This window comes from Balearica regulorum, chromosome 2 (assembly GCF_011004875.1).
Source record: "Balearica regulorum gibbericeps isolate bBalReg1 chromosome 2, bBalReg1.pri, whole genome shotgun sequence".
Lineage (NCBI taxonomy): Eukaryota > Metazoa > Chordata > Aves > Gruiformes > Gruidae > Balearica > Balearica regulorum.
Window position 1 is genome coordinate 163,761,360 of NC_046185.1, and position 72,089 is coordinate 163,833,448.

Genomic DNA, 72,089 nt, shown 5'->3' on the forward strand with positions numbered 1-72,089 from the left:
CCAGAGAAGTAATTTCACCAGTTGCTTGTTCTGCAAGTCTGATTCGTAACTATGGCTTTTGGCACAAAGATTCATAAAGAAAATTTTGGAAACATCTGTGTGAGTCAAAGTGTTTCTCTTTATGTTGATAATCCTGAAGGAACCAAAGAGTCCAGGTATTGATGAACTGCCTTGCAAAGAGTATGAAGGGTTGATGTGGAGGGTGGTTTTTTTTTTTATTTTGCCAATATTGCTGCAAGTTGCACATCAGTGCAAAAAAGTCAAGAGATAAGGGAAGACTATGGAACAAACAAACATGAGGAACTTGAGAGCTGGGGGAAAAAAAAGTCTATCTTCAAAACCCATAGCAATAAATAAAACATTTGAAGAGAACAGTCTGCAAGAACCTTCCACAGGAAAAGTTACAGACATGGATACAAAGGAGAGAATTGACAAATTGTTTAGCTTAAACTCAGTAGACATCAGACTGAACTAAAAAGGCCTCCAGAACAGGGTAGGAAAGACAGATTATCCCTGTACTAAAATAATAAAGTTTATGTATTAAAAAATGGAAAGATTAGACAGAATGTTATTCGATGAGCCAACAGGAGTACAGTTATCTGTTCCCCTGATAAGAAAATGAAGGACCTTGCATCAAGAACAAACAAGATCATGTGGTCAGCAGAAGAGACCCTTTTGGAAGTGATTTATCATGTCAACCAATGACTTTACATAATCTAACTTTCCAGAGATCTTTCAAGTTCTCAGGGCTTCAGGAAAGCACCTAAGAGAGAAAAAGCTAACGATAATCTTGTTCGAAAGCTACCTAATGCTTAGGAACCACCCCATGATAATATATTATCTTTGTGAGTTCAGTTTTCTGGTATCACAACAAAGGTAGATTAATAAATAATCAATAAGACAGGAATGACTAAATATTCACAGTCCAATCAAATTTGGTTTAATAAAGTCAAACTGAAGGTAAAATATCTGGGATGCAAGACTGCAGGTTCTATGTGTAGGAGTGGAATAATTTATCTGGCAACTGGCAAATGAATAACAGCATCGACAACTGTCTCAGCATGAACTTTTACAAAAAAAAGGCCAATGCAACTTTTGGAGGTACATGGAGAACATTCACTAGAAGACAGGAAGCGACCTTGCCTCTATAAACTAAACCATTTAAAACATTTGTGAAATGATGTATCCAGCTCTGGAGTACACATTTCAGAAAAGAAATCTGAACAATGGAGAGAGTTCAAAGGAGAACTGCAAATACAATCCAGGGCCAGAAAACAAATCTTTCACTATCAAGCCTAAAAAGCTTAATTTTTTCAGCTTGTTGCAAGGAAGGCTAAGGCACAGTGCCATCTGATGAAAACAACTTCTGGTTCACAACCTTAAGCTGTCCCAGTAGCTCTACTTGGAACTATCATCCCCATTTCTTTGAGAAGACTGGAGAAATCTTGTAGCAGGCTTCGTATGTGGCTTTCTGGCAAATGAAAACAGAAAATTAAAATAAATACTAGCATGCTAACACCTTGAAGTATTTGAGCTCAACTATGTTTTGGGATACAATGAGGCACCAGAAATTTCTATCCAAATCTTACATCTGATTGGATATTCAAGCTGTCCAGATGGCAGGAGATATTCTAGAGGTAACCATCTACTTTACTTCTCTCTGTCCACAATAGATGCCTAACATCCCTTGCTTTTTAGGAGTAGAAGACATCAAATATAAACAAAATGATGCAAACTGCCAATCCTTTGGAAAACTTAGCATCTGAAATATTATTGAAGAACATGCATTTAATTGGTGTGGAATTGTTCGATCTGCATACTTACTGCTCATCTCAGTCCCATTTCAGCCTCCTCACATTGCACAGAGAAAGAGGAAGAAAGAGTGAGTGCTACATTTGATATAACTATCATTTTAAATAACTTGAATCACAGTCTGTGTCAGTCCCAGTTCCTGTCATGGTGTGTCAGCTGGGCAAGGGGGTGCTGCTCTTTTCAGCCATTGAAATTACTTGTCAAAAAAAGCCGAAATGATTATAACCATCTGATGACCTCTACCTGATTACAGAATGATGGAGACCCAAGCCATGGTTGGTCTTATATCTGTATGGCACCAAAAGGACTGTAGTCTGTAAGATGTACTTGGTATTCCCAGAGGGCCAGTGTGCTCTTGATTTTGGGAGCAGCTATTTAGCAAGACCTGCTGAGCTTCAGCTAATGTTTGCATCTCAGACAATTTTTGCAACAACACTACCAGCCAAAACTGCCTGCATATGCAATCAACAAAGTCCAGCTGCTCCTTTTTATTTCATTTAAGGTTCCTTCTCTCAGATAAACTGACATTTTTCCTTCCACCATATTAAATCCTGGCATAATTCTAGTATGAAACATACACAGTTGAGCCAAACTTTGCAATGATAATTTTCTTGATTATTAGCTTTCCTTTCCTAGCTCTTCACTTGTCTGGATCTAGGGTGGTGGATAACCAAAGAAAACAGAATCACACCCTAATCCAGATCTGCGGCTGCTTTACTAATAGAAAGGCCACTGCTTTGTGGCTGTGGCAACTGTCTCTGACTTTTAAGGAGTCCAGCTGTGCCTTAAGAAGCTTGGGAGGCTTCGAATTCCAGAACTGCTGGTATAAGAAGCCCTTGTAGTGACTATTTACATTCATGTTCTTGACCCACTAGTCCAAGCTACGTACTTACTCAAACCTGCCAAATTCTATTATTTGTGTCATCTTTCAGAACACAGAAAATCATTCAGTCTCACTCTTCTCTTCCTCCAACCATTGATTCAGTCATTAGGAAAAAGTGAATTAATTACGGGGTCAGACTTAATTTATGGAACATTGTTTATCCTGTGTTGCTCGTCTGTGTTGCAATCGACCAGCTGAGCAAAGACACTTCCTTCCAGGAAACACATCTTTCTCAGTGCAATTTCTGAAATTCGTTACACATATTTCCATCCCAGATAGCTCATTCTTCCACAGTTTGGAGAAAGTTAGGGGTCAGGGGGTTAAATATTTGCCTCAGAAATCCCTTGGAAGCTGAGAGTCAAACCCTGTGTAGTTCTGCTGGATGCCACCAGACTAGGACATTTCTTCCCTTTCTTTCTGGCCAACTGAAGGGACTTGGTAGGAGATTCCCATCTCCCCTCCTGCCTAGAAAAGGCAAAAAGGAGATGCAGAGCCACTACATGTGAAGAAAGTCAGCCTCCATCCATTTCCATGATGGTCTGATCCAACTCTCATGCAAGTCAACTGTTCGTCTCTTACATCAATGGGACATGAATGTTGACAGCCTTCTCCCTTTTCTCCTTGTCCTGGGGCCACTATCCCACATTACGGCAGAAATCCTGTAGTAGTGAGACTTGTGTGAGGGAAAGAACTGCTATTTGAAATGAACCAGACAACTGTCTAATTTTTCCTATTTCTTCCTTGTTCAGAAAGTCTTAGCCATTGAGTGTCATCCTTCCTCCCATTCTTCCCCTCTCCCTGAAGACACATAAGTCTTCCTGCCATGTAATCCATGTGACAAAGTGGGAATGTGGAGCAGGGATGACTCTAAAGCCTACAAACTTCTGCAATTCACTCAAAAGTAGCTCATTTAAGCCACATATTAACAGGTATTCAAATTTTAAATTTATGTACCTACTACTGACTTGATTTTACTTAGGCTTTGCCTTACAAGACTTGTTTCTCAGAATCTCTTATTTCCTTTAAAGCAATCTTGTGGCATATGGCAATGTTTTAGTTTGGGGTTTTTTGTTGTTGGCTTTTTTTTTTTTTTTAATTCACTTTCTGGGAATTTAACAGATCATTGCAATACTTATGTGGCTATATGCTGTAATTGGCTAAACAGTAATGAGCACATACAAAGATAGCATTTGAACCACTCACAGGTATTCTGATAGTCCCACTGGAAGAGAAAGCTTGGAAAACTGTGATATAAAAACACACACGCACTTTCACAGCAGAATATAAATATTTAGTCTGGAATTACTGAGAGCTCTGCAAACCCTGGTGGGGGGTATAATTATCGCAGACTTCATTGAATGAAGGGAATGAATGCACAAACTAAGGGTGTGGCCCAGCTGTCTTTATGCCCATTAGCCGTAGTGGGTTCCTCTCCGGCTGTCTTTTACTACCGTTAAAGGAAAGTTTCTACTCTGCTAGCTGAGGCACACCACCACATGATGTGCACATTCGTAATCTATTTCTGTCCAAGCCAAAGGGTTTATTTTAGGTTACTGCTTTGTGACCACGTTTGAGTTTCCTCTGAACACAGACCTTGACCCCAATTTGCCTGAGGACTGCCCAGTGCAGGGATGGCACTAGATACAGGCATGTCTTAAACCACTACAGCAAGCTCTAGAAAAGCTCACTCTATGTAAGTATCACTGGTTTATGTGTCCTGATGCAGCATCAATGAATTAGCATGAATGCATTCAGTGTCAAACAGTGAGGTGCTAACATGCCCTTACTGAGTACAAACCTGCATGCACGTAATGCCTGAGTCTTATACCATCAGGAAGAGATGGAAAAATAGGAGTGAATATGATAGGGAACATTTGTTATTGGTGAGATGAGAATGGAATCACACAACCACAAAATTGAGAGATGACTTTGGGAAAGACCAAAACTTTTAATGGTTCCTAGATCATAGAATCACAGAATGGTTTGGGTTGGAAGGGAACTCAAAGCCCATCTATATCCAACCCCCTGCCATGGGTAGGTACACCCAAAGCCCCATCCAACCTGGCCTTCGACACTTCCAGAGATGACGCAACTTCTCAGGGCAACCTGTTCCAGTGCCTCACCACCCTCATAGTAAAGAATTTTTTTCCTAATATCTAATCTAAATCTACCCTTCTTCAGTTTAAACCCATTCCCCCTTGTCCTGTCACTCCACACCCTTGTAAACGGTCCCTCTCCAGCTTTCCTGTAACTCCTTTAGGTACCGGAAGGTGCTATAAGGTCTCCCTGGAGCCTTCTCTTCTCCAGGCTGAACAACCCCAACTCTCTCAGCGTGTCTTCATAGGAGAGATGCTCCAGCCTCCAGAACTCAGCTTTTCTTCTCTGAAGGAAAGCTAGACCTAATATAATTTATAGACTTATTTTTTCTTCTCCCCCCCCCCCAGTTATGCATCTCTAACTACTTCTGCAGCAACTTAGCTCATCTGGTTTTTGGCAAACTTTCTAGAAGGACTCCATGGTTTGCACATTGTTGTGCTTCTGCAAGGAAGGAAAATGGTGGTCCCTATAAACATTCATATCATGAGTGTGAACTTAGAATTACTATTGTAAGGAATATCTAATCTCTCCCAAACTGTTTTTATTTAATTTTATTTTTTTACATTCAGATGGGATCCCAAGTTGCAATAATGACAAGATGTTTGCAATGATTATTATCATGTAGGGAGACAGTTGAAGGTTATTCACAATATTAATTTAATTTTTAAATAATTGGCTCCAACGCTGATGTCTTCACTGGTGTCCTCATGTTCTTGTTTAGAGATAACACAAGCCACAGTGAAGGGTAACTCTCGCCTGTGATGCTGGCTTTGAATTAACAGGGATTTCAAACCTGGAAAGAAAGAGATGCTCTGTTTGATAAAAAAGAGGAAGAAAGAAGAAAAGGACAAAGGGTGAAGGAGAAAGGGAGCTGTGCTCAACCAGTGAAATGGCCACAGATGGACTCACATTGCAAGATGTTGGTGATGCCAAGGAAGACAAAGTAAAATGCTCAGAAAAAGGCTGAACTATGTTTACCACAAGTTACGGTACCCACAGAAGCACAAGGACGACACTGTGCCTTCAAAAGTACACAAATGCCCATGGCTATTGTTCCTGAGTATTCAGAAATGGGAAGATAGATGGGACCTTCTATAAAAAAGAGACACAAGACAATTGATAGGAGACCTTTATTGCCAAAGATGCTTTAGGAGACCGTGTCAGTGAACACAGAGAAGGAGTAGTGTGTGCAGAGCTGTGTTTTGGCTGTGCTAGAGACAACTCCTTCTCCATTCACTTGAGTATAAAGAATTACTTGAGCTTAAGAATGTGGACAACTAGAGACTTGGATGAAGTTTCTCTGTCTGAGATATTCAGTGAGAATGAAACTAATTTCACCTAGCTTAAGCCATCTAGAAGTTAAGCTCTGAGTTTAGCTGATCATCTGAGGTCCCTCTATAGCTATTGGAGGAAGATAGACACTTTCTGAAAGTGATTCATGTCATCTTGATGTATGGCAGAGGAAAGGTAGATCTTCTTCAGGGTGGAGATCATTGCATTTCCTTTAAATCCACCCTCCTGATGAAAAGTAGCATTTAGAGTCTTCAGTCCTTTCATACATACGCAGATCACAAGGGGATTCACAGGGTGCCAGATATGTGACAAATGGTTGTGCTGTCTTCTGCCATGGCTGCGTAAGCCCAAATGCTACTGAATGTGATCAGTATGAGACACAGTGTGAACAAGGACAGATCTTAGCTCAAGGACTTGCATTTATTTTGCCTACATGTGTCTGTATACCTGGGCGATATAGGTCTTCAGTAGCTGCAGATTGAGGTTCTTTTGAGGTTCAGTAGATTTGCTGGTGTGTGCGCTGGCTAATCATGTGGCTAAATATAGTGTTTCCTGTTAAAATACAACCACCAGGAAACTGATTCAGTCTGTGATAGTTCGTGTCCACAAGACTATAAAGCATTCCCAGTTGTAACTTATGTTTTTGTTACACCCAGAGTAGACAATGTTGACAGATCTTCTTACTGCTTCCCCAGTGCCAACCTGCTTTACGCTTGTTCCTGGAGAAATATGGTGGGTCTTGCTATTAATTTGTGTCACAAACAAGCATAGTAGTTTTACGTATCAAAGTTTATTTTGAAGTAAAGATCTGGTAAACATGGTCAGTGGTGTCTCTGGTGTCACGCATCCAAAGCGGATGCATAGACAGATTCAATGAGTCAAGCGCCAAAAGTGACTGTTTCTTTCCACTGACCGTAAGGGAAACAAGTACAACTAACATAATGGTATCTCTTTGAAGTCAGATGAGATGAGTGCCACTACTGCTAAGGATTTTCTTTTGTTTTAAGAGTTACACGTAGGTGAGTTGCAATAGATATGTTATCCCTTGACCTTAGTCAAACTTGGAGCTTTCTGTTCCTGTAAGCAAGGGAGGACAATACCAGCCAGGATTCTGAAACTACAGGAAGTGCATGGCTGTTGGAAAACTACACCTGAGACACAGCTCATTGTCAAAATTGAGGATTGTTATTGAGATAGTGGCTCTCCTAGAATCTTGTTCTGGTATGTTATTTTCAATTGGTTTATGTCATTGAGTGATGGAGTAGTGAACAGATGTTAAAGTCACAAACATTATTGAGTTTTATTTTCATATCAGCTCAACATCCAATGCCCTATAACACTTGGCAGTTAAAAGGTATTCACTATTATAAAGATGTCTCTGATGTTGAATCAGCACCTCGGACTGTGCCAAAGACAAGCTGTGAGCCTGAGCTCGAGCCATGGTGAAGGAGAGCACAGAGCATGTGGCAATGATGAAATCTGGGTAACAAAACTCATGAAAATTACATAAAAAAGCCTTCCTCAAAACAATCGAATAATGAGAATTACTCCAGTGGAGCTTTGCAGCTTAACATAGTAGAAGATTGGACCTGATTTCTTGTGCACGTTAAAAAAACCAAGAGAATTGTGATCCATACTGAAAACTTTCCTATAGCAATAACAATGGTTTATTCACTTCCTGTGTTTGTAATGAACCACCAAGGCTTTCATTAGCACAGTCACTGATGTGTCATGCCCAGTATTCCTGGCAGACTTGTTATCTTATGTAACACAATGTGCAGGGCAAAAAAAAAAAAAAAAAAAAAAAAAAGGGGAGAAAAAAATTGGTCAACCTCCCAGTGATGCACTGGGCACAGGAAACTCAAATGTACAATTGTTGCTAAATATATTCACTCTAAAAAAACAAAAAACAAAACCCCAACAAAAATTGGTATTTAACCCTCAGTGTGGTGGCATTTTCTAGGATTGCCAGAGAAACCAACCATTTCACAAGATAACTGTGTTTCAATGACACATATATGGGAAGTTTTATTTGGAGAAAGATGTAAGATTTTTTTCTCAATTTATGGTAAGGGATTCATTCCCCCTTTCTCACAAAAATGGCTCGTTCCTAAAGCGTGTTTTCATTTGTTTGGTTAACATCCACTTCTGCTCTGAGAGGGACAGTGGCTGGTATATTAATGCTGCTACAAATTGCCTGCTGCTAAGCAGCAGAACACGTGGCTTCTATGTCCAGCATAAGCTTGGGGAGAAGAATTGGCTATTTTAGAAGATGCCTTCAAACAAAAGATGATCTTGATGAAAACCAAACTTTTTGTACCCTTTCTCTAGCACTACGTGCTGTGTGTCAGGAGAGCAGGGAGTGGTAAAGACTTCATGGTCCATAATGCCACCTCCTTTGGAGAGACGCTGCTGTCAACTGGGTGATACAAGAGAATCAGGGTGAAACAAAAATCTGGCTTCTGGTGCAGGCTGATTTAGCAGTTTACTGGGAAATTTCCTTTTGTGTCCTAGTTGGAAGATAGTAATTTTTATTATTTCATGTCCCAGAAGTGTCAAAAAAAGGGTAATAATGGTCCTTTCATTGACATGGTTGGCAGCTGAACAGCTCCCACGGCAATAGAATTGGGATTTCCAGAGAAAGGTAAGTGCTGACTCTGGAGCTAGGCAGCCTCACCAGCCTAAATAGTGGTGTAAATGGAGCCAACAGAGTGTGGATGTCTAAAATTGAGATTTGTGATCACACCCTGAAAATGCACACACGATGCCTTCACTGAGAGGCAGACAAAGGACACCAGCTCAGTTGGAGCCATTTTCATGGTAGATACCTACAATTAGGGGAGACAAATGCCATCCGCATGGCTTTGCTGTACTTGTGATGAAAAATCGTGCTGTACTAATACATTTACCAATGCATTATATATATTTTCAGGAAGTGCAGTCGGTTCTTTTACTCTCAGAGGAGAGAATAACTTGAAATGAAATTTGAAGCAAACTCTCCGAAGACATTCGTGAATGATTTTCTGTTCAGATGCCTTTGATATCTCCTTCAAAAGAAAACAACTTTTTAATCAGCGTCTCTATCTATCTGGGCTAAATTGGTCATTGCTGTAAATAGATTTGCCTCTGCTGATATTGAATTTTATTCATTTATTTGTACAGTCACAGATTTTGTCATCATATTTTCACTGATAAACTCTTCTCTTCTATTGTCTGGTTATGGCCAGGAGGGAAAGAATAAAAGAAAAAGGAAAATGTAGAGCAGAAACAGGAAAGTGCTGTAGTAAGGAGGCTCACATATCCATAAGTAACGAAAATTTAAAAAAACAAAACAAAACAAAAACAAAAAAACAAAACCAAAAAGAAAATCCATCAAAAGAGAATTATGATAACTAGATGAACATGGAGGAATGTACAGATCTTTTTTTTTCCCTAAAAACAGAAAAAAAAAAAGATAAATTTTGGAACCTGCTTTGATTTCACTGAATCATGAAATACCCAAATGAAAATTAATCATGTGAACTTTATGCCTTTGAATCTTGCAGGGTGACACACCATCTTGACTCCCAGCACAGCAGGTGATTCATGTGGTTGATAAATAACTGCTGATCCTCCCAGATGAGTTCCTGAGAATTCAAGTCCAACCTCACAAAAGGATTTAAGTGCCCAGCTCTGTAAGAGGGTATTACAGGCTCTGAGTTTACCGTACAGGGAACAAAGTCAGCTGAATAACTATGGTGTGATGTGATTTTTCAGCGGTTGGCATATGGAGCAAGTGGGTGCTTAGACCAGCTGATAGCAAATGCTAAAGAGGGGGATGTGTCTGAAATCTTCCATCTTTCCTGGATTTAGGAGTGCTAAGTCAAGGATTCAGTCTAAACTCCCTCCCAGTTCTTGGACACCTTACTCATGATGTCAGGTGTCAGTTGTGCTCAGGCACCACTCTTGCAGAGAAATTCCCAACTGTCTTTCCATTAACTCTACTGCAACCTTGTACTTTTCATGTTAGCAAATGAAACAGGTTCTCCTTCTAGCCAGAAAGTGAACCGAGCCCAGGAAGCGGCTCCTGAATATTGGTGTAAATCTGTTTAAGTCAGTGAGATTGTTCTTTTAGGAAACTCCACCTCTGAACTCCAACAGCACTGAACAGAATACATATATACAGTACAGTTTTCCTAGCAATCGCCACTTGCCTGCTAAAAGACTTGGATAGCAGGGTCACAGGATAACCAGTTCTTCTCCAGAGAAGAGTAACTGAAATTTGCTGAAGTTCCCCTGGTTCCTCCAATCATTTGTCTGCTGGATCAATGTACATCCCTCTGCCCTTCGACTTTGACTGTTCCTTCACCTAAGTGAAAAATTGCCAGAGAAGTCGTGTTAGCCAAGACCAAATCTGCAGTTGCTGACATTTGTTTCTTGTTCAAATAGTAGAGAGATCCAGAGCAATTTGACATGTGGGAGCACAGAACAAACCCTACCACTTAACCAACAAGTACATTTGTTTTCTGACTGAAATGCTAAGTGCTACAGCCCTTCAAAACCTAATTTGTTTCAGACAAAAAAGAGTTGGCCCTGGGATCTTGGCAATTAAATATCCAGTATTGTGAGCTTGATTTTTCACTCAACTGTCTCTAGTGTAACTAAATTGGAGAGTTGTTGAGAGTACACTGATTTAAATCATCTGTGAAGAACCACCCCTCAGTTCAAAAGCTACTTTTTCCCTCTTGTTCCCATCAGATATGATCTTCATTGCCTGTCCTAAACACTTACATAAGGTTGGCAGTCATGTCTCTCTGTTTCTAGATACACAATTCCAGAAAAAAAACAAACCCCACTTTCCAGTGTGATTTAGCACGTACATAAGCTAAAACCATGCCTACAAAAGCTATCTGCACAAAACCCAGCACATCTGATATGCACGACACTGAATTTTGCCCTTTTGTGGTTCACGGTGGTTCATGGGGACTGGGTATAGAGGACTCCGAGCACTTGGCCAAGTGCCGGGGTGTTTGCCACCAGCCTGAGTAAGGTGTGATGGAGCTCATTGTGTGGAGAAGTGACATAATGACCTGGACACCAATTAGATCTGCATTGTGGAGGACATTTCTGAAGAGGTCCAACTGATGTATTGCTTCTTTACTTGCACCTCTCTCACGTCTTTCATAATTATGCTTATACTGTTGATTTAATTTGTCCACTCTGCCAATTCTTTCTACTTCTCGTGCACAATATTTGTTCTTTTGTTGCCATCTCCTTATGTTTCCCTACTTGGTGGTTTTTCTAAACACGGGACAAGGCTGTCTCTGCTGTCTCTCTCTGAGCAGCACTGAAGGCGTGGGGGCCCTGGGTATCATCACCATGCAAGCAATTAATAACAACACAGCAGGGTTGATCATGATTTTGTTCCCATCAGACTGTAGGTGGGTAAGATTGACTAATACCTCCACAGATTTCTTTTAGATGTGTGTTTTCCCTCTTTATATGCAACAGGTTTAGTCTTTAGTTTATTTCAGCTGATTTTTAAATATTTTTCCTGTCTGCATGATAATTTTATTGATTTATTCTGTTCTGGTGGCATCTATTTCCAAAATGTAAAATGAGAGTTGACTAGTAGTTATGAAGAGACAAATGGAGAGTCTCAGGATGAAGATATAAGTGTATTAACTAACCCTCAAGGAGGGTGACCAATCTGCTGCTCTCCAGGCACATGTAATTTGTGTGGTGTTCACGTATGCCAAGGTAATTCCACTGGTCAGACTAAAGGTCTTGCTTGCCTGGTACCCTGTCTCTGACACCAGCCAGTCAGAGGTACCTAGGGGAGACTATAGGAATCAAGAGGAGGGCCACGAATATGACCCAAGGGCTGGAGCACCTCTCCTATGAGGACAGGCTGAGAGAGTTGGGGTTGTTCAGCCTGGAGAAGAGAAGGCTCCAGGGAAACCTTATAGCACCTTCCAGTACGTAAAGGGGCTACAGGAAAGCTGGAGAGGGACTGTGACTAGGGCATGGAGTGACAGGACAAGGGGGAATTGCTTTAAACTGAAAGAGGGTCGATTTCGATATTACATATTAGGAGGAAATTCTTTACTATGAGAGTGGTGAAACACTGGAACAGGTTGCCCAGAGAAGCTGTGGCTGCCCCATCCCTGGCAGTGTTCAAGGCCAGGTTGGATGGGGCTTTGGGCAACGTGGTCTAGTGGAGGGTGTCCCTGCCCATGGCAGGGGGTTGGAACTAGATGGTCTTTAAGGTCTATGAAACCAGGGAAGCATTTTGCAATACTTCCCCAGCCTATTTTCCTGGCTTCTAAAAATTTTCCTTTGAGGTATTCCTTCTCACCTTATCAGTACCGGTACAGAGGTTGTTTGGTCATCCAGATCCAAATTGTAGGAAGAAGTGAGTAAAGAGGGAATTTCCTGTGGACGCAGCTGAACATCTAGGCAGCCCCATCCCACTGGTGCCAATTTGGGACACATGGAAACTCTTGTAAACTATTCATAGAGCTCTGCTTTCCCTAGTTCCCTGAGGAGTGTGATGTATGCCCTGTGTCTTGGGCATCTGCTTGGTAGCACCAGAGAAGCTGGTCACCTATGGTCTTCAAGTCTCAGAGACTGCTTGCAGTAAATAAAAAGTTTCACTGAACACAATACAACTAGCACCAACTGTATCCACCACACACTGTGTTTGGCTAAATGTGATTTTTTTATTTGCCTATCATGTGGTTCTTCATGGAAGTCCCAATGCAATTAGAAGGGTAAAACCAGTAAGTAGTTTGTTCCCATTTTTTGCTCTTTCCTTTTTTCATTGGTACAGTTCTGTTGTGTAAGTGTATTATAAAACAGAAGGAAATAAAATTGGTTATATGGAAAATCAAGAACATCTGATGTCTAGAAAGAATAAGAACTTGGGGATGACAGGCTGCAGACATCTGGATTTTTATTTAAACAGTCTTCAGGTTTGTATCTGAATCCTCTTTTGAAAACCTAATATATTTTAAAAATCCTTATTGACTGTCTAATACTATGCGGGTGTGTATTTGATTTTATCTTCATACTGACATATTGTCCAAGTGAAAAAGCCTTGAATTAATTCAAGTACAATTTAGAAGTTGGCACCAGTGCATTAAAGTAAGAAGATAGATAGAAAAAAAGAGGAGGCAGAGAAGTAGGCTGAAGTTTAAATATCCATCTTTCAAGGCTTGTGCCTGGGGAGTTAGTTTCTGAGTCTGGATCAGACTTTGCAAAGTGTGAAGTGAGAGCAACCCCCCTGATTTACAGATGAAGGTACCCCCAGCTGTTAAAGCAGGCGGAGATCTGACAGCACAGGGGTTAATGTGAGGCATGTGCACAAGTCCTGCTGTGATAAAACCAGAGGCGGTTAGACCTTTTGCTCCAAAAGACACTCCGGCACTGCCAGGAGATTCATTTTGTCTGCAAAATCAGGCATGTAATTTCCCCTCTCCCTCGCTCTCCCCTTCTGTCTCCGTCTTGGCCAGTCCTGTGGCTCAGCGCGGCAGCGGCCAGTCTCCCTGGTGACAACCGGCACGGCTGACCTTCAGCGGAGCCGTGCGAGATGCGCTTTCACTGCAGGACGTGGGCTAGGAAGTCACTAAACTGGCTTTTTTCCTGCCGGCTAGGAGAGCACGAGAGCAAGCCTGGGGAAACCCTGAAACATCTCTGTGCTTGAAAGAAAAGAAGTGAAGAAATGAAGTAAATAAAAAACCCAAAACCAAAACCAATCAAAAAAAACCCCAACCCCCAAACAAACACAAACAACTCCAAACCATTTGCCCCTCAGGATCCAAATTGCATCTGTGTAAAGCTCCCAGCTTACTTGCAGTTACGTTAGATTTACACGGTGGTCACAGAGGATAAAACTGATCCCCACCATGCATCAGTTAACACCAGCTTGTGTGAGCCTGTGTAAATACCCGTGTTTGTCCGTACAGCCGTTAAGCTTGGCATCAGAAACAAGTCCAAGACTCCACAGAGCCAGCAGAAGAGATATTTCTACCTGTTTTCAGATGAAACAGAGGTACTTAAGTCTCTAGAGTGTGAATTTAGTTGCCAGTTTTATTTAGTACTTTCAGATGTCATCTGCCGCCGGTGAAGCTGAGTGTGAATAACTTACCAGCCTGCACAGATAACTTTGCTTTTTGTTTCAGTCCAGCTCGAGACAGAAATCCCAGAAAAGCTTTCACTCTAATCCGTGTGCTGAATGATGATACAGGAGTTAAAGAAGTGAGGGTAGCATTCCTGAGGCACTCGTAAAGACTTTTCCAAGGATTTTAAAAAGCCTCTTAAAAACGGCAGCAGAGATCGAACGCTGTTAAGGGAGGGGAAAAAAAAAAAAAAAAAGGAAGAAAAAACTTTGGCAGGCATACAGTGTCTTACATCAATCTAGCAGTCAGCATCTATGTAGATATTCTTTCCTCCTTTTGTGCAACACCCCTTCCCTCCTACAGACCACCCAAAGCCCTATAAATAATCCAAGGACTGTATTTTTTCTCCAGATTTCTCTTCAGACCTCAAAAGGAAAAATATCAGGCAAAGGAAGGGAGAGAGGGAGAAAGGAAAGTGAGGAGGGGAGAGAAAGAGAGAGGAAAGATGGCTAGTGAATTCAAAAAGAAGATCTTCTGGAGGGCAGTGGTGGCTGAGTTCCTTGCCATGAGCCTTTTTATTTTTATCAGCATTGGCTCGGCTCTGGGTTTTAGCTTCCCAGTGGTGGGCAACAAAACGTCAACAAGGTCTCAGGACAACGTGAAGGTTTCATTGGCTTTTGGGTTATCCATTGCTACCATGGCACAAAGCGTGGGCCACATCAGCGGTGCACACCTGAACCCAGCTGTGACCCTGGGCCTCCTGCTGAGCTGCCAGATCAGCATCCTCAAGGCGCTCATGTACATCATTGCCCAGTGCCTGGGGGCAGTGGTGGCCACAGCTATTCTGTCGGGAGTCACCTCCTCTCTCCCAAACAACCTCCTGGGGCTCAACTCGGTAAGTAGAAACTTTTAATTCCTCCAATTTTTTCGAGTAAAAATGTAACACCTGTAATCTACTAAAGGGGTATGTGTGTGTGGGGGGGGTGTGTGTGGTGGTGATGGTGACCTCAGGAAGCCAACTTCTTATTGTAGCAAGGGATCCAGTCCTGACTGATACCAGGATGGATCTATGTCATAGGGATGGTCCTTCCTCCCCACCCCCATTTCGGAGCTTTAAGACGTTATGGTCATGATCAGTTTTGCTTATGTTCAATTTTGTACTTCCAATGTGCTGAAATATGTCTTTTGACACCAATTTAACATTGAAATTACTGGCAGTTGCATGATCAAGTCCATCTCGTGGTTCTGAAGGTCTCAGGTAACATGCTGATCAATGTGCCTATACCAATGTTGTTTTCGCTTCTGTGAATGTGTGAATTCTTTTTCGATACCTAATTAATGTTTGTGTAGCTTGATGATGACTGCAATGAAAACCTACGGGAACAGTGAGAGAGAAACCCTGTCACCAAAGGTGTGAGCATTACCTGTTGCACTAGGCAGAGTGCTCAGATCCTGTCTGACACAGAATCCCAGCTGCAGTTTGTGTGTGTTTCTCCTTTAGCTATGCAAAAATGGGAAAATCCCTGAATTCTCAGGTGTAGACTGGAGAAAGATGTGAGGCATCTACATTTAACAGGGATGCAGGTTTCAGCCCTCTCCCAGCCAGATGCTCACAGCTATTGACCATCATGCTGCATAAAAACTGTCTGGCCACAACTCCTCCTCCTCAAAATGTTGTAATTTTACTGTTGTCATTGTACCATAACAGAGGAAAAAAATGATAGATACACTTTTAAACTTGAAATCATCCCACTGTTAGAGGCAGTGCTACAGCCACTGCAGTGCACAGAGTACTATAAATGGAAATTGCCTTCTAGTCACTTATTTCACCTGATTCTGTTAAGAACAAATATTTCACATCTTTTCTATGGCCCCTTTCTTGTAGAATATTCCTGACTGCTTTGAAACTTGAGCTAATTTGAAACCTTCTGCCTCTTTGAAGTCACAGGGATATTTAGGACATAAAGCTGCAAATACAATATCTCTTCAGAAATCATTTAGGCAAAAGGAGATGAAAGGATAAAAAAAAACCTAATAAAGTAATATTATTATTATTTTTATTATTATTATTGCATGCTGTGGCATTACAGTTAATTCAGAATATGTGGCAGTTTTTGAAAACATAATAAAATCTGGTATTAAGAAGGTGGTTCCTGAGCAGCTTGCGTTACTCTGCAAAGTAGCTGCTTACCTCCCTCGAGCCTGGTGCCTGCAGGTATTCCATCGGGACACCGTTTCAGAAACTTTGATGGGTTCATCTAAAACATTTTGGGGAAGAAGAGCGAATCATTTTATTAACTCCAGAAGGCTCTGGCTGTGTGTGTGCGATATGTGATCTTTTCCTCTGAAACCACTGGCAGAGGGAACTGCTCAACCGCATGGGACAGGGTATCCGCCCAAGTGGTTTCCTCGAGAGGTCCAACTGCCATTAAACACGGGAGGTCTGGTTTCAGTAGCACCCGCCTTTCGTATTCCCCTTTTTGCTTACCACAAAATGCTGATGGCTTGCTCCTTCCTCTGTCAAAAAGCCCTGAAACTGCCCATTTGTAAAGGGGGTGTAGATGATCACCCCAAACTCTTCTTGATCCTCAGTCAGTAACTCTCCAAGCTACAAAGATATAATTCAGAGCTCTGCACAAGGAGATCTCAGAAGAGAGGAGCCTATGGGGACAGATGATCAGGAAAGATCAGTGGAGTCACTGATTTTGCTGAGCTTAGGAGACTACTTCATGAATCTCAGAAATTGCATGTTAGGGTGGAAGCCTTGTGTCCCCATCCCCGTCGTCTCCCCTCCCCCCCCCACCCCGTCCCCCCCAAGAATGCCTCTGGAATACAATCAAATACATTATTTTCAAGCCCATAAAATACACTGTAGGTAAAACCAGGTAGTGTAAGTGTCCATGATGCCAATTTTACAGATCTGGCAACACTTTCTGTGCATGAATTAATGGGTAAAATGATTCCTAAACACTGTGAAAAGCCCCTGTCTCAGTGCTTGCCATTGTCAAATACCCAGAATTTTGATTTTTTTATTTTCTCTTTCACATCCAGTTATAAATGTTCTGGCTAGAGGAGCAGTGGGGAGACCTCCCAGGGGATGGGGAAGGCAGCAGCTGTTCTTCTCCCTTGCAAGAAAGAACTAGTGAGGAAAGCACACCCATTCATTTCCCACCGACAAGCTGGGACTGTCTGGGGAGGGGAGGTGAGGGCTGAGGGGGGCAGCTGGGTCTGAGAGCAGCAGAACGCCTGTCCTTGTGCAAAGCCGATCACAACGGGGCGTATCCTGAAACCACAGCCCTGCTCCAAGAGCACGCTGCCTCCTTCAGCAAATAGACGATAAGGAGAAACCACAGAGATTGCGTTTGTGTCATGCTTTTTAACCTGAGGAAAAGGAGGGGAGGCACAGAGCTGGCATCCCTGCCAGATGCTTTGTCTTCCTGCCCTTTCTGTCGAAAAACGAGGTGTAGATTCACTATTGAACAAAAGAACAGAAATAAAGGGAGTGCTGTTTGTTTGACAAGCTTGGGAAGAGAGGCCTTGGACGTGCATGACTGTGTCCTCTGTTATGACCCTCTTGTGCTCTTGAAGGGGTACTTTTTACAGGAAAAATGTGGTGGGAGCAGTTTAATGGAGTCAGTGGCTATCCAGTGTCCCCAGTGGATACCGGGTGGGATTGCCTGCACTTGGATTTTTCCTGCCCAGGTGTAGGTCCTGCACTGACTGGCCAAGTGAGGAACCCATTTCCATAGGTTCCTCTCTGGTTCACAGAGGAGAGACAAAGACAGGCACTTCGTCCCTTAGTTCCTTTGATTGTCCTCCAAAGACAGACAGCTCTTCCTTGGCCTGATGAGGCTCCAGGCTTGGGAACCCTCCATTAATTACCCAAAATTAAGTGGGGTGAATCTGTGCTTTCTCATTGCCCAAAGAGAAAAAAGGAAACACAAGCAAATGGAGTACAAAAAACAGCCATGGAAGGTGCAAGGCTTAAGAGAAGGAAGGGAGAATGAAAAAGCAGGATGTTCCTTTAACATGTTCAATATTAAGATCTGCTTTATACTAAGAGACAAGGAAAACAGTCACATATAAAAAGTTTGATCCAAACTTTACTGAAGTCAATGGAAATATTTTTAGTTACTTTGGCTGGTTCCTAGTAAGACATTTTGGACTATATTCAGAGAGGTATTTAGATTACTGAATCCTTTTAAGACACTTAACTTCCCATATATTTTAGTAGTGGTGTGGGTGCCAAAGTAAAAACTTCGAGAATTGGAAAAGGTGAAAGGAGTATACAGTGTGTTTGTTGTTCTAAACATTTCAATATTTTTCCTTGCATCACCTTGTATCTTTTTTTTGGCAATTGGATTACTACACGTTACAAATTTCCATTCGGTAAAACTATAAGAATAGAGAATACCTAATTCAAAATGCATTCATCTGCCAACATAGCTGGCTATTGTCTAGTGAGGACAGATCTGTAGTTTGGATAATGGAAGAAACTATTCATCATGGGCAGTTAATGACCAACAAAGAGCTCAAGCAGGAAAGGTGGGTGAGAGGAGACTTCTGTACTTTTTTTCTTTTTTGTGAAAATAATCAAAGTTTATGAAAATGCAGACACTGCTTTACAATTTCATAATTTCTGTATTTTGGCACACTGATTAGAGTGCCAGGAAATGTGCCCCCTAAGTCTTGGGGCTACAATTTGAAAACTATTTGAAAACTCTGCCTTGGAGTTTATAAAAAAAGATATTTTTTTAAAAGTTACAAGTGGATCAAAAATTGTAGGCAAGGAAAACAGACCTGAAGGTAGTGTTGCTCAGGGTAGATAAAGAGAAAAGAAAAACAACCAAGAATAACAAATAGAAGAACTTGATTTTAAAAAAACACTTAGTGGACTGCTAAATGTTGTTTGTGTAACTGAAGAACTTTTTGGAAAAGCCAGAGGAGACCTGTGGTCAGTGGATTCAGAGGTCTGGAGCATTTTCTTAGGACAGGCTGTGTCCCCAAAGTTGGATCAGCTGTGGGAGAAGACTCGGTGCACATAAGGATGCAATGCCCTTTGGTGATAACCACCCAGTGCCCAACTCCAAATTCTTTGTCAAAGAGAGGGAGAAAGGAGCCCTTTGCTGTCCTTGTTTCTTCATCCCGGGGCAGTATCTGCTACTTTGAGACACCTTCCATCCTCATCGAAGTTGCACTACAGAATGAGTCCCCTTTCCGTAAGTTATCCCACTTAGCTGGAATGTGGTCCAGCAGCAGCAGAGTGGATTTGAACCCCTATGCTAGAGCTAGGGTTTTTTTTTTTTTTTTTCCTCTGCTGCACACGTGTGTCCGAGCTCCAGCCTTATTCTGCTACTTGGGAAAGCTGAAGGCTGGACAATCTCTTGTCTCCAGGAGACTGGAGCATAGGATGGGGCATACATGTGTGGATACTTAACCTCTGCAGATGTATCGTCTTATCTGTAGGATATCAATGCTGGTGATTTTTCTCCCAACAAATTTCCAAGGCACAGAGACATCTAGTGCAAGCACAAAATTGTCCCTGCACTGGAAGTTCCCTTTCATAAAGCTGAGACCTGCCACACCTTTTAATGGTGTCTGTGTGTCAGTACTGATGTTTTTATCCCGATATTCCTCACTGAATATTTCCTGTTCTTTAGAAAGCTGCCTCAGAGGGGATCACGGACAGAAATCACCAGACACCCCACATTTGGTCCAAACCAGTGCACCAGTGGTGTCCCTCTGACCGTGGGGAGAAGGATTTGCATGGTTGGCCTTGATGACTCAGTGTTTACCTTGTGATTTCCCTCTCTCTTTGTGCCCGCACCCTATGAGTCTGCTCTCCTCCAACCTCAAATTAAACAAAGTCGGGTTGAGTTGGAAGAATTTCCAAAATAAACTGAGAGCTTGACAGTGTGAGTGGACAATTGAGTAAGTGATGCTGCTTTTCCTCTGAGTCAGTATGGAAAACTGCAGTTCCAGAGGTGCTGCTGGATGGACGAGACATCCATCTGAGATCCTGACCCCTTGTGCTTGTTAAAAATCCTTGGATGCCTTTTCTCACTGCAGATCATGTACTGCGCCCTTCCCAAGTTTCAGTAAAGTGAGCTTCATTCTCCTTGTCACGGCCCTCTGCCCTCCCTGTTCTCAATCCAGTGTAGGCTTCTTCTGCCAACCTTGCCTGCCCTGGGACATCTGCGTGCTTAAGCACTTGAGCTTCTACAAGGGACCAGAAGTTGCTGCATTTTTAGAGTGAGAAAAATGGTTCCTGTACATGGGATTAGTCTGGGATTTTTATTTCTTAACAAAGAGTGCCACAACAATAGCTCATAATTCAATTTCAATTTTGCAGCAGCAGTCTTTCAAGGCATGCCAGCATTGTATTGAATCGCACCAGGCCAGGGAGGTGGAACACAGGAAAGGCACCTGCTCAAAACTGGCCATAGTCTTGGCCGCTTTCTCATGTGTTCACACAATGACAGTAGGAACATCTGGGCTGAGATGTAAACCTGATGGTTATCACCCATCCTCCAGAGCGTTTGGGGATGACAGGGGTTAGAGGTCTAATCCCTATCTCAGATCTCAGCAGTTATTATCTTATTTCCATTTCTACGACGATTTGCTTAGTGCTTCTATATTAAGATAGCATTATCCTGAGCTTTTGGCAGAGACCATGCAAGGATGCAGCAGCATGGACATTTCTGGCAGAAGGCGAGGCCTTTAGTGATCACCCACCTGCAGGCCAGTCTTTCGGTGCTAGAACAGAGTGGTTCAAAGTGGGGTTTGTACCACGAACTGGGTCTGCATCCACAGGATCCAAGGATGAATGGCGCACTGTTTGAAAAATACTCTGAAAGCCTCAGATTAAAGGTCCTCTTTTTATTTCTACTTAGAAATGATAGAGATTGATGAAAGGGGTGCACAGAGGGTTGTAAAATAATGAGTTGCAATAGTACTGAAAATACTATTAATTTGGTAGATTTGTTAATATTATAAGTCAAATGGAGTCATACTGGGATTTTGGAGAACGATTTTTTTTTTCTGTGTTTGACCAGCTGTCAAACCAAGTAGGATGAAGTATGAAATATAAGAAGAATCATTCTGCCACCATGTTTCCTTACTGGTGAATAAACAGTTAAAATTGTTTTCCTTTCCCTAGCATTCTATGTATTATGCCATATGTATTTGGATATTTTGTGTGTATATGTATACCTCCACATATACTCACACACCAGAGACAGATAATCGATAGATAGAAAGGTTCTTCAGATGAGGTAAACCCAAATTTTATTTCCTAATTTAAATTAACTAGAAATTATATATATATAAAAAATCTATTAGTGGGTGTTGATTCTAAATCAAGATCTGACATGAGAAGAACCACAGCCTGAGAACAAATGGAAATTTCCACAGCAAACATGAAGATGAATATTATGGATCTCTCTTGGTTAAATTAGTGCAACTGTAAAAACAACATGTAAGTCATTGTAGCAGGGCTCATGTACTTCAGCAGATAATGTGAACCTTCAGGTGAGTTGAGAATAGCATTTCTTTAATCAGAGAATCCTAAAAAAATGTCACTATCATCTGAGCTGTATACAGCTACCTTTAAGAGAAGCATTTTTAAAGCAACGATACTAAACCACATCACAAGTAGTAAAGGAAGAAAAAATAGCCCTTGAAAAATTTCCTGTTTGTCTCAAGAGGAAATTGCCTGTTTTCTTTAGAGCCGTAGTATATTTTTGCTTATTTGTCCATTCTCTAACTTAATTGAGAGAATTCAATAACAGAGAGATCTTTGCCTGGTATCACAATTGAAAATATCAAAGAAATCTTCATTCTGAGAAAAATCTCCATTCCCGAGTTCGGGAAAACAGTCCAAACTATTGTGCTTGTGCTCAACTTCATAGAAAGCAAATTATCTGTATGTTATGTGTCTGCATCTCTCAGTTTCTGTATTTCCCTGTCTTTAAACCATTGTCTTTTTATTACAAATACGCAGAGGCAGAGGCACCCTTTTCTTTGTGGGCTGATACGGTACTTGGCACAGTGAGACATCATGGTCTGTGGTGTGCTCCTCAGTACCTCCAGAATAATATCAATACCATTGTCGTGAAGCAAGTGAAAGTCTCCTGGAAGTTTTTCTGGCCTGGCTGGGAGCAGTACATGATTCTGTGTATTTATTAATGTGCAACCTGTAGGGAAACTACCGATCTTCCTGGCATCCAGAGCCAAAGCTAGTGCTGGTGTTTTAACTGATGCAACTCCACTGAAGTCAATGAGATCTGAGGCTAAGGCACAAAATTAACCTGTTAAATCAAATATACAGGGCCTGAACAGGTGTCCTGGAGGAAACTATAGACAGCAGGAAGGTGAAAACGTGTCCTGAAATCTCTGCAAGGGGCTTCTCTTTTGGCATTTATGGACCGGAAAGGAGCAAAGAAATCCTTTATGTACTTTCCTGGTAGAGCCCCGTGCATCCCCTCTCCAGGAACTGCTGAGAGGTACCACAGAAAATCAAACTTTTCCAGGCTTTTGACACTAATTCTATGCCAAGTGAAGTCAATGAACTCTTTCAAAACATTTCAGCTGTGGCACATGTTTCCTGACACATACACACAACTTCTCCTGAAGTTAATGATGACAGTATTTGGACTGAGGAATGAATAAACTCAGGTTTGGCCTCTTTTCCTTCCTTTGATACAACTTCTTACTTGATGAACAAGGTGGACAAATGGAGCTGGAACTGTTCCCCTAATTCCCCAAATCCATTGCACATATTCAGAGCTGGTTTTTAACTCCATGGAAATGCTAAATCTTCAATGCTCTGCACAAGACTGACCGTATGAACTACCTCAGACTTGGAAAATTTGAAAACTTCACAGGTTTGCTGGAGTGTTTGTCTAGAAGTATAAAATTAATATCACTTTGGTGCATTTGCCAACAACCATACTACAAGGTTTGCGCAAATCCGGCTAGTTTTTCCAGTAACAACATATAAAGGAAGATTCGATTAGGCTCAAAATTCAGATATGCCCAAAATTCCCCATTGAAAGACCATCTCCTTCTGGGCTGACAATACAGGAGATCATAAAGAGCTCTGTGGTATAAATGAATGCTTTAAAAGTGTTATGGAAAATGAACTATTTGCTTGGGTTTTGCTGGGTAAAGGAAAAAAAAAAAAAAAAAAAGCAACCCAACTCACCATTCCTCATCTTCTGAATAGCAGTTGTTTATTTCTCAGCAGCGAGATTTTTAAAAAAAATGTTTCCCCAAAGCAACTTTCCCAGAGGCACATCAAAAAGTATAAGTGTAAATGAGACAAATGGTCTATCTCTAACTAGCTGTGCTAAATGGAAGTTCTATAGAGTAATTGACTTTTACTGTCTGTCACTGGCCTCACACGTAAACTTCATCTGCTCCGGTTTAATATAAATGAAACCATTACTCTTCCCTTTACGGCATACCAGGCTGCTGCGACACAAAGCCCTGGCTAGTTTCTCATCAGCCTGAGGACTGGGTGGGAGGAGGGAGGTTAGTCTTGTTCCTGGAGGGTGTCTTCTGTCCAAAGAATGGAAAATATGATTTCTGCTTTGGGAATTGAATGAGTCCCCTTTAGAGCTCTTAAGGCTGTATTTATAGGGAGGATAATCTAGCAGAGGACAATATGTTTTGTCCCTAGGTTCTGTTGAATGCTTCTATTGTTGATCTAGGATATGATCCAAAGCTAATTCTTTGCCTCATAAGCAGCTTCTTCTGAGTGCTCCTGTCGTATAATTTTAAGTGAAACTCTTTAGATCTTCGCCTGCCTCTACTTACTAAGGAAATGAGACTTTTGTACTCTCTGAATCCCTAACATGCAAATAATGGGTATAGAAACATCCATTTCAGAGTGATAGTGTTAAATAGCAAGGAGAGAAGAGAATAACTGTAGTTAAACAGCTGAATGCATTTTGTCTGTGAGTTAAAGGCAGGTTTGTAGCTATGGAGATCTGGTACAGACTTCCAGCAGAAGAAAGATATGTTATCAAGACGGAAATTATCAAGTTATTTTCATGACAGTGTTGGAGCTGAAAGAATAAGAAATGTTGGGAAAAAATGACAGGCCAGATAGTGGAAGATGGTTTTGAGGGAAGCAGGAAGATTAATTTCTGAGATTGCATTTGAAGAACATTGTATTAAAGAACTTTGCTCAGCTAAACACTTAAATGATGGTTGGTGTAAAGCAGCATAATTAATATTTCCAGTGTGGGGATGAAGAAGAGAGCATGAACCATTTAAACTGATGTGAAGAGTTTTCCTTATTAAGAAAAATAAGGAAAATCAAAGAAGGGAAAGTTTAAGCTACAAGAAGAAAAGGCAGTAAGACATTGATAATTGGTTTGAATAAAATGCTAAGTCTTACTTTAAAAAAAAAAGTCTGCCATGGGAGACATAAATTAATAATTTGTAATGCTGAAAACAGCAGGCCTGGAGCAAATTGTTAGCTGTTTGTTTGAATTCAAGGCACAAGGAAAGAGGTCTGTCTGATATAAAGATATTATTTATTGCAGCAGGCTCCTTAAAATGCTAGATTTTGTGTGGACAAGAGAACATAGTCCATTTCCCAACATGAATATTAAAAACACTTTAATAAAAGGTAATGCATTTATAGTCAGTCTACAACATGTTGCTTATTATGTGCCAGCCACGCTATTGCTGGGGTTCTGCAAAAGCTGCCTTACCTAGGGGATGGCTGGGATATGCAAAGAAGAGAAGTCCCAGCCATCAATGATGTTATATGTGTCACTGAATTGTTGTGGCTTAACTTTTCTTTCTCTAAAAAACATCAGACAGCATGGCTTGCAGTGAAAAATGGAGAAAGTTGACATTCCCCTACTGAAAAACAGACTTCTACATTTCCAGACCCCTACCATGTTTCAGGAACTAATCTCCGTTATATGAAAGTAAGCTGGACCCTAGAAGATACAATCCATGGCTAAGGGTTTGTTGGATGAGATGCAGCATAGCACCACGTGATGAACCCACCTTGCATAACAGTCTTATCCATATAACGGGAAACAGGTTTGAACTTGATATACTTTTACTCCTAATGAGAAAAATATGAAGCTGCTAGAGAAGTACACAGTTGAGTTTACCTTGGGCCAGTTTAATTTCCTGTCCCCATTTCTCTTCTGAAGGCAGAAAACTAACAAATATCCTGCTCAAAAAAAAAAAAAAGAAAAAGAAAAAAAAAAGAAAAAGAAAAAGAAAACATACCATTAATTTGCCCAAATTATTGCTTGAAGCTGTGGAAGTCAGTCAGCTAAACATGGCAGTTAAGGGCACTTCTGAGAAACAATCTTCCTAGTTCCTATCATCTATCTGATGTGGTGAAGAAATGGAAGCAATGCGACCGCTACCCGTTTCCTAAGACCAAAAAGGAGGTGTTCATCTCAACTAGTTACTTTCATGGTTGTGACTAGATAATAATTTTCCATTAATTTTGCCCTCAGATTTAATGGTCCTCATATGATTATATTATATGTCTCTTGACTCACTCACCAATATGGATTATATCTAAGCAGAGGCCTCACAGTGATTGATCCATGAACTGTGGCTCCACTATCTGCATGTCACCAGCTGTTTCTAGACATTAACTCAGCCAAGCCAGAGCGGCATTGAGGCAATCGTCTCCCAGACCTTCCCATAGGAAGAACCATTACAAAAAACCAAGCTCTGTTATACGATAATTCAGCTTCGAAGGGACTTCAGGAGGTCCCTAGTCCAACTTCTTGCTCAAAGCAGAGTCAGCCCTGAATTCAAACCAGGTTGCTCGCGAGCAGCAGTAACATTACCAGATAAAGCTAATCTTTGAATGGCGAACCAGCATTGTACTTTATCCCATGTGCCCTATGTGCCCCATGTGCTTCCTTAGGTTCCAACCAGTTGTACCTCAGGAGCTTTCTGAATGAGTTGTGAAGTTTGTAAATTTAGTGATTTTCATTGGATTTTTTCTTCCATGAACTTGATCAGGTATATGTGTCTACATATAACTCTCAGATCTTGCCAATGGCGTAACCCTTTTCTTGGGTGTGGTTCTGGTGCTTCTCCTATCAAAATAGTGACTAAGAAATGAAGTTTAGAGGAACAATTCATGTCAACAAAAAAGGAGAAGTCTGGATTGACTCCTATGGTGTGGGAAACCGTGTTGGAGATGAATGTGGGCTTGTGTATTTAGTTTTAATCCCTTAGAGCATATTTGGTTCCTTAAAGCACTGAATCCAATCTTCAAGCCTCACAAGTCTGAAGCATGAAAAGCTCAGGCAGTTACTGTGCTGTTCCCTGCCCTCTGACATTTTTTCTGCTGCCTTCATGAGCATCACCTAAAATGCAGAGCATGTGAGAGTTACTGGACTGAGATGAGAAGAGGTCAGAGATTTCCCAGCAGATACATCAAGGTCAAATGCAGTGTCAGCCCACATTCGCTGCCCACATACCTTGTTGTGACCGCCGGTAGGCAGTCAACCAATGCAGGGAAGAAAGTCACTGGAAAGGGACCCCTTCAAGTCAACACTACAGTAGAGGTGACTGTATCTTATGTTTCAAGGCATTATATTAACTATTTAAGAATCAGAGATATAGTCACCTTATATTCTGGATATTCTCAGTATCAGAATGCTAGATGTTAAGACCAGTGGTTGATTTTTGCCTTTGTTTTATTGACAACCTCAGGTAGTCAGCTCTCTGTAATGTATAGTACTACTTCCTACTACATTCAGATTAAGCTTTAGACAGCCCTGAATCTTCTGGAGTCAGGTATTCTACAAAAATTCAAGCTTTCCTTGAAAAAAAAAAGAATAATGTATGGAAAATACAATGAAAGGGTAACCAGCTCATGTTGGTTATGCCTACCTGGTTCTGTCAAGAACTTAAGCCAGCAAATTCAAGAGGTGCAAAATGTATCACGTTGCATTGCTAGGTGGGTAATGCTTGCAAATCCACTGTGACCAAGGATTATATAAAAATAAATATATACACACACGTATATATATATGTACATTTTAACTTGATACTAGGAAATGCACCTTCCTACTACCCATGTTATGCTTTGATTGGGATGTAGTTAGGGTGGTGAAGACTTACGCTGTTCCATGTGTTGCTGCGCCCTCGATGGTCCAGGATGCTGCTATAGTGCTACTATAGCTCTGACAAATAGTCAAATAAGGAATGTCTGTGATGCTACACTTAATGTACTGCAGATCCACAGACCACAGCAAAGCAGAACATCCAAGGTTTGCCTCGATTTGCCTTATTTTGGAACGTGGCCCAGAGTCCTTGCTCTCACAGTGGAATCTTATGTCCCTGGCAGGCTGTGTAAAATTACATGCTGTAGGAAAGTAAAAGGTTTCCTATGATATTTCCAGGTTTTCTTTGATTCCACACAGCCCATCAATAAGTGTGGATTAGCAGAGAGAATTACCTCAAGTCACGTCAGCTGTAGGATGCGTTTTCCTGGAGGGAAAGGAAGAATATGATTTCCGCCTCTTAAAGATAAGGATTATCACCGGTTTTAAAAGCATAATTTTGCTCTTATTGTCTTTCAAATGAAGGGAAAGGCTAATGGTAGGTCAGTGTTTAATCATTTGAAACGCCAAGGCTTTGTCAAATATTAAATCATCAATGCGTCAGACGTTGGACCTCAGATTTAGATTCTCTGGGGTAAGCAGTTGCATTATGATAGAAGAGAATTTAGTTACTTACCCATTTTGGGCATTTACATATCAGTCACTTATTTGCCAATGCACTTGCCTTTTAAGTTTGACCAGTTGGCCTTCCAAATGTGAGACAGGATTTTCCAGACAGTCTGTAGTCCGGATTCTTTAAGTGATGCTATTACTTTCGATATCCATGGGATACATTTCAAGCCCAATTTGTTGAGACCCACAAATCCCATTGTCTCAGCAGTGAAAAAAAAGTTATTATTTTTAAAAGGCAATGATAAAAGTAATTGAATATTAATTTAGTGATATATCAGGCATTCGGTGTGAGTTTCTGCATCATGTCATTTTCATTGCCAGGTCATCTGTATATATTTATGTCAGACTTATATTTCTCACATGTAAGTCCCATTTATGATGAAGATTTCATTAACTGATTTCAGTTTCAACTATATGGATGCTGAAGGAACCAAAATGCCCATCATTTCAACCAGAATTCCCTTCTACCTGTGAAAAACTGCTTCTAACTCAAAGGATATCAGTCCTGCATATTAAAGAACATGATATAAAAATATATTATTAATGCTTCAGATTGGCAGGTCTTACAAATCAATATATTTTCACTGTTTTTAATGTAGCTAATCAGACTTATGCTGGCTGAAGACTCATATGCTTTTTTTCAGTGCTTAGGAATTTGATATTATGCTGCTTTGTTACAGAGAAGGAACAAGAAAACTGAATAGCAAAAGTGGAAAGTGAAAGGGTTCTGTTTTAAGGTTATTCAAATATTAGTTTGGGGGAAATTAGAGCATAAAACCACAAAAACAGATTTATAGCATGATTTCATTGTTCCGGACAGGTCACAATAACATTTAATAATGTTTTTGCCATGTATGACCAAGCAATGTTTAATGCAGAGGATATGACAGATGGGATAACCTACTGATAGTACTATTCTTGAACATAAGTTTTGCAGAGTTTGCTTCCTGCTCTGAGTCACTCACATTCTCAGTTTCTCTGGCCTGTGTTCAAGCTCATGCTCCAACCTACCCGTGCAATGTAGTTATTTCTGCTTAACACCAGCTATTCAGCTCAGATACAGGCTTGTCTTGTCTTATCTAAGATACCAATGAATATAGCAATTAGAAGCAGGATTCAAAATTTGTTACAACGTTGAATGGTTTAGGTCATGGTTTCTTGTTAAGCACAAGTTTCTAACAGTACTCCTGAAATATATCAGCATTTCTACTGTATAATGTGAATTACTGTGGTTTCAATATATTCTACAGCATTTACATTAATAAGAAACTCTACTAATTTCATAATTAATAATACAATTGGAATATCTACATCTACCAGTGCTCGATTTTCTAGAAAATTTATGTTACTTCAGTAAGAAATTGAAATATTTTCCCTATTCACCCCTTAAGATTCCTGAATTGTGGATGGTTTTACATGGCTCCCAGAGAGGTTGACCGAGATTCAGTTTGAGTCTAAGACACCTAAAATTAGTCTACAGGTGAATTAAGTGTCTAAGCTCTTGTTGTAGTCAAATGAGATCTAGTGAATACAAAATAAAAGAGCTATTCAGTTGACTCTCAAATGATCACCTATATTTCTTCCACTGAATGGATCTCATCTCCACTGATTACATTCGTTACCTATCCAAGTTAGAGATAGATTGCCTAAACATTGACCTCTGGAGACAATTTAGATACCTTTGGTCCTCTGTAGGACTTGTGTCACATCTACCAGTCCCACATGAACATCACGGATATCTCAGGGTATTTCAAGTGGCATTAGGAACATTTTCAGGGAATTGAATCACAGTGTAGGTGTCTTAATGTGGAAATCTGCCCGGGGGGGGGGGGGGGGGGGCAGCATTTTGGAGGATGTTTTCCACAAGTCCTTGTTTTGAAGAGTTCATATTGAATTACAAAAATTAAATAGTGGTGGGAGAAGAGCAGGAAAGATTCATATGACTTGTCAACAGCAGAGACAGGTACTTTCAAGCTACCCAGAACTATGCACTCTTTGTACTGTCTATTTGTCACTTCCTCCCTCCACCCCGTCTGCTTAGCAATTATTGCTGAAGGCAAGCTGAGCAACGTTTAGCATGACCACAGGATCCTGATTCTCAGAAGGAATGAATAAATGTCTCGAAGCACTAGAGTCCACTTCTACGAGTAAAGGGCAATCTCTGGCTCATTTCTCACACGTAGATCAGTTACATTCTCATTGTGTCTAGTGGCTGAGCATTCAGTTTTGCTAGATGGAGAAACCATGCAACTATGTTGAATCATTAACAAAAGATAGTTACGCCTAAACTTGAGTATACAGTGAGTGTTTCAAAACTAATTTCTGTTCAATTTTTTTTTTCCCTTTTTTTTTTTTTTTTTAATTTCCCTTTTAAGTAAAAGAAACCCGATAAGAAAAATGGCTGGGCAGGTCTCTGTTTCCCTGTTGAGAAAGTAGATCCTGCAAAACTTTGTTGTACTGGTTAAAATCAGGTAGGAATATCAAGTGACATTTTCCTTCTTGTCTCCATGCAGCTTTCAGAGGGAATCAATGCTGGCCAAGGACTAGGTATCGAAATCATTGCTACTTTCCAGCTGGTATTGTGTGTCCTTGCCACCACAGACCGAAGAAGGAATGATGTCTCAGGATCAGCACCTTTGGCCATTGGTCTCTCTGTTGCCTTGGGACATCTTCTTGCTGTAAGTTTTAGTTCTCACAGTTGGTATCTGCAATGTCTCACCTCAGGATCGGTCAATGAAGGCAGGAAGATGATGGGCAGATGGTGGTTTTTTTCCTTCTCCTTCCACTTCAGAGACTGACCTTGTTTCTGCAACATGCGTGGCCCTTCTTTCTTGAGCCATGTGGCTGTGGCAATAAGTGATGTGGTTGCACATCTGGGAGGAGTCGCTGCATTAGCACCTTTTTCCCTGGTGGGACAAGACAGGTGCATGGCAAACAGCCTTTCCCCTTTTTTCTGAGGAAGAGTGGGTGGGATGAATGAAGCTGTTGTGAGCACCTGAACCATGCTGCAGGCTCCCACTTGCCCTCCTGTGTAATGCAGATGCCACGTGTGTATCACTGCCTCACCACTGGTTCTCTTTCCACCTCCTAGATTGATTACACCGGTTGTGGAATTAACCCAGCCAGATCTTTTGGCTCAGCGCTGATTGCCAACAACTTTGAAAATCACTGGGTAAGTTGAATAATTTTTTTTAACTTACAAGAGGCTCTGCAAACACATAATATACAAGATCAGAAATATTTAAACACATATCATTAACACCCAGTGAGTTGCCATTTCTATTTTGTTTAACAAAGAATAATCTCCTTTTGCTCCTGACCAGCCTCAGATCGCAAAGTCCTCAAGCTGTGCATGGTCAAAGTAATGCAGTAGATTTTCTTTGGTTATTTTCCTTTATGTTTATTTATTTCACATATTTTAAATGTTAAAGCCTAATTACACAGAATCCTGTATTGAATATTTAGCGTTTAAACTGAGTTTGTTAAATTCTACTGCTTAATCTAGTAAAACCTAATTTAAGAAGATTCTTAAGCAGGTTTATAAACTGAAATGGATCACCCAATATTTGGAAGCGAATAAAATGTTCATCTTAAAGTTAAGTGTCTGCATATATGCTTTCATGCATAAGTGCTCTGAAACACTAAAAATTTTAGATTATTCCCTGTGGTTAAATGTGTTACTTATTTCACAAACCTCAATAAAGAAGGCTGATATAAAAGCTCTAAATGAGCATGTGTTCTTGAATATTTAAAATGTAGCTTGTTCTAACTCTCCTACTCATGATTTTGTCAGGCAGTTGCATAGGCATTTGTGGAAATTCAGTGGTAGTACAATGGGTTATGAAAATTTTGGATATGGATGCCATCTTAATCTAAAAAGTAAAACACAAAAGGAGGACACTGGGGAAATTTTGCCATTATCTCCCACTTAAACACTTCTATTGGGTTACTAATGTAAGGTAACTATGCTAGTAGCTAGTAATTTCAGAATTTCACATAAAAAAAATATTTTCCTTTGTACAGAGAGAAGGGGATAGAGATAATAATTTGTATTAAACCACTGATATTGCTGAATAGAAGAAAATATGTTTTCAGACTTAGAAACTCTTTGGCCATGCAAATTCCTCAAAATCATATGTTATTTCTAATAAAATCAACCTATATCTACTAAGATACTTTTACTACCTCTCCCTCCAAACTTTACTTGCCTTAAGTGATTAGACCAGTACAATTACAGCAACATCACTAGCTAAATAGCAGCTGGTAGCAAATAAGGCCCCTAATTAAGTCCTCACTAAGTATTACTTTCTAATTCACCTTTCTCTGAAAGTTAGTGGGAGAATGGAATCTAATGCCCTTGTTGCTTTTAGAAATTGTGCCCCCCTGCCAAATCTATCTGGAGTAACAGAGATGTTTTACCAGTAGATAGCTAAGTTTAAATATCAGAACTTGACAACATAATCACGGTTATTAATCCCTGGCTTTATTGCCAATTCACAGTGAAAATATTGTGGTTTTTTGCCATGCGGTTAAGTAAATATTCAGGTGATGAACTGCAATTCTGATGTTTTCACTGTAAATTTCCTGGTGAAAATCCTCAGAGGTGATTTTCAGAACAGCTTCAAATGCAGTAATACCTGATGTATTAACTGGTCTTGGAACTGTGTTTCAGATCTTCTGGGTTGGCCCAATCATTGGAGGAGCAAGTGCTGCCCTGATTTACGACTTCATCTTGGCTCCCAGAAGCAGCGACCTGACTGACCGCATGAAGGTGTGGACCAGCGGTCAAGTAGAAGAGTATGATCTGGAAGGAGATGATATGAACTCCCGTGTTGAAATGAAGCCAAAATAAAGAAGGACGAGGGGAAAAAAAAAAAAAAAAAAAAAAGCACATTGGTTTCCGAAGATTTTATCAGTGTTATAGACTCTTTGTAAACCAGCAAGCAGTACTTTGTTTTCTAATTCAATACGATTTTCCATTTTTTGCTCCCAATCTTAATAGCATTTTTATATCTGGGGTTTTTCAATTACAAAGTCTTCAGGCCAAGAAGTCATTAGACACTTTTGCCTGAGCTAAATAAATTGGGCTGAAATTTAACCCCTGCCTCACCACCGCCGAATTTTCTGGGGCCTTAGCGTGGGTGGTTCTCCCAGCACATTGCTCAGTAATGATAAGTAGTTGGAATGACCAGTCTGTTTGCTGAAAGAATAGATACCGAGGACAGAGAACCATCTGTACCAACAATGGGGGCCTTATACCGGAAAAAATATTTATACAAATATGCAAGGCTGGTATCTACTTCCAGCAGTGCATGTGAAAAACTTTCTCAAATCATTGCCCAAAAGCATCTTTTGGAAGGAAAGGCCACTAAAAATTACTTGTTATGTAGAATTAACTGTAATTTTCTAAATGATTGATAGTCTCTGAGAAAGAGGGCCAGAAAGTTAAGCAGGGCAGGAATCTCCAGAGTCCCAGGATCCATTTAGTTTTTCTGGTGTTTCATTCTCCCTGAACCTGCATCCAGCTGATTGTGAAGGGAGAGAATATATGACAAAAAATGTATAGATATATTAATTCCTGGGAAGTAAAAACTAGTAGTCAAATTGGACAGTAGCAATAACGATGGCAACAAGTACAACATGGTGCCAATACATAAACAGGATCTGATTGTTCCTGTGACTGCTCTGCTTTTGTTCATCTTACATAATTTAACTGTATGTTTTAAAGCAAACCAGGAAAATAAAAGGCCCCTTTCCTCCTGACCCCATTCTGATAGCCAGTGCTGTGACATTCAGGGACAATGAATAGATATACACACAGTATATTTTCTAATGAGGGACAAATACATACCTGTGTGTAAGTCCATTTTGGGGGTCATTGCTTTGTTTTTATATATATATATATAAAAATGTTTATATATTTGTTTTATACAGAAAGCCTAGTATACTGTTTTGTAAGAAAATAAGAGCATAAGACAAGTGGAAAAAATTGCAGCAATGCTTAGCAAAATAAACGACACTGGAAACGTAAAGAAAATTAACACTCTAAACGATGTGGAAGACTATTTTCTGTTTTCGTTTGTGTGTGTGTGCTACTTATGATTTCCTGAGTAACCCAAAGCATTAGCTGGTCTTACCTACTAACTATAGAATATAGTTAAAGCAGATACATGCTGATATACTTGTTCTGCACTAAACAGTTTTACATAAGAAATGAGACCCAGAGGAACCTACATAAAAAGCTGCACCCTTTACCATTCAGACAAACACCCCAGAGGTAGTATGATGGATGTCTCCTGTTAGAGAGGCAGTGTGGACATGGGAATTAAGAGAGGGTTGACACTGGAATCCATATAGCTTGGATCATTTCATCAAGTTGAGCAGAAGTACAATGAAGAAAAAAAATAAGAAAATTGCCAGCAAATTAAAACAGAATACATTTTATCTTTCTTGTCTACATTTGGTGTGCTATCCAATGTATTGTCTATGTACATACAGCATGATTGGATTTTGGAGTGGTTTGAAAATAAACAAAATCAGTTGTGCTAACACACAAAATGCTCATGATTCTTGATTTTTAATTTGCCTTGCAACACAGCACAATTTCATTTTCTATACCAATCTTCAGATGCCAACCTGTAAAACTGAGAAAGACTGAGACAATTTCTGCTTTTCCATTCTTGACTGCTCCTTTGATTTGATGTTAGCCTTTGGGGAAAGGAAGCTTCTTACTTTGAATGGCAGGCAAAGCAGACACTTACCTGTCTAAATTATACATAAAAATTAAGCAGGATACCACAACCTTGTGCCCACTTTCCAGAATATTTTTTCAACTTTTTTTGCTGCTCTCCTAATGCATCCATTGACCCCAAATCAACCCCTTTTTGCCTTGCAGAATCTATGAGCCAGAACAGTTGCAGAAGTCATCCACAGTAAATTGTTTTGACAAGCTTGAGGTAACTTAACACATATAGTGGTGGCGAAAAAGTGAGATTCAAAATTTGTTCCTTAGTCCACACCCTGCAAAGAGCAATATCTTGGCTTATTTTCTACACTTCAGAGTCCAAAACTTTGAAGACAAAGCAATACTGCCTTTCTATTGGGTGTGTAATAGAACTACGTCACATTAGCTGCTCTAGTTGCTGCATATGATCACCACAGCTATAAATAAAATAGATGAAAGATGTACAATAACTCTTTCACTAGCGAAGAAACAAAAAACAGGTTAAAGCAAAGGAAGCATGATTTGTTGGCGTGTTTATTCACAGTGATAATATTTAAACAATTTACGGTAAAGCTCTTGGAAATTAAATGAAAACATATTTCAACAGAATTCCAGGCTTAAACCCCTCCCTTCTTCTTAAAGAAGGAAAAGTTAATGGTACATTTAAAGTGCTTTTGTAGTGCTTAGATCCTGAACTGAGAACAGCAGTTTCTAAACAATGCAAGGCGGTAGGTGCTAACAGCCTCCCCACTCCTGGCACAAATGGTTTTGCTTTGTGCTGGACAAGCACACTTAAAAGTTATCATCATCTCATTAAAATATTTGGAACATATCCAGCAAAAGAATTAAAAGCGTGGAGGAGTTAAGTATTGAAACCCACTAACAAATGTGAAGTGGGCGAATGTATTTACATGTGATCACCCAGAAACTCAACAAAATACCCCTGACATCAAGCGGAAGCCTGGAACCCAGTTGTTTAAAACAGCTCCCATGATGTATGTACTAATAGTTCCTTACCTACGGACAAATAGTCCGTGTCTGTGCCCTCTGATTCCCAGGGACAAATCTCTGTATTTATGACATAGGGTGAATGCTTTCATAGATTAGCTAGGGGCCACTGGCCATGATGGCCACACTGTCAGGTAGCCCACAGCATACCAAATACCCACAGCGAGTGGTTACCCAGATGCTAGTAAATGAAGCACAGGGCAATATTCCCAGGTACAGGAACACGGTTATCAGTGCTTGTATGGGCCATCCGCACTGCCGTTGTCCCAAACTTTTCCTGGGCAAAGTTGAACAATGCAAAGATGATCCACTTTGTTTTGTCTGAGGGCCAGCTGTCATCCCAGCAGTGCAGATCTTCTCACTCCGTGGTTTAGACAGCTGACACAGTACCATCCGGTTTTTGCATGCACCAGCACAAGGCAACTTAGAAGGACCCTGAGCAAGATGTTTTGAATTCGTCCCTGGAGAAATCCCTGCCACTCCATTGATTCTATAGACAATCTAAGGAGATATGGGTCTTAACTTTAGTCATCTATCTTTAGAAGTAAATACATGTTCTGCCTCCCCATTGTAATTATGGCAATTTAATTTTAGATTTCATGTTACCTGACTCTGCATAGACTTTTAACACGTGCAAGGAAAGAAAGGCGATTGAAACATAACATAATGACAGCCAATAAACCAGGAAGCTTCCATTGTCTTTCCATATCCACCAGCTGCACCAGTCACAATTCACAGCTTAATGTTTTTAAAAATTAAAATAAAACAATAATACTAATAAAGAATTTCTCATAGTATTTCAATGTTTTCCCTCCTTTTACCCAGCTGAAGTTCGAACGTGCCAAGAGTCACACAATAAATTATATTAAGAACCTGGCTGTTATGATTCAGTTGAGACCTGGGGTCTAGTAAACATCTGTGTCAAGAATGGTTCTGGGTTTCATTTTACTCAAGCCTGATGTCCTTGAAAGGACCATATTTTTTAGTATATAAGTTGTCTGCTATTACAGAAATTACTTAGTCCAGAATTCCTTCTGGGGAAAAATGAATCATTTTATAGACTTTCCAGATTTGAATTGTGAAATCAAACCTCTGTTTAAATAGATTCATTGATAATTAGGCATTAGCCATTTATGAGGTCACATCGCTTTAGGTTATTGAAATCCTGTGCCACATAGGGCTATGAATGATGTTCCTGAGAAGGCACAATTCCCATTGACTTCAAAATTCCCTTCTGCTGTTGGACATATCTAATATGTTCAGATCTACAAATGGAGTTAACACACCGAATTCTGATTTGACAATATTGGGACTTCGCTTAAACCCTCTCAGTGAAATCCTATTCTTGCTGAAGCCACAGTCATCATCTGTTATTTATTGTGGGAAAGCACAATTTGACCCCAACTATTTATCACCAGATCAAAACCCAATTTACCACTAGATCAGTTATTTGTTGCTGTGTGTCTTTGCTTCTGAGCAAAAATTTCTAGGGACCTGTGCTCCTGACCATTTCCATGTAACCACAGATGCCTGCCCATGGCCATTCCTGTTCTTCTACACCCTGTCTAATCCTGCAGGGAGACATGGGCAGGTAATAATGGTTGGCAGAACCAGTTACCTACCTCAGCTACAAAGGACTTCAGATGTGGACATCAGCCCTGTTGCCTTTAATACTGTGATAAATTACTGTATACTTCAGAATTTGGTAAAGAAACTGAGCACAAAATAAACACAAGAACAAAGAATGGATGGAGGGAAGTGATGGCACAAAAGGCAACGCACTTGTGGTTTTTATTAGCATTCAAAAGGATTAATTCACCTTTCACTTTGATTGAACTGTATACCCTGCTGCCCTTGAGTGATGCTTGTTTGAACAAAAAGTCTTCAATTTTTTTCAATCATTGTGTTATGAGATTTATAGATTTTGATAAAAAAGAACCCCAGAAACTCAATACACTCCCCTTTTCATGATCTCTTGAACTTCCCAATCTGTCATGCTCTAAAATTTGCCATGAATTGCCCTCATTGTGCCATTTCCTCTGTTTTGTTTCTATTCTTGTCTTAGAGCTGGAATTAAGAAGCTTGTGGAAAATGATCAACGTAGTGATACTATTTGCCAATTTTTGTAACATTTCCAGAAATTTCTTTCCCCTTTCTTGTCTTTCCCTTTACACTTCATTTTCAAGGTCCTGAGAAGGACTACTGACAGTTAAAGGTGATGCCTTCATTTAATCTCCTCTCCCTTTAGCTTGTGGTCAGTTCCCTTTTCTAAAGGGTGTATCCCTTACTCCTAGACAAAAACCTGGAGGGACCGTCTCTTAATTCTTTCTTTTTTTTTTTCCCATTGAAAACAAGCAAAACAATGTTCCCTGGAAGCATGGGAGCCAAACAGCAACTCTTGGCAAAAAGTGGACGTTAAGTGCAATTGCTGGAAACAGTCATACTTCTTTTTTTTTTTTTTTTTCCTGAAAAGTAAATGGAACGCTTGCAGGTAGCAATCTATCCAAAAGACGGATGTGACTATAAAAACAACAAGCTGCAGCACACACTTGGTTTCCCTTGGGGATCTCCAACTTTTTCTTGTTTCACCATTTCACGTTATTACTTAATCAAGAAGAACCTGGCATGAATTAAAGGGGAGAGGGGGAAATGATGGGCCTGCCTGATTTTATATCCTACCCGTGCTGTGTGGAAAGAGACGTCACTTGTACTGTGACTGTATTTGCTGTCTTGGAGCCAGATCTGATTTACTCAAAAATGTTTCAGCATTGTTCAAAGAGTGAAAGAAGAGCTAAATTATATTCCTATCTGGGTCTACAGTGTTTTGCGTTGTCAGGGTAGTGTAAAATGTTTTGTGTTTTTTTTGGTGATACTAGGGACTGGACACCAGCACTTTCATGTTGTCTGTAAGAGCGCTGATCTCAACACTGGCTGGTCATTAACCAGGCACGGGAGTGAATCTCCACTTATTTCAATCTGTGAGAACCAGAAAGATCTATGATGTACCAATTTGACATACTACCTTTGTGTCCAAGCAGCGCTAACCTGTCTGCTGCTGGTGGAGAAGCCTGGAAAGTCCTGCCAGAAGTATGCATTAAGTAGTGAGACTGGGTTTTGTAGGTCTTATTCGTAAGACCTAATCCATGTTAGTCCACTTCTGTTAATTTTCATGAGCCTTTCTTTGTATAGGTTATTGATGAAGGAGATGTGAACTGACAGAGATTTATTTGCCACAGGTGGGTGTTTTGTCTCAAGGGTAAATATTGTTTTCATTCCTGTTATTGCTGAGGTTGACAGATTTACATCTTTTTGCATTAGCCTTTGTCTATTGAATGCAGAGAAAATGCTTTACGAATCTAGGTTCACATTTCCATTTACATCGCTTGTAGGTAAGAGACTGCAAGCAATGTGAAAGCTGTACTTCACTACTGAAAATAAATGAAGAAAACACTTGCTCTTTTTGTTGTCAAGAAAACTCTTGCCATATGCTTCTGAGGGTGCTAGTCAAAGATGACCATACTGCATTGTATTTGGAAGAAAAAAACAAACCAAAACCACTGCTCCAGATGTGGCACTCAGAGCCCTGAATTAGATCCTTCTCTTGTCCTTCACCAGCCTGACAGAACTCAGGCTGGAACCACCTGCATCACAAGCAGCTTTCAAGACCCAGAGAGCCTCTGAAGCACCACTCATCACCAGTGCATTGACACTCAACTCAGGACTTCCCCCGATCCTCCCTTCCTCCCAGAAGTCTACGCCTGTTCTTTTAGACTACATCTACACTAAGACCAATGTACGCTTTCTAGCATTGTCCTGCTGCTGCCCAGACTCTTAATGGCTAGCAGGCACGACTTGGCTCTGTTCCGTACGTGCAGGTCAGAAGGTGGGATGTGCCTAGGTTGTTCCAAACCTGTGGTTTGGACAAAGCCATCTTGGACTGGGAGGAGGAGAGCTTAGCTGTATTTTTGCAAGTCATAACACCCTACATGCTCTTGGGCACAAACAGGCACTGGACAATTTATTTTCTAATACAAACATGTTCTGAAATAACTGAATACGTCTTGGTGACGTTTTTAGGAAGGAATTACGTACTCTCAGTTGTCACCTATCTCTGTCCAGTGGGTACAAAGAAATGAGCTTTTAGAAAACTAAAATCAAAAAAGGTGAATGACACCTTTGGTAAAGGTCTTGATCCTCTTGATATGATCAAGTGCAATCTCGGAATGCCTATTTTCAGAGGACTTAGAGAAATTACTGATTTCTGACTCCTGGTTGAGCTTTGGCAGGAGTGAAGCTGTGAATCTGTTCAGAACTTGAACTTTAGGATTTGAGGGACCTTAAAGACAAGCTAGGCTCTGTGTAGACATTTAAGTGATTGAGGCACTTCAGATTTACGTGTTCAACTTCTGTTTATGTCCTCTTTCAGGTACTGTAACTTGTCACATGAGGACTTTTCACATGACTTTTCAAGCACTTTTCTATTACATCTGACCTTTTGTCAAAATATTCAGATTGGTTAATTATTATGCTAGGGTTTTCACTGTATGAACAATAACGTCTTTCTTTCCTTAAAGGATTGTTTGTCCAGTTAGTCAGTTTTGTCCAATATTGTTAAGAAGCCTTGACTTTGGCTTCTTGATAAATAATGGCTGTTTCCTGAGCCCATTCAAACATTGAAATCATTGTTAAATTTAAATAATGGCCACAGAAATACTGTAGAGTTTCACCACTACACGTTTATTCCAAATATAAATCAGCGTAAATTGTTTAAATGGTGCCCAGTCCTACGAGCTTAGTCACTTGAATGTTTTGCATGCATAAAGAAAATGGACTAGAAATGGAAGAGCTGCAGCGTTTGCAGATGTAATTAATTGGCAGTCTATGGGATGTAGTGATAGCTGAGGTATGGAAAACAGTGAGATTACATACTCTGTTGGGGTGTAGGCGCACTGTGCCAAGCTAGATTCTCAGACTAGTGTATGACTTTCATGTGACTCAGTAAAAAGTGTGTATGTGTAGGTGTATAAAATTTTATGCATGTAGTTTTACATATGGAAAAGCATGTATATGGGCCAGAGTTACATAAAATTACTAATGAGTCTGTGTGGAACACACTCTTCCAACTCCTGTTCTCCCAGCGAAGCTGTAACACAGTTCTTGGGTGAGTTTTGATGAAGACTCAGATTGCAGTTGATATTATATTCATAGGCATGATTTGAACAGGTCTGTTTTACTGTTTTGTTTTTGGATTTTTAATTCTTGTGCTTTTTTGAGGGAGGGAAGCATATTTTCATACTGTATTCTGCAAATCTTTTGAATCAGATTATTATTTTTAGTAATATTCAGATGCAGTGTAATTCGGCTATTCCAGAGAAGATGTGTTTTGACTTGCAAGCCAAGTGATCTAAATTTAGATGTTGGCAAGGTATGAGTCCACGTGTGAGATATTAAAGTCACTGCAGGTCCACTGAATTCATTTAGTGACACATGAAGAGCATTCAGATGACAAATTCAGGGTTAGCTGAATAACTGGAAACTTCCCTGACAATATTGATGAGGCATTGATCAACTCTATTAGAGACCTCTCTCCCTTGTATATGACTATACATGCATATGCAAACAGTACACCAAGACAGGACCTGTAGTTTTAAATAAAATACAAAAAAAATCATAACATTTTCAACAAAAATAAAAGCATTTGCAATACGTGACATTGATCTTTACACTTCAGTTTAAAGCATCTAAAGGGCAAATATATAAAATTTTAAAAATAAAAGATAATTCCTTGGCAGCATGAATGTCACGCACCAGAGAAGACATTCAATGTAGTTCTGTCAAGAAAGACTGTTTAGGGAGAAAGAAGGATTTTACATTTAAATATGTCAGCTGCCTCCCAATCGCATCTAGATTTAGATAGAAATTATTTCCCTATACAGTAATAGAAATCCATCATAACACTAACATTTTAGTACATAGTTGTCTGATTAATCTGTCCCTTAGACTCGTGGAAGCAGTTTGATTGTTCTGTAAAGATTTTCATTCTTTCAAGAGACATGGGACAGGATTGCCAAGGCAAATTTGGGGTATTCCGTGGGAATGCTTGGAGCCAAAACCTGCTCTAATGGAGATGTAAGTAGGAAGGTCAGTCTACAGGCTGCTAGGGTATAGGAGAAACCTTGCACTTGGGTATATAAAGTAATGTTTCTAACAGGAGGGCAAGTGAACTTTTTGAATAGACAACTCTCTTCGTCCATATCTACGGTCTTCAACACCCACCTAAAGCCAAGAAATCTTTCTCTGATGGTGACACAAAAGTTCCATTTTTTCCCACATCTTCCTTACCCAAACTCAGTGGCAGTTCACTCAGCCTAACTGCTGCTCAGTGGCTCCGTACTGAACTGTGAAGCCTGCCAGCACCTCCGGAGTTGAGATTTTGTAGGAACGGATCTTCTGTTAAACATCCTCGTTTGCACAAGATCAGTCCTGGCTCCTGTTCTGCTGCACTTCAATCGCTCAGGATTCCAGGGATGCTAACAAGGGGCCTTGCTGCTTTGTGCAGTTCCGTTTAAGGCAATCCCCAGAGGAGTGGTAGCTAAAGAAAACTGTCTGCAACCTGGGGTTTTAAAAATAGAAGCAGATGGCTGGAACGCTGCAGCCAGCTGGGCTGCAGTTAGCAAAAGCTCGTGAAAGATTTTAAGGTCAGCCCTGCACTGTGGGAACAAACAGGCTGTGGTGTGTTTGAATTGGAGACTGAAAAATGAGCCACAGTGGGAAATGTTCTCTGAATCTCTTCAGACACTTTTAGAAAGGTTGTTCTGCTTTGGTCCCTTCAGCCAAAAAGACTGGAGATGGGACTGAGCTTGCTGCACTACAAAGAACATCCCTTGTTAAAATGCTGCATCCCTTTTGCATCTCTTCTTTTTCCCACATCTCATAATGTTTCCATCCTTTTTTATTTCAGATCTTCGTTAACATTTACCCCAATACGATTTGCCTCTCTTCTGCTTCATACTGGAATATGTCAATGGAGCAGTCCTATTTTTGCTTAGTACCTGGCCCTGATGATGATTTATTTCACACCTTTGTCACTGCCTTAATAGGAATTTGTTCTACCAGCTCGGCAGCATCGTTCCTCATTGGCTTTCAGAGCAGATGTTCTTCATCTATCAGCACACCATACAAACAGGAACGGGGCTGCTCAGCTCCCACCCTTCTCACAGGGCTCCTGGCACCTCCTGTATTTCAGGACATAGTATTTCCCTTGCACACTCTATATGCTCTGGACTTACTCCATCCTGCACCAAGCACATTTTCTGAAATTGAAGTCTCTTCTCCATCTTGCTCCTCTTTTTCTGACCCCTATCAAAATAAAAAATCACATCTCAGATCATCACTGAGACCTGTAATTCTAGCGTACTCCTACTTGGCAAAGGATTTGAGCATAGAGTTAGATGTAAACTGGACTGCTGAAAGGAGACCTTCTGCAGTAGGGAAAATTAGGAGTCAAGCATTGGAGTCAAAACCAAAAGGAATGATAAGGAAATACACCCAGCCTCTGTGGAGCAGCCTGGTTAACATAATTTCTAGGCAGTTGGTGAACAGCCTGACTTCGAGAGATATATACAATTTTTTTGCTCTTCTCTCAAGCTCTTTCTTTTATTGTTTCATCATTTGCTGCATATGATACACCTCCAGATTCCCGCCTCCAGGTTGTTACTAATCACCTCCACAAGTGTTACAAGGCGTAATATCAGGGCCTGAGGAGTCATGGGGAATGAAAGGTTGGACTCAGCAGGGGAGACAAGCAGCAGATGGAAAAGGCAGAGTCTAAATTTGGATTCTGTTGAGGTGTGAAAGAGCATCATCTGGGACTAATTGGGGTGTAAGGCAGTGCAAATAGTTGTCTTGAATCCAGTCTGGTCCTGTTAGGATAATTTATGCTTTGATACAAATAACATATGCTGTCCTTTGAGGAATACCAGTTATTACCATATAAATGGAAGATGCTTGCCGATTTCTTGGGACCATGGTATAACTGTGGATATGGATATTTCAGTAAGAAAAATTCCCCTTAGTCCCTTCCTCCTTAAAAAAAAGTAATAAATTTTGACTTATAACTGCTATCTAATTACTAAAAATGTAAGATTCATGGGAGATGGGGAAGAGAAGACTAAGAGGAGGAAAGTGGACAGCCAACCCACTTTGGAGGCAGGAGGCAAGTAACTAAAAGCTTAAATTTATGAAGTTCATCTGTTGATTCCTAAAGTGTTCCAGAGAACACATGATACATGTGAATATACGTATCTGCAGTCTGGTTTCTGCTTTGCTGTAGAAATTTTTTGATGGTGTTATGCATTTATTTATCCTGGATCAGCCTCCTCTCTCATTGTCCCTGCTAAAATTCCAGTAGCATTCCCAGATGTACAACTTTGACTTGAACCATAAATGATGGAGCCTTTCTTTTGTTTCTATTATGCTCTTTATCTTCATTTTTTTAGTATTTTATTTTGCCACAGAAGAAACCAATTTTTCTTAAATATATCAGGTTTGAAAAAGATGCTTTAAAGCATTTTATATACCTGGTTTTCCTTCTTAATTTTTATCTTAGGGCATTTCATAGAATCATAGAATCACAGAATGATTTGGGTTGGAAGGGACCTCAAAGATCATCTAGTTCCAACCCCCCTGCTGCAGGCAGGGACACCCTCCACTAGACCAGGTTGCCCAAAGCCCCATCCAACCTGGTCTTGAACACTTCCAGGGATGGGGCATCCACAACCTCTGTGCCTCACCACCCTCACAGAGAAGAAATTCTCTCTAACATCTAATCTGAATCGACCCTCCTTCAGCTTAAACCCATTACCCCTTGTCCTGTCACTACACTACACATTTCCATAGCACATTGTAGAAGTTACCAGTTTACTGAAAATTTCTGGACATCATTTCTTGCTTTTACCCAGCCATCTCATTAGAAATCGAAGTGCCTATGAATATTAGGCTGATAAACAAATGGGGACATAGCACAAGCTTAACTACCTGAAGGCAAAGCTCACATCTTGTCCAGTGAGTGACAAACATTCAATGAAATTGCAGTGGTGGAGGACATGTAAGTGATCCTTTCAATGATGAAGGTCTGCAGAACATTTGTGTTGAACAAATACAAAAAACCCACATCCCTGATCTGTCAGGGCAGGACTCAAAGCCTGTGAGCCTTTTGCAGATTGTTACTGATGCAATCTGTGAGCAGCAGAAAGGCACACCGTATGGTGGATTTATTACTGTGTTGCTTGCTGGCATTATGTCATTGGGAAAACACCTCCTTGTCTGAGCTAAAAGAGGGTCAGGAAATCTAAAACAGTATTTATTCCAGCAAACATAATCTGCAAACATTTTCTCCTTGGATCAGTCTTTTCAAGGCCTTGTGAACCTGGTACAGCTCTGTCAGATGGCTTAAAACCAGTCTTTGTTTGAAATGGGGCCAAAAGAAATGACGACTGCTAGACTAGGTTGCAGTTGTGACTGAAAAGTTGACAATGGCTGAGGTGGGAGAGGGAGGCTGGAAGAATGAGACCAACAGGGAAGTATTGCTGCCCACACAGATAAGTAATTTGATGGAAAAGCTTTGCCAAGCAAAAGCTTGCTGTAGTAGGAAGTGCATTGTATTCAGACTTCACGGCTGCTGTGTGTCAGAGCCCTGAGAGACAATTGCTCTCCTGCATCACGCGGATTTATTACATTTAGTTCCTTTGGATGCTTCTTGCAAAGCATCCTTTTTAGAGTTTGAGATAGAAGGATGAACAAAACATACCGTAATTCAGCAGAGGAGAAATGCTTTTTGAAGACAATCAAAAAGCAGCCTGAAGATACTGGGAGGGGATAAGATCAGTAGGGCTTGCCAAGGTAAATTGCCACGATGTTGGCCTAAGTGTGTTGGACACAGTGATGTTTCTCCCAGGAGCTGTCCCTCCCCTCCTGACTTTTACAAAGGGCAAACACGAATTCTTAATCTCCCAGTGTGACAGAGACAGTCTAGGGATGGAGAGTTCCCTCCTCCCTCTCCCAAGGCCGGCTCCGACGAGGTGCAGAGACCCTTTGACAACTTGACAAACTGCTTTCAGCACCATCCAAGTGCACTTCTCGGTCAGACCCTTCTCCCTCTGAGCAGGGAGGACAGCCAATCTACTTTACAAAGTGGCTCTGTGTTGTCCCTTTGGCATCCGGAGACACAGCTTGTTACTAACCAGTTTGAAGGGCTCTGTTCTTTTTTTTTTAAAAAAAGGTCTTGCAAACAAGCAGAGTAAGGAGACAGTGAGACCCAAGTGACTTGCCAGGATATTCAGATGGGTGGGATGCTCAATGTGCTTTCTCCACCCCTACTTGCAAAGAGGTGGAAAGTGGCGCTGCCTGCCTTTAATAAATACAGCCAGCAAAGAAAGGAGCTGGGGAAGGAAGGAGTACCACCAGGGCTGTGGTCAAATAAAAGGAAAAATAATGATTTTTTTAAAATTTTATTTAAAGATTTGGAGCAACTGTCTTATACGGACTCACTAAATGCTGGTGTCTGAAAGGCTTAGGTTGCCGCACAGCCACAGAGAGTGGGGACTGGTGTTTCAAACTGGATGAAGGTGGTTTTTACATCTCAAATAAATTTGCAGCTTCCATATGTCTTCTGGAGATTTTCTAGTGTCCTCTGTCACTGTTGTATCTTAGTGCTTGAAACAGTGTGCGGATGTGCGTGTCTGAGGGTTTGCGTACATATGAGTATTTCCATGTGTACGTATCTACAGATATAATTTCCTAGCCAAGGTCTAGGGCGCAGAGTGCCAGCTTGGTGCTAAGCCAATATTGTCATGTTCTGGGAAAACACACAACGAGAACTTGCATTTGGGTTATGATAAGAGTTTAATTTAATCACAACAGAAGCCAAGTCATCCCAAATTAAACCTTAATGCAGACTGTGATAGCAGTGAAGTTGCAGCATGTAGTTTTCAAAGAACATGAGCTAATGTCTAGAAAATGAGAGCGGAGGAAGGGACCTGAATTTTGCTTCTGGCCCAGCCACCAATTCTATTTCTGGTCTTGGACAAATCATGTTAGGCGATAATTTGCTATCCTGAAGAAAAAAGAAGCAATGTCCAAGTAAGACCTGGGAAAAAAAAAACCAAACAAAAACTCCAAACCAAAACAGAATGTTTGAAGAACTTCAGAGTACTTTATTGTCAACTGTAACATGAACCTAAACATGGCTGTAGAAGACCAACACCCAAGTTTGATTTTTCTTCCCCTGAAGTGAGATTTTCAAAGGCATTGGACTGAATTAGGAATTCAAATCTCAACATTATTTTCTGGCGACTTCTGCTCCTAATTTGCTCATATTTCTGAAAACCTTGCCTGTGATATGTCATTGCCTCAGTTTCCCTCCCTCTGACTTGGACAGAACTTCTGTGCTGAACCAGGGGGATATGTGTGGAAATTAATTGCCTGTATTTATACAGCAATTATGACACTAACAGCAAGCTCTCTCTGAATATTTTAATATTAAAACTGCAAAAGTAACTTTTTATTACCTCACAAAAGTGCTGCGAAGTTTAATTATCTACTGACTTGCAGATACTCTGAGGTATAGTTTTCAGATTATGTTTATTGCCGTTATTTTATTGACATAATTACACAGGATGAAGTTATAGCCCTTATTTCTATTTATAGCTTAGTATCAGTCTCTTTGGTTTTGAGAATTTAAACATGGTCCTTGTTGCACTGTAGTTCTGAGGGTGTTTTTAATACTACGACAATACTATAAAAAGATATGGCAAAGATCAGGGCAATGCCTTTGCAAGACCCACATCATAAATATAATGTATAACACATTAAAAGGATACTCTGGTGTCCCACATGATCTGATATGTCTTCTTTCCTCTCCACATTGTGTAGTTTGTTTTTTTTTTTAATTTCAGATATCCTGCCTATAGTTCTTCTTGTTCATGACTCAAAAAAGTGTTCTGTGTGGTGGCTGCAGACAAAAGATCACAACATGTTGCTTGTTGAATGCTGTATCAAGTCTTCCCTTGAGAGCTATTATCAAGGAAGAAAAAAGAAGAAACAATGAAATGTTGCTTTGAAGAAGTGTGTAGCTGAGTTACCCTAATTTTCTTGTCCAAGCTGGAAGGATAGAAAGAAACAAACACCAATAAACATAATTTCTGAGTTTTTAAGATGTCTGACTTTCTCTCATAGCACTGCAATCAGGTACTTCTGCGCTCTTTGCCCCTTTTGAAGATATTTTTAGTAATTCTCTGACTTTTATGATGTTACAAGTGCTTCAGAGCAGATGAAGATAATACTTATAGGGTTTTGTTCTTTTTAAATACAATTTTCAACTCACTTGTGCCCTTTTACAACTATGCTGGCACTGCTCTCATCTCACTGATGGTTTACAACAAACCGTGTTGTATAAACAGCTCTTTCTCTTCCTTCACAGCTGTTCCTCTTCACCCTTTTGAGAATTATTGCTCAAACTCTTGTCTTTGGTCACAAGTCTGCCTTTTTGCCTGAGTCAAGTGGAATGAACTTCTGACCTTTTCAAACACCTAGAAGATAGATCCAGTAGTAAGGGACTTACGCACAGACATGTTCTTGCGAAACTGGCAGGGCTGCAAATATGTCACCCAACAGCTAGTAATTGCCCATGTATGTACTGTTAGTGTGAATAAGATGAACACATCGAGCAGTGAGTTACCTCGCACTCATAGCTGTGAGAACGCATCTACAAGACTGGATCTTGCACAGAAGCCAATGAGCACAAGAACCTTTTACCCCATGGACTAGAGCTTGGTATGACAACTCAAGTTTGAGAACTTTTTCTGCTTGAAAACCATTGGATTAGTGAGAATTCACAAAACACTATGGCTGGGGTATTCTGAGTTATTCTCACCCGAATTGTAAGGATTGCCTTATGATAGAGGTGAAGGTCAGTGCTATGACCTAAGCCTAAATTTCCGCCCTTTCCTAGCAATGAAGTGATGTGAAAGGACCAGGTGTAGTTTATCAGGGCAGCAGCTGAAAGATAAACCTTTGCTTTCTTTTTAGGCAAATGAAATTCCAAAAGAGAGGAAAAAAACCCCAAACAAACAAACAAACAAAACTGTTTATTCTATAGCAAGTGGAAAATAGACTTGAAAAAAAAATATCAATATTAGTCACACAATCTTTGGAAAAAGTTTTATAAAGGAATATGGCCAATGAATACTATGGCAACATCCAAGGGGGAAAAAAAAGAAAAGTATTATTTCCTTAAAAAAATTTACAAAACCAAAATACCAAACAACCCCCCACGTTAAAACTGATTATATGTGTATTGTGGGGAGGAAGCAACCCAACACCAAAATCAAACTCCAAACCTTTCATCTAGAAGATTATCAAAATTTATTCTGCACATTTTACCATCTGGAGAAAACTTCTTTCTCTGCCGATACTCACTCGGAATTTCAGTAACAACATGTGAACGTGTGTGATCAGAGGCAAACAGTGATCTAATAACCATGGTGAGATGCCTGCCATCAACACCAAAGTCTACCGTTCATTCCAGTTGAGACATTCGGGCATCCTGTGTCACACAAATCGAGCTGTTCCTGACGCTTCACCCTCTTACTCTCATCCAAACTTCAGATCATGTAGTCACTTTAGTGTGAAAATTACACGTAGTTCTTGTGTAGGGACAAAGTGTCAAGAATGATTTCTCCACTTGGAACTTCCCAGGAAATGAGATACACGCAGTGTCATTTACAGAAATGGTGAATCAGTCTGTACGGCAGATTTCTGCTTTTTCCTTACTGTTCACAAAATGGGGGAATATGTGTTTCTGTTCACTCATCAGGGCAAAGTGATACATCTCCCTGTAACTGCCAGACATTTGAAATGCTGTTTATTGTTATTGCACAATGAATGCTGAATCTTAAATTATTGCGTGTTCGTGCTGATTACTGCACCTCATTGCTATGTATTGTGCAAGACACAGATAAATAAGGAAATTTGTGAACCTCCTTGCTTATCCTCCAGGAACGTGTCAGAGGAGAATTGCTGTTGCTACAGGTTCTACCATCCCTACACCACCAACTTCCCAGAAGTGGACTAGATTTATAAATGGTTTCCTGTTTCTGACAAGACTTCTTTGATAAGTTTACAACTCTGCTTTGTTTGCACTTTATTTCTTCCTGTAGGAGTCTGCTCCCACCCTGCTATGGAAGTGGCGTTTTGCTAGCATGTGGGTATCCAGACATGGAGAGAGTGGAATGAGAGGGGGAAATTGCTACACTTCCCCCTTTCTGATCAGAGAACAAATGGGAAGTTTGATGACTTTTGTTATTTCAGGGGTCAATTGGTCATGCTGTCCATTCCCAGTACCATGGCTTACTCATTCTCTACTCTCTCCTTTTGACTTTTAGAGAAACAAAGCTCGGAAAACCACAAAATTAAGGTAATGCCCACAGTTTAACTTCCTGCAGGCTTTTGATTAGATAGGAGAAAATAATGATAGAGTCACTTTATTTACAACAAATATGTCAAAGCTTTCTAGACAACTCATTGATCTGGAAATCTCATAGTTCTACAAAAAAACTGATCATTTCAGTGAGCAGGAGGGACCAGGGAGCTGCAGAAAAGCAGCAGGCTCAAGTCAGCTGATGGCCATGGTGCTACAGGTATGGCCAGGTGATCTGCATATCTGTCAGCCATAAACCCCAGATGGGTTAGGGAATGAAATGAGAGTAATTCCTTTAGGTGGAGGATAGAAGGTGATCAATTCTTCCCAGGCTGGGCCTTTTCATCCATGCCTTGCCTGGAGGCGCTAAACTACAGCTCAAGTCCCTGCTGGCATAGCTACTGTGGAGAACGTGACAATAAAAGAATAATAAAAAAAAGAGGCTGTATCCCACTTCCTCTTTTTTGAGCTGTATTGGGTTTGTGTGGCAAGGTTTTGGCAGTGGGGGGGCTACAGGGGTGGCTTCGGTGAGAAGCTGCTAGAAGCTTCCCCTGTGTCTGACAGAGCCAATGCCAGCTGGCTCCAAGACGGATCCACTGCTGGCCAAGGCCGAGCCTATCAGTGGTCGTGGTAGTGCCTCTGGGGTAATGTATTTATGCAGGGGAAAAAAACCTGCACAAACCCAGGAGCAACTGCAGCCAGAGAGAGGAGTGAGAAGATGTGAGAGGAACAGCCCTGCAGACACCCAGGTCAGTGCAGAAGGAGGGGCAGGTGGTGCTCCAGGCACCAGAGCAGAGATCCCCCTGCAGCCCATGGAGAAGACCATGGTGAAGCAGGCTGTCCCCCTGCAGCCCATGGAGGAAGGATGAGGGGGTGTAGAGATTCCACCTGCAGCCCATGGAGGACCCCACATTGGAGCAGGTGCAGGCGCCCGAAGGAGGCTGTGACCCTGTGGGAAGCCCACGCTGGAGCAAGCTCCTGGCAGGACTTGTGGAACCATGGAGAGAGGAGCCCAGGCCAGAGCAGGTTTGCTGACAGGACTTGTGACCCCGTGGGTGACCCACGCTGGAGGCACTCTGGTCCTGAAGGTCTGCACCCCGTGGAAGGGACCCACGCTGGAGCAGTTCGTGAAGAACTGCAGCCCGTGGGAAGGACTCACATCGGAAAAGTTCATGGAGCACTGTCTAATGTGCGAGGGCCCCCAGGCTGGAGCAGGGGCAGAGCATGAGGAGTCCTCCCCCTGAGGAGGGAGAAGTGGCAGAGACAAGGTGACAAGGTGTGATGAACTGACCATAACCCCAACTCCCCGTCCCCCTGTGCCACTGGGGGAGAGGAGGGAGAAAATTTGGGAGTGAAGTTGAGACCGGTGTGTTGGGTTTGTGTGGCAAGGTTTTGGTAGCGGGTGGGGGCATGGGTTATAGGGGTGGCTTCTGTGAGGAGCTTCTAGAAGCTTCCACAGTGTCTGGTAGAGCCAATGCCAGCCAGCCCCAAGATGGGCCCGCCCCTGGCCAAGGCCAAGCCAATCAGCGCCTCTGTGATAACATATTTAAGAAGGTGGGAAGTTTTTTTACATCCGGAGGGGGAAGTGCGGAGATGTAAGATTAAGGTCAGTGCAGGAGGAGGGGGGAGGAGGAGGCGCTCCAGACACCGGAGCAGAGATCCCCCTGCAGCCCGTGGTGAAGACCATGGTGAAGCAGGCTGTTCCCCTGCAGCCCATGGAGGACCGATGAGGGGGTGTAGAGATTCCACCTGCAGCCCGTGGAGGACCCTACGCTGGAGCAGGTGGAGGTACCCGAGGGAGGCTGTGGCCTGTGGGAAGCCCGGGCTGAAGCAAGTCCCTGGCCGGACCGGTAGACCCGTGGAGAGGGGAGCCCACGCCAGGGCAGGTTTTGGTGGCAGGACTTGTGACCCCGTGGGAGACCCACGCTGGAACAGTTTTCTCCTGAAGGTCTGCACCCCATGGAAGAGACCACGCCGGAGCAGTTCGGGAAGGACTGTAGCCCGTGGGAGAGACTCCATTTTGGAGCAGGGGAAGGATGAGAGGAGTCCTCCCCCCGAGGACAACGAAGCAGCAGAAACAACGTGCGCTGCACTGACCGCAACCCCCATCCCCCTCCCCCCATTCCCCCCCCCCGCCACTGAGGGGGGGGGGGAGGTTTGAAGCCGGGAGTGAAGTTGAGCCCGGGAAGGGGGGAGGGGTGGGGGAGGTGTTTTAAGGCTTGATGTTACTTGGGTTTTGGTTTTTTTTGCTCTATTCTGTTTAGTAATAAATTAGATGAATCCCTCTTTCTAAGTTCAGTTTGTTTTGCTCGTGATGATAATTAGCTCTCCCTGTCCTTATCTCGACCCGAGCCTTTTGTTAACTTCTCCTCCCCATCATGCTGGGGAAGGAGTGAGTGAGCGGCCGCGTGGCGCTCAGCTGCCGGCTGGGCCTAAACCACGACAACCGGGAAGAAGGGAGGGGTGAGGGGAGGTGTTTTAAGATTTGGTTTTATTTCTCATTACTCAATTCTGATTTGATTGGTAATAAATTGAATTAATTATCCCCAAGTTGAGTCTGTTTTGCCTGTGACAGTAATTGCTGAGTGATCTCCCTGTCCTTACCTGGACCCATGAGCCTTTTGTTGTATTTTCTTTTCCCTGTGCAGCTGAAGAGGGCAGTGATACAGCAGCCTTGGGGGGGGGCACCTGGCCTCCAGCCAGGGTCAACCCACCACAGAGCATATGTTTCTCTATCAGTTTTTGAGACACCTCAGCTACTGCAGATTCAAATTCAGCGACATTGCATGAATGAAGGCACTGGTGTGCATTGCACCTTGAATCCTTGCACGAACTGCTCTGTGTCTGTCGGGCAGAGCTGCAGCTGCAGTTTGCTTTCTGAAATAATGTGTAAAACTCTCCAAGCTGTTTCTTACTCTCTTTAGCATATGTTTGCATGAAGTTTCATGGCCCTTTTGGTCACATTTAGGTCTTAATGGAAGAGAAGCCTTTGACATGGAATTGTTTTTTACATGGCATTTAAAATAATTTTTAAAATTCTGTTATATTTTCTATTTGTCACAATATACTTATAAACACTGCAAGTTTGCTATTAAATAAGACAGAAGGACCAGAGAGAGCTCAGAGAGCTGCTAGAATGAAGAAGCTGGGCAAATAAGGGCTTAGAGAGAAACCTTAAAGAACTGGGTGTGTGATTCCACAGAGAAAGGGAGATTGGTGATTAACTGAGGATGGCTAAAAAAGATGTTACATAAGACACAAGCATCAGTTATTCCTTCTCATCATTATGGGCAGAATAAATGGGTTTACAAGATAGCAGGAGGAATTAGATCAAATATTAGGAAAAACTTCATAACTACAAGAAAAAGTAGGCTGTGGAGTTGGTTGCCAAGGGAGGATGTGAATCACTATCGGTGCAGATCTTTATAGTTAAACAGCCATCTGTCATACAATTAAATCATCATTGCCATAGTGTTAGATTAGGGTTAAAATACTTAGTTGCCTCAGTTATTGTAGCTAGAGTGAGTCTTGCTTAACTGGTATTTGTAGTTATGGATAATCCACGAGAAACATGCTTTATTTTGTTTATTTGGGTTTTTTTTAGTTGGGGTTTTTTATGTCCTATATCTATGAGGGCCTGTGTAATATAAAACTGGCACTTTTTGTTTTTCCTCCTACTTATCCATCATTGAAAGCCATCAAAATATGGCAAATATAATGGGGGAGGTGGAGACTATATCTAGTGGTAATTTCAGTAAACCTCCAAAATCTGTTTGTACACCAGTAAGCTAAGTAAGCTGATACTCCCTTGTAAGGGACAAAGGTGCAGACGTGCCTTGCTAGTCTAAATAACAGTGGAAAAAATGTCATGGTGAGGTGTTCCTTCTTTGTTTATTAGTGGTTTACCCTCCAGTATTGTCCAAATGATCACTGTTTGTCGCCATCTTAAGAGAGGGGATGATAAAAATTGAGGATTCGTAAGGCTGATATAGCAATACACTGAGAGATATTTCAAAGAGATTTGTCAGATGTGGGACAACTTTTGAGGAGATTCACTTAAATGTGACAGTTCAATTTTGTGGGAAAGACACAAGGCTCAAAAATTGTCCATGGGTAAATTTCTTGAGCTAATTTCACAAGTATCACTGTTTTAACAGTTGTTTCTTCCTTTCTTCTCTGTTGCAAGTATGGATGATTTTTTTTTTTTCCTTACTAAGGACTTTGGTCCAGGAAGATACATACTTCTGGAAGGTACCAGAAACTTTGTGGAGTAAGCAAAAAGAACAGTGTTGACCAATTCTGATTTGTAAAAATAGTGCTAAAGAGTGGGAAAACAGAGAATCTGTAGAAAAAAATAATTTCTTACAGAGAAAACCCTTGAGTCTGTGTAAAGTCCTGGTTGAAGGATGGAGCTGGTCAGGGGTCAGACTCAGTATAACAATTAGATTATAGATATCCTGAACTCTCTGAAGAGGCCGGCATGGCTAAAACAGAGGTTTTGTTTCTTGGGTTAATCTCATTTTTGGTCTTTCTACTGAGTCCTGAAGATGGTTTCAGGATTCTAAATATGTAGTCTTCAAACTTAAAGTAAAACCCTGAGTTTTCTAGAAAGGCAGTTCAAACCTGTACGTGAAAAGACATTGAATCTGATAGCTAATTGGAAAACAGTCAGAATTTATTCTTCCAAAAACCTTGAAAATGTATCATAATTGTCATAGTTTAGCCCATTTACACACTCGTGTATACTTTCATATGTATGTATTTGTTGTTTTCCTTCAAAAGTTGTTATGCCAGTACTTTCCTAAGGTGAACAAATCGAGCTGAGAATTATTTCTTTAGTACTTAGGTTTGTAAGGAGAGATTACTTCCATGTTATTATGTCATTTCCTCAAATAAGGCCTATGTTGCAAGATGGAGTAGTTAATTATGGTTCCTTTTTCTCTTCTGTCATTCCTGAATTACCACATTGTGCAATTACTCAGTTACTACTGTGTAATCAAAATAATAATACGTTTCTTACTTTTCTCAATACTACTGTAACTAATACAACCAGAACCCCTACTTTTTGACCCAGCATTTTACAGTGTTAAACCATCTGCAGAATAACCACAGGCACAGGCTTATCTCTGGTCCGTGGGCCACCAAGAGTGAACACTTGACTTAACTCATCTTGTGCTGCTGCTAACACTGCATAGTGAACACCATGACCACCATTTGGGTGTCACTGACTTAACTTTCTGACTGTGCTCAAGGTTAGTTCTTCTTCCAGTTCAAGCTCCCATTCTGCTAGGCACTGTATAAATATGACTAATAATTTCTAAGTATCTAGAGATTAAGATCTCAGAGCAAGCAGAATAAGTCATTGAACTCATCCAAGGTTTGACCCTTCCTCTCGGGGTGAATCACTTTCCATTTATTCTAGAATCAGCATATCATAAGTAGACTTCTAAGTTAGTGTGGTGGGTTGACCCTGGCTGGACACCAAGTTCCCACCAAAGCAGCTTTATCACTGCCCTCAGCTGGACAACCTCCATGGGCTGCAGGGGGACAGCCTGCTTCACCATGGTCTTCTCCACGGGCTGCAGGGGGATCTCTGCTCGGGTGCCTGGAGCACCTCCTGCCCCTCCTTCTGCACTGACCTGGGTGTCTGCAGGGTTGTTCCTCTCACATCTTCTCACTCCTCTCTCTGGCTGCAGTTGCTCCTGGTGTTGCATACAAAACCTTGCCACACAAAACTAATACGTTCCACCCCTCACCTCTAAGAATCACATATGTGAGAATTATCAATAAAATCCACATTCATCACACAATCTTCACAAACTTCACTCACATCAGCAGAAAAGAATTTCCCACACCAAAATCAAAGTAACATCATCACAACACTGAATAAAAGTGGACAATTTACACACAATCCACCCCTCATCCCTTCTCCACATTTACAGCAGAAATTCCCCACGATCACTCCACTTTTCACTTTTTAGTTGTGTTCACTCCATGTTTTGCCTGTTACCTCTACCAATTACTATCCTTATCTCAAATTCCTCATGCCCCACCTTGGGTGACAAAAAGGACTTGGGTGGGTTGACTTTGGCTGGACGCCAGATGCCCACCAAGCTGCTCTAGCACTCCCCTCCTCAGCAGGACAGGGGAGGGAGAAAATAAGGTGCAAAAAACTTATGAGTCAAGATAAAAGCAGTTTAATAAAGCTAAAGCAAATGAAGCAGAAGCAAAGAAAACAAAAGATTTATTCTCTTACTTCCCATCAGCAGGTGATGTCCAGCCATTTCCTGGTAAGCAGGGCTTCAGTACATAGAGCAGTGTCTCTGGAAAACAAATGTTTTAAGTAACAAATGCCCCCTCCCCTTTCTCTTAGCTTTTATTGCTGAGCAGACGTCATATGGTATGGAATATCCCTTTGGTCAGTGTGGGTCAGCTGTCCTGGCTGTGTCCCCTCCCAAGATCTTGCCCACCCCCAGGCTACTGGTAAGAGAGGAATGTTTGAGAGAGACAGTTTTGATGCTGTGCCAGCCCCGCTCATCAGCAGCCAAAACACTGGTGTGTTATCAACACCTTTCTAGTTACCAATGCACAGACAGCACTATGAGGGCTGCTGTGGGGAAAATTAACTCCAGCTCAGCCAGACCCAATACAGTCAGGGACAAGATCCAGGCTGAGATTTGGACACCTCGTTTTCAGCATCTAAATATATGTATGTAGGGGAGGAGATTTCTGGTCTAAGTGCTTAATTTCCTTGTCCTAATGTGATGTCTCTTGACATTTGAGAAACCCCAGGGTACTGAAGACACCTGCGCTGATTTGATCTAGGGAACACTTGTACTATTCCTAACCAGCTGGAAGTTAAGTAGGATGAACCAGAACATCTCGGATATCAATAACCGCATATGTTCAGGTAACTGAATCCTGTCCCAGATGTGTGAACTCACATTAAAGTCCGTGGACACTTTTCCAATGTGTTAGGAAGCAATTTTCCATTAGGAAGGAAAAAAAAAAGGTCACTGCCAAAAGAAAGATATTCAGCCATCTCTAACAGGCAAGAGTCCAATCACGCTGCTGTTGTCTCCAGATCATGAGACAGCAGTACTCTGTGTGCTTGCCATAAAAAGAATGAGATTTGTTAATGCGCCGCACAGAGAGTAAAGCAGAACCACAGTCATGCCTTTTCCAGCAGCCATGGTTAACAAAATCCCTTTTTGTATGCATAATATTCATGTTCTGCCCTTTGTCAGGAAAACAACAACAAAAAAAAGACTAAAAGAAGAGTCTCACAGGTGTTGGTCATTGGTCCACTTTTTCTCAACTTCTCCCATGATTATGATGATCAGGGATTTAGTTATTATCTTAACCTTTGGCCAACGATACAATCAAAAGAAGAGTCAGTGATCTTCCCAAGGTAAAAGGCTGTGCAATGGCTCGAAAGAAATAAACGTAATTTTGTAAAAGAATGGGTTATACTTCAGATTATATTTTTCAATGTAGCTTTAATTGCCAAAATTTCTTCCTGGACAATCTTTAATAGTGATTAGAATCTGGTAATGAAATAACTATCGACCTCCTTAATTAAATGAGAATGTTCCTTCATCAGTGATTTTTGTTTAGTCCCTGGTGAGTACAACAGCAGTTTATTACAGCATAGTTAGGAAAAAAATATCTCTCTACTAGCCTATTCAATGAAAATATAAAGGCAACTAATAACTGTTTCTGTGGGGCTTTTTAGTTTATTATTAACATCCTACTGCTATATGTGATTCTCTGTATCATATGTGACTGTTCTAATAATTGTCCTATTCTTTTTAGGCTTTAGCATTCAATATCTAGGACATTGTTTTCTGCACAGTCTTCTGCTGTTATTTTGTGTTAATGTTAGTCCAAAAAGCTTAATACAATTACATTTTTCCTAAATCTGTCTTAAATCTATGGAAAATGTTCTTATTATTTTCCACGTAATAATTTTCCACAATAACGTATATAAAGAATCAATAAGCCACTTACATTAACATAGAAATTTCTTCATCGTAATGTGACATCGTATCTCCTCTACACTTTTCATGTTCCCGTTAAAAGGGAGAGCAGAGGCACAGATACTTGTGATAGCTGCCTCAGTCCGCTGTGTAAGGGTTTAGGAGCAAGCTCAGTTAGTACGTCGACCTGAGCTTCCACAAGATCTCTTAGAATGCAGAAAAGTCATGTTGTCATGGCCAAAAACCAGAATTCAGCACTGTCTTCTGTGTCCATTAGCAATATTGTCCCATTGAACCTTTCCAACCCGGGTCCCCTTATACACATTCACTGCACCAAAGAGATTAGTTGAATCCACATGAGTGGAGAACAGTTCTGGAAGGGAACAGCTAAGGAGGGGATGCTGCTCTTCAGATTATTGTGTATCAAGTACACATGGGTTTTCTCCTTATTAAGAACATGACTGACATTCTTGTTCCCCCTGTCTAGCACTTTTTTTTTTTTAAACCAGGAACTGTTCTATTAATTTAGAATAATAGTATCATGTTTATTCTTATTCTTACTCTTACTCTTACTCCTACCCTTACTCTTACTCTTACTCCTACTCTTTTATTCTTATTCCTCTCTTCAGTGGAGACATTTTACAAGTTTTATTGCATTTACACAATGAAGTTTGTACTGGAGTTCATCTCAAAGGCATGGGAGGGAGTGGCAGCTTTTAATTTGTTTTCTAGAAAAAATATGGGAAGAAAATTTGCTCTTTTATCCACTAGCTTCTGAACTTCTTAAAAAAAAAAAAAGCTAAAAAAAATTTAAATTAAATCCATTGTTCTTGCCAGTTTGACCAGAAAATTAATTACTTGTATGGAAAAGAAAATACTGCACTTCTATAAACTGTTTTCACTGCTCAAACTCTCATTTGTTTCAAAGATCATTTACTTTGCCCACCCCTGAAGACAACTCTGTTGCAGTGCACTTCAAGGATCAATCTCCTGTGACTGCTGGAAGTCCATCAGAGTACAGGGGAACAGGACTTGAAGAGATGTCAAGACATCAACCAATGCACTGTCCAGCTCCAAGGCAGTCTCAGTCATCACTCCCATGGATGTTTGTCTGATCTTTTTCAAAAACCCTCCAAAGATGGAGACTCCACATTTTCTTCATTTGATTTATCAAAGGCTTTACCAATTTTACTGCCAGAAATATTTTTCCTGACATCCTATCTGCAATTTTCCTCTAGCAGCTTTAACCACTGTCTTATTGTCCTATCTGACATGGACAAAATTATTCCCGTCTCTTTTCCAAAGGTCTTTCTATAATACAAGACGTGTCATGTATGCCCTTCATCTTCTGTTCTGGCAAAACCATCACTTTCCTTCTGACCTTTCCCCTTACGTTGCAGTTTCCTGGCCTCTCCTCAAACCCTCTGCTTTCCTCTGGATTACTTCCAGCAGATCCAAAGCTTTCTTGAAAAATCCTTAAAAAGTAGTCCTCAACATAGACCGGTCAAATTGCTCTAGCAATTTAACTGCTTAACATCATGAGGTATTTCCTTCATGTAGGAAATAAGTATCACTCTAATTTATGAACCCAATAATTTTGCCTTTCTCCAGTACTATATCATCTACTCACCTTGACCCTCAGATACTTTCCTGGAGACCTGCTCTGTAAACAGCAGCCTCATAGGTTGTGCCTGTGTGCTTGATTTTTTTCCAGCCCAGTACTGCTTTTTGCAGCTGTTTCTGTTATACTATATCCTGACATTATTAACATAGAAAATGAATTACTTTCCTTCTCTGATGTAAGACACTGGTGGAGTATGAGCAGCAGATAATGACAGATGATCAAAGTAAGGATCATTTTTACATCTTGCAAGGTCTTAATGAGCAACCGATTAAATGGGAACTAAAAGAGCGCGCCATTTTGGACCACACAATAATCATGTACAGCTGTGAAAAGTAGTTGATATATTTTGTGTTAGAAACAAATGTTCTGTTTGGCTGAAAAAAACATTTCACTTAAAAAAGAAATAAAATTTTCTCAACTGAAAAATTTCAGAGCCTTTTATACTGATTCCAGATGACAACTAGCTGTGGAAATGAGTGTATATTGCATTCATCTATTGATGTCAAGTCCAAATAACAGAAATAAGAGAAACCAGTTAACAATTCAAGACAGAAGATAACTCATGGACTATACCAGAAATAGAAAAGTGAATCAAATGATCATTCAAAACTGTTTCAGAGGAGAATGGTGTTCCCACCTCAAATTCCAAAATAAGCCTATTAAAGCTGAACAATGTGTTAGTTTTTCTTACTTATCATTACAAGACAACCTGGAATTTTGTTTTATGTTTATGTTCAGGGATATTTTTATTTAAAAAAGTATTTTCATTTTATATTCAACTTCTTTTTTTGCTTGGCTTTTTTTTTTTTTTTGTTTAGATCGAGTTTTTTATTTGGCTTTTTGGTGGTTTTGGGTTTGGTTTTGGTTTTGGTTTTTTTCTTTTTCTTTCCATTTTGCTTTTTCTCCAAAATAGAAACCCACCATCCTCCAAAATTTCTGTTCACCCTATTAAAAAATATGGAAAACTTTGTCCAGCTCTGGGTAATTTTAAAAATGTCTGATACATAAATTTTATGACATATGCTGGTATCAATGAGGACTTTTGTAGACTACCTGGCAGATAAAAAAAAAATTCTTTTTATGTTACTGTATGTATACTAACAGCGCTATCATTGAATTGCAGCCTCAACTTTTCCTAACAAGCAGATGAAAGGGCAACCTTTTTACCTGTAAATAAGGAAATCAAGGAAAATATCACTGATTAAAACTTTGACCATACCAAAGATGAAGGCAATAAGTGTGCATGAGAATCTACTTCAATCTACAGTTTTTCAGTAACAGGCTGCTATTAAAAAAGCTAAGCAGCCTGTTTTGATCATTCGCACAGATCATGCACATGAGTTTATGTTTTCCTATTTCTGCATGCAAAAACTTGTGTTTTTTTCCCCTTTAAGAGAAGTTTTAAATACAGCACTCAAATGACAAGATGCGTGTCAGAAAACATCACCTGATGTTCCCTAGGTAGCCGCAAGACATGGTTTCAGGTTTGTTTCAGTGGCGCCTGCCCTCTCTTAAAACCAGTCCCGGTTCCTCTACCAGGGGCTGTCTTCTCCGTTATACTGACAGCATTTACGAGACATGGTGAGGTGGACTGGGGAACTGATTCTCCTGGGGGAAAAAAGTGTTTATTTCTAGTCTGGATCAGCTCCCTGCCCCAGTTCCCCACTATGCCCACAAATAGCTCTGGCAGGGAGTAAGCAGCCCAAAGAAAGTTGAAAGGGGAAAGGAAAGAAGTGCTGAAGCTAGCGCTGTGGTCAAGTAACTGTGCCATAGCCTTACTGCCAAGCTAGGAAGTTTATCCCAGTGGAAACAAAATCAACCAAACACAGTGGTGCAAACCCCTAGGATACGAGTGCTTAAACAGATTTAACTCAATTTAATGTGATCAAGAATTAATGCTCTACATTCTGCGCTATGTTTAAACAGCTTTAATTAAAAACCATCTGCTCATTTCATACATGGTGAGAGCAAAATGATCACCCTTTTACACTGTGTTGCAAAGACAAATTAATTCCACTGCATAATTATGACTATGCGTATTTTTGATCTTCAGTATTTAGATGATAATTCAAGGACCCATTTATAAAACTTTTTGAAGCTCTGGATTGTCTAATGTTGCCCTGTTTCAAACAGTTCCTTTTTCCTCAGAAACTAAACATTTATCTGTCACGTCTGCACACCAAAATTGCCTATTCTTGGAGCTGTGGTTAAATGACTTAGACCCAGCCTTCCTCCCTCCTCCCCTCCTACACCTTTCCTCTAAATTTCAATAGTTTTAAAGAATTGTCATGGCAATATCTCTCTCTCTGGGAGACTATGGTAGAGACTGAAATTTCCCACTATTCCACAGTAGATTTGCCTTCAGTATTATGAACTTCATCATGAGAGCGTGTGGGTCTGACATTGGTAGACCACAGAAGCAATCCTGACTCCATTTTCACTTTTGACCCTGCTGATGAGATTAACAAGTTCAAGACAAAATGCTAACTGTAGCCCTTTTCTCAGTGCTGAATTCTAATACTTTTTTTGTGGGTATGATCTTTGGGAAATAAGAAGGTGCAGCAATGTCATCTCAGAAGCTTTGACTATTTAACTTGAATCGTTTCCTTTTAGCTTTGAAAGCCCCCCCATTTTTAATGTCAATAAAATAAGTTATTGTTGCTGTCTTTTTTAGGTAAATGATAAGATTGTGAAATATTCGTTTATAGTATTAAGGTTTCCTCCAGCTTTCCATCATCATAAGACAAATAGATGTAATTAATTGCTATGGAAATGTTCTTCATAAATTTTGGACTATATTGTGCTGGTTATGAAACATTTAGCCCTACCACCACCACCCATCACCTTGTGTTCTAGGAGTCAGTGTCCAGCCATGTACGTTGGTGGAAGAGACAATTTACTCCCTTCTGTTTCCATGTAACTGCAGTAGCATGGCGGTTAAGGTAGAAGGAGATACGAACCTGAGTCTTGCTTAAGGCAAATGAGGTTTATATGAGCACTGAGTTCTCACGGGTATGAAGAGAGGACAAGGGTAGTCTAAAATAATTACAGTCTTCCTCTTGTTACCTGGGCAAATCCAGCTACTTCGTTTGGTGAGGCCATCTAGCTTTGGTAGTTTACTTTTATTCTTTTTGTGATTATTCACTGTATCATAACCTCCAGCAACCAAATCAGATTAATTGGGTCCAAACAATGCAGATTTCTATTGACATTTTCAAAAATGCTTTCGATAAGATAAATAGCCACATTTCAGCTGCATAAAATTAATCTCTGTGTAAACATCCTTGTAGCTACAATAATGGAGGAGATCTTGCAGAGAGAGAAAGAGTTTTAGATAAGTTTTGGGATACTGTTCTATGTGTACGGAGAGGAGTGCAGAAACGGGGGTGGCAGGGCTGGGAGGAGGCAATGAGCTGTTGTGAAATCAGCCAGTATCTTACAAACTACACGAGTTGTTAGTAAAAGCTAAACCAATTCTGCAAAGAGCAGCAAGACAATCCTTGAAAAAGCTGTGAAAATGTCAGACTTTCACCTTTGGAGACCCCATGAGGAGAAGCACCTTTCCTCCGCTGCATATTCAATATCTGCTCTGCAGCTCTGCCGTCCTTAAGGCAAGCTGCCACCACTAGAAACAGCTTGGCAGAGGATCTGCATGCAATACGGTGTGCGTTGATCATGGAGGTGATGAGTGGAGAGAAGATGTAGTAATTACTGATCTATCAAATGTTTGCCTCTGCTCAGGAGAAGTGTGGGATGCAGGGGTGGTGATATTCAAGACTGAAAAACTTGGATGGAACTGGTAGGAAGTGATAACTTTGTGCCTGTGGAATACCGGTCCTTCAGATGTGATTTTATGGTGAAACTAAGAAGCTCAAAGTTGTGTAAGTTATTGAGGAAACTTTTTTGTTTAAATGAAAAAAATAGTCATTTTTAAGGAAAAAAAAAAACCAAATCCATAAGCCCATTACTTTCTTTTAGACATGTCATTCTCCTTAACCACAAACAGCTGGAAATTTGCACAGAACAGCGACAGTAGGAAGGAACTCATTTTAATGGAATGTCTGTGCTGCAGATTGGCAGAATAAGGCTGAAAATACAGAAAACCCAGATTTTCCAAAATGACCTATGGTCATCAGAGTTCCTATGTGGTGGATTTTAGCATGAGACCCCTCTATACCAGTACTCATTCTTCCTGAAAATTGAAAGACTTTTCAAATGTTTTGCATAGGGCGCTCTATGTGCTCCGGTATATTGAAAAGTGGTAAGCAATGCCTTCTGCGGTTTTTATAGGCATGACTTCAACTGAATAAACACATATAATGGCTCAGATGTGGTGGCTGAAATGGAAAATTCTAATATGTACACCAAAAGCTTACTCACAGGCAACATATTTTTCTAATACATGGACCAAAAAAGTGCATCCCCATGAAATGTGAGATGTTACTCATTTGAAACAGGACTGTTTATGATTCTTTTTTCAAACACCAGTTGAAATGGCTGTAGAGTGCATGATTTGTAGACCATTTGTGGGATAGCCTAAAGACTATTAACCTCAATTGCACTAATACACTACAGGAAACCTGCTGGGTGCTCAGCCAAAGATTTTTCTTTAATCTAGAATCTCTTTGGGAAGGAAAGGAGAAGGAATATGTCCGAGTGCTGTAACACAGCCTCTGTTGGCATGAGCTTGTGATGACAGCACTGGTCACCGCAGTTTCATAAGATTTTCAAGGAATATAAAAATATTAAGCATTTGTAAGACAGCTAAAACTTCCTCTTGTAATCTTACTACTGAAAGCACTTTGAGTAGTGTAAATATTCAGGTTGTCTACCTCCTCAAAAGGTAACATGAAGTAATCAGCAAAACACTGATAAGAATTGAATACTGTTGCCATACATTATTTTAAAGGCATGTGGCATGACGAGTTAAGACTCCATAGGTTTAAGTTCTCTTACTAGCTTTTTCCATAACTTTACCAGCTGAAAAAGTAAATTTAACACTATGGGGTGAAATTTTTCCATGCGGTGCCTCTGCAGGGAAATCTTTCAGGTTTTGAGATTCTGTAGCTTCTGAAATGAGTTTAAGAAAAATATCAGAATTTTCCCTTGATAAATACAGTTATAAATGTTCGTTTACAAGGTCTAGAGCTTCATCTTCTGAAACTAGATAATGAAAATTTGCAGGAACACAGCTCAAATTTTGTTTTAGACAGACCTGTGAAAGCTTGCCTAATTTAGGAAAAGCATAAGTCTTTGGGGAAAAAATGAAATAAATCCTTATGCACACACTGAAAGGAAAGCTTGCCAACTTCAGCTCTCCAAAACCACCTTCTTGCATTGCACATACTCAGTTCCCTCGCAGATCCAAACTACAACCAAGCCCTGATGGCTTCATCCCTGCAGATGTTTCCAAATGTAGACGAGCCCTGCATAGGTACAACTTTAGTTCCTCGTAGCTGTGGTGACCCTAGGAGCTGGGAGGCTCCTTTCCAAGGTCCCAGCTTTCCCCTACCCAACCTGTGCAGACAAGCAGTTAAAAGTCATTTGACATAACTGCAGAAAGATGAGCAGGGAAGATGGACAAAAAGCAGTGTCAGAGGTGAAAACAGGGTTGTGGGATGGACCAGCATGGGAAGATTGGAGCCAGGGTTAAGAATTGATTTTGAAGAACGGCATGATATGAGAATAGAAGAGTCAAGAACAATATTTTAAAGGTATTTCATATCTTGTGTTTCTGATTTTGCAATGTTAACATTTGCTTAATGTTGATATGGAATTTGAGGTCCTTCGAGATAGTATAAATTAGTTGACAAGCTTTCATTTATACACATCATGGCTGGAGTACAGTTGATCTTCCATTTAGACATTAGACATTTAGTTCTGAGGGATACTGAGTATTTCCAAAGTGGGATTCATCTGGCCTGTCTAAAAGTTTAGGATGAGATGTATGAGCTGAGTGTACATATTTCTATACTTTGACTAGGGAAGTTGACTGGTTCAGATTTAGATACTGAACTTTCAGAAGCCTGAAGCAAAGTGAGAAGAATCCCTCAATTTTGCCTTCAAATCAATGTCTAACAGGTACCCAGCAGAATTTGTGTTCACATGGCTCTTTTTGATCCTGTATTTTAAAATATACTACCATGATCATTATATTCCATACAAACACACCCACACACAAATGCACTGAAGTCACATTATGAAATGTGCTGTATTTGAATAAATTTACATTAATATTAGTGTTAGGAGAGGGGGTTTTTTTATGCTATTGTTTTCATACACGATTAGCAACATTTAGAGCTGTCTATCCCTCCTAAAATAATTTTGTATTACAAAGAAAGAAACAGAGGTCTTGTCAGGAGGTACAGGACTCCTGTAATCTTAGGATCAATCACTCAATTCATCCAGTTCACTCTCTGAGCATGCAGCAAAGTCAAAATGTGAAAAGCAGGTTAAATACAGCTTAGAGAGTTGTTAATATTTATTTCCCACTTCACTATACTGTTACGTCACTTCTGTGCAAAAAGATAAATGCTTCAAATCAGCAACTGACAGGAGAAAGGGAAGTCAAAAAGCTGGTGAAAGATGCTAAGAAAGGCTAAAGAAGTGAAGTCTGACTCTTGCTTTGGAACATGAACTCTAGTACTTTATACCACTGTGCTCTGTACACTCTGAGTCTGGCAGTGCTTGTAAGTAATTGCATGAAAAGAAGCTTTTACTCCATTGTTTTTCAATAATTGTTCATTTTCTTCTTGGTGCAGATGGTCTGATACAGCTTCACTTTTTGCATGAGTCTCTTTTCTGTTTATTTGCTTTGGCTTCCAGTTAAACAAGGCAAGATGCTATGAAATGTGTGAACAGTGGCAGAAGGGCCACACGCTGTAGTATCTATATATCAATGCACTTCACTGCTTTCTTACCACACACTCACTAAAGAGAAACAACATAATTGGCAGAAGCCTGCAATTTTTTTGTGTGTGTGTGTAGGCTTTAAAAGATAGTGACAAAGAAGAAGAAACTGGAGGAGAGCTGTTACATCAGAGCAGCTGAGTTTTGATAGAGTTTTCTTAAATTTCAGATTACGCAGTCTTATTAGTTACAATTTCATCTGCCTCGTTGGTGGCACTAATATTATTTAATATGCGAGCAGCTGAGATGTCACAGGTAACAACTGAGTTGAACCAGCAAGGATGCTTATGACAGAACTAGAAATTTCCAAGCGCATTAAAAAGCCTAGAAGTCTTGCTGATATTTTGCTTTGGACAGTGATTAGTAAACCAGCATTCAGGACTACACAGATATCAGGAAAGGTCTGTGAAAAGTTGAGGGAGGGTATTTTCTTTGCTTTTGAGAGTAATTACATTTTCAGCATCTTCCTTTTGTGATCCTTCTGCTCTACCCTTTCCTCTTCCCTGGGAATCTCTTTTCTGAAGAGTCATTTCATGAGGGGTGGCACAGCAGCTTGGGTTTTGTGGTTAAAGAGAAATAAAACACTATGAAATGACTGAAAAGATTTTTTACAGATGTGAAGCTATGGTTTCCTTTGTATCATCTGTGCGGCAAACTCCCCTTCCCTGGGGTGGGAGTAGATAAGTATGATTGCTCAAGAAGTAGAATATCAGGATCAAGTGCAAGTAGTTAAAAATACTCCTGAAGATCTCTGTGAGAACCTGTCCCATTTACCCAAGAGAAATAGCACTTTATTCTATAAAGTTGGCTTGGTTATAACACAGTTGTGCACTGATCAAAACCAAATTTATGTCTAAGTGTATAATAAAAATCTCCCAGCATTTGTTGCATATTTGGTTTTAATAGAGGATAGGTAAACAACTCTTATTTGAGTAGAAAATGGTGGCAAAACCTCTACCTGTTGTCATTGTTGGGGTAACTGGATACTATGCTTTCCCTGGAAGAGCTGACCTCAACTTTTGGAGGTTTTAAATGCTGAAGAGGTTGACGCTCAGCTTCCATAAATTGAGAATTTTTTGCTGTCATTGCTTGCCTACTGTAATGTGAAAAGAATGTAAATATTGATCCATTCAGTGTATATGAGAGAAAACAAAGGAAGAGCATCATTTAAGCAGCAAATTTTGCATGATGTTATAAAAACACCGAGAATAATTAAAAAAAAAGGAGAAGTTTACTTTTTATGTGTGCATTTTATGTCCTTCTTTAGAGCCTGATCTGGAAGAGGGTTTTCTTTTGTTGTTGTGGTTTTTTGGTGGTTTTTTTTGTTTTGTTTTGGTTTGGTTTGGTTTTTTTTTTGTTTGGGGGGGTGTGTGTGTGTGGTTTGTTTTGTTTTTTTTTTAATCACATTACCAAAACTTTCAGCAGGGGCCCTCTGACAAGGGTAAAGGTTTGCTTGATTGATCAGCTAATCCACAGATCCATTTAATAAGTTAACTGATGGATATAGCAACTGCAAATTCATATTCTATTTGGAACATATCAGTGTTTATTTCATTTGTAGTTTAGTTTTCCTCAGCAGCAATATTTTTGTATAAAGTTATTCAGGAGAACAGCCTGAAATAATAGCTATGGTCCTCTCAAAAAGATTTTCTATTATTTTGACTCCTGTTGCACAATTCCTATCATTTTTACTCTTCTAAAAATAATATTGGGGAAATACCTGTTCCCTTAACTCTAAATGTGGTGCAAATATGACCACAAGAAAAGCACTTATACTTTTTCTAAGCTATATTTATTCTACAAGTGATAACCTGACCAGCTGGGAGAATTGCTTTTGTCCCAAGTTCTTTTGCAACCTCAGACAGAAAGTAAAATATATTCTAAAGCATAATTATATTTGAGCAACATAAAATAATAATTAAAAAAAAACTTTGACGCTCCACTCTTTACTATCTTATAAAAATAGTTTAGCCACAATTTTTATTCTGTATTGAGAAATAAATACCTCCAGAGGACCATTTAATCTGCTTTAGTTAGACCCCCTGTGTTAGACTGGGGTGGGTTTTCAGACATAATGCAATAAATGAATGTGGAAGAGCCCATATTCACACACCATAATATTAAACATTTTGTTGAAGACCCTAAAGTAAGATGGCAGTTATCATAGAATCATAGGATCATAGAATGATTTGGATTGGAAGGGACCTCAAAGATCATCAGGGTCCAACCCCCTGCCATGCACAGGGACACTCTCCACTAGACCAGGTTGCCCAAAGCCCCATCCAACCTGGCCTTGAACACTGCCAGGGATGGGGCCTCCACAACTTCTCTGGGCAACCTGTTCCAGCGCTTTCCCTCTAGTCCATTGAGAGAGGCATCTCTTCTGAGGACTGCTCAACTCCTACACAATCTGAATGGTCCTCTGGCAGTGGTATGCAATGAAAAGACAAGAGGCAATGGGTACAAACCGAAATATAGAAAATTCCATTTAAACTCAGTAAACTACTTTCTACTGTGAGGGAAACCCAACACTGGAAGAAGCTGCCCAGAAAGATTTTGCAGTCCCCATCCTTGATATCCAAAACCCAGCTGGACACAGCCCTGAGCAATCTGCTCTGCTTGACCCTGTGTTGAGCAGGAAAGTTGCATTAGATGATTCCCAGAGGTTCCTGCTAGACTCACAGATTATTCAGTGATCTGTGAGCTACAGAGGGCATTTCTATAGGGAGGATCCTAAGACAAATGAACTACCAAAGTGGCAAACTAAAAGTAGTAAGTGCTATTCATCTAACAGAATTTAGACTGAAGCCTGAATTTAGAAAGTAACCATGGATTTAACAGTCAGGGGAATCCTAGCAAGTTGAGTCTAAACCATAGCCCATTCCATCAAAAGTAAATGTATAAAATAATTCAACCAATCTATGCACAAGAATGATCGCTTCTTTCTATTATCCTTATGAAAGGAACCTAAGATGACTAGATCAGATAATGATGTCTCTGTAGACATAGACAACAAAGGGAGCTGAATCATGTACACAGACTTTTATTCTTGTCTTAAAGAATGGCTCATACCTTTATTCCATTATTTCATGCTTCCAGAAGTGGGCAGAAGAGAAGGAGGTAGAAAATGTGATTAAACAAGTAAGTCTACAGATGTTTTCAGAGTAGTTTGGAACCTGATTCTATACCTTGTTTGGGATTAGTATTCAGAGCTGTTTGGAAAGTGTAAGGGTCTACTAGATGTAGTCTAATGCTCTAGGGGGATGAATATATCTAGAACACAGTCTGGGAGTCAAATAAACCTTTTTAGTTTATTTTACCTGAGCTTCTGTCATAGCAGATCTTGCACTCAGTGTTTATTTAAGCAGTGGTTAGCGCTGACTTGAATATAAACTGTGAGAGCATGTCTTAAGGACAGGTATTCTTGAAAGAAGAGGTAATAATTTAAATACCTGGCACTTCATTAGCCTCACCTTTTTATTTGAGTGTGGTAAAGTGTTCTCACAAGTTGGGAGACTTAGAAAGAAAAAGGAAAAAAAAAGGTTTCCTGCACTGGTGAATAAGCCAAACAAGCTTTGTTCTTGCCATGAACATTTCAGTGAGCAAAGGGACTTTTCACAGGCAAAATCTAGTCAATTTTTTGCCAGGAGAAATAATTTAGGACTGTGCAAATGGGTACATTTCCTGTCTACTGAGGTTTTTCTGGGCACAGTTCACTGAACAAAGAGAATGTTGTAAAATAGTTTTTCAGTAAATGGGTTGACTAGGTTGATTGTTTTTTCTACTGACTAACAAAGCTACTTTTTTTGCAATAGCTGCCGTACATGATGGGTAGTGAGCTTTTCAGCATAGATGACTCTCATTGTCCAGGGTGAGTATAAGCGGAGAAGAGGTATCAAATGAGCAAAGATGTTCAAGACAGATGCCAATTTGTCATCCTGCCTACCATTACATATCTTAGTGAAGTAGACTTGCAGAGCTCCCTAGACTACATGTTTTTACTGATGGGGGCTGACTTCACTGAGGCATCCTACGCATCAGATCTCTACCTCCTGGGGCTAAGGCAATGGCTGGCCTCTGCTCCATCCGTTCATAGTTACCATCCTCTCACATACACCAAACTTCATTCAGCCTTGAGTGTGGGGCCCTCCTTTTCATTGCTGCCTTAAGCTGATCCATGGCACTGCTGTCTGTCAGTTTGCCATGAAAACCACATCCTCCCAAAAGTGCAGTAAATGGGAAACAGGCTATATCTCCTTGAAAGGCATACATGTGGATATACGCGTTTGCAACTGCCAAGGTCTGAACCACAGAAGGGTAAAAGCTGTGCAATTAATCCAGTATTCTGCAGCAGCCTCAGATCCTCAACTTGTTAACTAATGTGTGGGTTAAACGCTCTGCAGACCAACATGAGATATGGACATTACATGGAGGGGAAACACCAACTTATTGGAACAGATACAATCTGCCCTCTGAATGAACTGAAAGCCAGCTATTTATTTTCCAAATTCCCTGAATATTAATCTTCTCTGTGTGGAACCAAACTGAGCCATATGCCAGCCACCTGTTCACTACGCAAGTCCCATCCTGAGTTTATTTTCTGTTATGTGTATCTGTGTCCCTATATCTATATTCACACATACAGAGCACACTGGCACCAGTGGACAGGGCGCAGCGCTAAGATGAGAGTGTCTCTGATGACAATTGACCTTCTGGGATTGGGGGCAATGGCTATGGTTGGACAACGCACATATTACTTTCTTCGTGAAAAATAGACACGTGTTTTCTGCACAGTGGGTATGCCCACAACAGTCATGGTGTGTAACAGCCTGCTGCAGACTGTGTCCTTTGGTGGCCAAGGTACTCTGCATCCCTTCTAATTCTCTTGTGGTGCCCATGTAAGTACAAGTCTAAATAATGATTAAAGCAACTAAAAGATTCCGGCTGTTAAAACATTAGGTGTCTTTTTTTTTTTTTTAATTTATACCAGCATACCAAACCAACAAATGCTTTGGTGTAGAGTTTTTTTCCAAAGAAAGGAGTTTTGCCTCCCACTTTGTGTAAAGAAAGAACAGATTCATTCCTTTTGGAGTGAAGAGCTCATTCAGAAGACAATTTTGCAGTAATTATATCTGTTTTCAAGATGTTGTTTCTTTGCAGGTTGGCAGGGGCATGTCTATGCTGCAGAGCAGGTGGGATCTGCAGCATGCCCTGAGGTGCTGTGCCCTCCAGCGTTAAGAAAAGGAGCCCATACAAGTGCACTCTGTCTCCCTGGGCCCACATTTCGCAAGGGCTAAAGTCAGGGTGCAAGTGAGTCCTGCACTCCAACCCAGGCTTTAGCAAAGAGGTCTTTCATTATCAACATAGTCAGAGAAATCATAAACTTTCCAGTACAGAGTTGTAGCTATCATCCTCTGACAGCTATGCTACCTAAAGATTTTCTCTG

The 72,089-nt window shown here is 40.5% G+C and overlaps 2 protein-coding genes and 1 long non-coding RNA gene across 3 annotated transcripts in view; 2 read left to right on the plus strand and 1 right to left on the minus strand.

The window, feature by feature from the left end:
• Positions 1–472: 472 nt before the first annotated feature.
• Positions 473–14,350, minus strand: LOC142600634 (uncharacterized). The gene is made up of 3 exons (XR_012834229.1): positions 14,214–14,350; positions 10,275–10,433; positions 473–1,467 (listed from the first exon to the last, which is right to left on the minus strand). It is a non-coding gene; the product is annotated as an uncharacterized LOC142600634 (long non-coding RNA).
• A 300-nt stretch (positions 14,351–14,650) lies between these two features.
• Positions 14,651–34,481, plus strand: AQP1 (aquaporin 1 (Colton blood group)). The gene is made up of 4 exons (XM_075746800.1): positions 14,651–15,079; positions 30,437–30,601; positions 31,015–31,095; positions 32,596–34,481. Exons 1-4 carry the CDS (start codon positions 14,690–14,692, stop codon positions 32,773–32,775), a joined length of 816 nt encoding a protein of 271 aa, XP_075602915.1. The 5' UTR covers positions 14,651–14,689; the 3' UTR covers positions 32,776–34,481.
• A 36,844-nt stretch (positions 34,482–71,325) lies between these two features.
• GHRHR (growth hormone releasing hormone receptor) overlaps positions 71,326–72,089 on the plus strand; it is a 17,423-nt gene continuing 16,659 nt past the window's right edge. Inside the window, exon 1 of the mRNA XM_075747047.1 lies at positions 71,326–71,379. Coding sequence (XP_075603162.1) covers positions 71,326–71,379 — 54 coding nt within the window. The remainder of the gene's footprint in view (positions 71,380–72,089) is intronic.

What these genes read in the sequence shown, in the direction of transcription:
- AQP1 (XM_075746800.1), top strand. Translation starts at nt 14,690, where the DNA reads ATGGCTAGTGAATTCAAAAAGAAGATCTTCTGGAGGGCAGTGGTGGCT. An exon ending in ACCTCCTGGGGCTCAACTCG is followed by an intron (nt 15,080 to 30,436) that starts GTAAGTAGAAAC and finishes GTCTCCATGCAG; the next exon opens with CTTTCAGAGGGAATCAATGC. An exon ending in CCTTGGGACATCTTCTTGCT is followed by an intron (nt 30,602 to 31,014) that starts GTAAGTTTTAGT and finishes TCCACCTCCTAG; the next exon opens with ATTGATTACACCGGTTGTGG.